This window comes from Oreochromis aureus, linkage group 3 (genome assembly GCF_013358895.1).
Source record: "Oreochromis aureus strain Israel breed Guangdong linkage group 3, ZZ_aureus, whole genome shotgun sequence".
NCBI classification, from domain to species: Eukaryota; Metazoa; Chordata; class Actinopteri; order Cichliformes; family Cichlidae; genus Oreochromis; species Oreochromis aureus.
Window position 1 is genome coordinate 1,607,126 of NC_052944.1, and position 62,295 is coordinate 1,669,420.

Below are 62,295 nucleotides of genomic sequence, written 5' to 3' on the forward strand. Positions count from 1 at the left end.
TAGGGGTCTCCAAGGAGTCTGTTTGCAGGAAGATCTAGGTCACGGGTGTACCTGAGATAGATGCCACTGTGTACCTAATAAAGTGTCAGCCATGTGTATGTTTCCCATGCTGTATGTCCACAGTCACAGTGACAGTCAGTGACACTCACAGAAGGATGAAACAAGGCTGTGAATCATTTCAGTCTGTGTGTGTGACAAAGAGGCAGACAGGAGCAGCTAACATTTGGAAATGGAAGCTTAAATAATGACAAACTCTACATTCACAGCTGAATTCACAATGAATTTGTTCTCAAGTGCACATTTTTCTGTTATTGTTCTCAAACAACAGAATGAGAATGAAATATTGATTCTAACAGGGCCCATAAACAGTATTAGCTTAGCAGCATTAGCTTATCAGAGTTTCCATCATGGTCACACAAATCCTTAGCAGAGCAAAGTGGCCTACTTAGCAATAGCTGCTCAAGTTGTATAAAGCAAGGGAAAACAGTATTAGCATTAACTGCTAATGGCAGCTTACTTAGCATAAACTCTTCACATCTTTATAATGCAAGGGAAAGGAGTCACTCATGGAAGCCTATTTAACATTAACGTCTCACATCATTATAACACAAGAGAAAAGGGTATTAGCGTTAGCTACTAATGTTTATTCACCTCAAATTAGCTTTAGCTGCTAATGGTATCCTACTTAGCATTAACTCCTCACTAGGGATGGGTACCGGTGTCCGGTGCCATAAACGGTAGTAACCAGACCGAAAAGCAGCGCACATTTCGGTGCTTTATTTCGGTGCTTTTTTTTTCCTGAGCCAATTCTAGCCAATCATTTTACGTTTCCGAGGATAGTAGGCGGGGCCAGGTACGACGTTTTTTTTAGAGCAGAGCTACAGATTAAAAATGCCCAAGGCGAAGCGGTCAAAAGTCTGGCTGTACTTCACAGCAAAAGATGCAAACTCAGCAGCCTGCAACAAGTGCTTTAAGCTGATACTGTGATACTGTCAAAGGAGGTAACACCTCAAATCTGATGAAACACCTGGCGACGCATAGCGTTTTTTTTTAAAGCCGAGAAATGCGCCGTGTTTGATAGCTTGCTGCGAGACCTCACACCGTGCACATCTACTGCGGGTGTGGTGCCTGTTATCGGACCCGGAGTTAGCAACATCCCCCAAAAACCCGAAGAGGAGAGTCCTGGCCCCTAGCCCTGTCAGCGTAGCAGAAATGATGACGGATGATGATGGCAGCAGCAGCCGTTCTCCTCTGCGTGAGTAGCTTCATGTTGTTCGTGTGTAATTAACGTTGAGTACGCTAACCACATTATTACATTAATGCATGTAAGGTGAACTAGCAAACACCGTCGTAGTTACATGCGGCTGTCTTCTTGTTTGATGGCAGATACTCCCTTCACCTTGGCCAAAAAGGCTAAAATGACCAAAGAAAAAGTGGAAAACAGTTAAACATGAGAGGTTTTTGGACAAAGTTTGTGTTTTTTCCATTGTTTAAGCAATGCTTCCAGCCAAGAGTGAGACCATATATGCCCTATAGCTGCAGAAAAGGCTAACATTGTTATCTTTTTACAAAAATAACAGCTGAATATGAGAGGTTTTTGGACCAATTTTGTGTTCTCCATTCTTTAAGCACCGGTTTGAGCACCGTTTAAGCACCGGCACCGTTTCAAAAGTACTGGTTTGGCACCGGTATCGGATAAAACCTAAACGATACCCATCCCTACTCCTCACTAATATAATGTTAATTCACATCAAATTAGCATTAGCTGCTCATATTGTTATAAGGAAAGATAAAACGGTATTAGCATTAGCTGCTAATAATTATTCACCCCTAATTAGAATAAGCCGCTAAAAGCAGCCTACTTAGCATTAACTCCTCATATCGTTGTTACCCAACGAAAAAGAGTATTAGTATTAGCTACTATCATTTTTAATAAGTAAGAGAAAACAGTGTTAGCATTATTTAATAATGCTAATTCACACTAAATTAGCATTAGCTATTTACAACAGCGTACTTAGAATTAGCCGCTCACATTGTTAAAAAGTAAAGGAAAACAGTATTAGCATTAGCACATAATGCTAATTCACGTCAAAGTAGCATTAGTTAATAATGGCAGCCTACTTAGCATTAACTGCTTACTAATATAATGCCAATTCACATCAAATTAGCATTAGCTGCTCACATTGTTAAAAGGGAAGGGAAAACGGTATCAGCATTAGCTGCTAATAATTATTCACCAAATCGAGTTAGCCCCTAATGGCAGCCTACTTAGCATTAACTCCTGACATCGTTATAATGCAGGGGAAAAGGGTTACCATTATCGGATAATGCTAATTCACATCAAATTAGCAATAGTTAATAATGGTAGACTTCGTATCATTAGCTGCTGTCATTCTTACAAAGCAAAGGAAAACAATATGAGCATTAGCTGCTTTTTCATCTAAAATTAGAATTAGCCACTAATGGCATCCTATTTAGCATTAACTTTTCACATCGCAGGGGAAAAGTTAAAATTGAATGAAAAAAAGTTTTCACATTACCTACTCATATTGTTAAAAAGTAAGAAAAAATATTGTTGGCATTAACGGATAATGCTAATTCACCTCAAATTAGTATTAGCTAATAACGGTAACCTACTTAGCATTAGCTGGTCACATTGTTATAAAGCAAGAAAATATGGTATTAGCATTGGATGCCAATTCCTATTCACCTAAAATTAGCGTTAGCCACTAATGGCAGTCTACTTAGCATTAACTCCTCACTAATATAATGCTAATTCACGTCAAATTAGCATTAGCTGCTAGCATCAGCCTACCTAGCACTAGCTGTTCACATTGTTAAAAGGGAAGAGAAAACGATATTAGCATTAGCTGGTAATAATTATTCACCCCTAATTAGAATTAGCCGCTAATGGCAGTATACTTAGCATTAACTCCTCACATTGTTATAATGCAAGGGAAAAGAATTAGCATTATCTAATAATGTTGACCTTGGCCCACTGGAAAAGTTCAGAACTCTGTTTGCTAAAGATTTAGGAGTGTTTCTCGATAGCTCTTTCTCATTTGAGAAACAAATAAATTCTGCTTTTAAAACCAGCTGTAAGGTTTGCTTAGAAATATTTACTCATATATGAGTTTTATAATCGATTGCATAATGATAGAGGTTCGATCCTTAGTAGTCTGTGAAGACTCTGTGTGCCTTCCAGAGTGCTCTGGCATGCACACACACCTTAGGGTCATGAGAGAGGTCGTACCTTCTCTTACTGATTCATGGTGTAGGAGGACACCTACTCTGTGTCTGGTTAAGTATAAGAGCCCTTTGTTAGGGGGACCGCTGGACTCTCAGCACCAGCTTTGGGGTCACAGGGTCACATCTGGAACAAACACACACACACACACACACCTACACTATACACAGACTGGTACTCTTTGTTCATACCTGTGTAAGACGTCATATGTTAATGAACTTATGCATATTCATGTAAGCTCAATAAAGAGCAGTGTTACGAGGGAGCAGACGAGAGCGACTGAGGTCAAGTGAAGGAACGGCGCTGTCACAGTTCTCTCCCTCATGAATTGTCTGGTTCCAGCGGTGGCTCTGTGCTAGACGACCCATCACCAGCTTTTTCCAGCTGTTTCCACTGGTTACCAGTACGTCGTAGAATCCACTTCCAGATCTTGTTGTTTGTCTTTAAATCTCTGAGTGGATTGGCTCCATCTTATCTCTCTTTAACAAAATAATCCAAGTCGAGCCCTCAGGTCTGCAGATAAGTAGCTTCTGACCAGAACTAGCCGTAAAAACAGAGGTGAGCTTTATCGATGGCTGCAGCCAAACTCTGGAACAGTCGCCCTTCACATCAGGTCGTCACCAACACTCGACATTTTTAAAACCCGTTGGAAACACATTTGTACTCTGTAGCTTTCAATTCTGACGAGTCTTTATAGTAATTACTGTGTATGTTTCCTATTTTATCTCTACTCTGTGCAGCACTTTGGCTCAAGCTGTTTTAAATGTGCTGATAAATAAATGTAGATTTCTTTGAATCAAACAGTGGAGCCGAGCTTTGAGCTCAGTGTGTAACAGTGTGTGTGTGAGAGCCATGTAATGTCCATGTGTGCATGCTGACTGTGCTGCTCTGACCCCTCCTCCTTTCAGGGTGGAGCCTGCTGGAGTCCGATGGTTGAGACCAGGTCTGAGGAAGTGTAAGTGTGTTTTTAATGGGATTCATGACAACAAAGCAGCACACATTCAACCATCTTCATCATGTCAGGAGTCATCATCAAAGTGTCAATCAATGAACAGATGATGGATCAATAACTGCAGCTGGATTGTGTTTGTTCTCTCCATCAGATTCCTGTCAACTCACAATCGACACAAACACAGTGAACACAAAGCTCCAACTGTCTGACAACAACAGGAAGGTGACACATGTGGAGGAGGTTCAGTCATATCCTGATCATCCAGACAGATTTGATGTTTGGCCTCAGCTGCTGTGTAGAAATGGTCTGACTGGTCGCTATTACTGGGAGGTCGAATGGAGAGGACTGGTTGATATATCAGTGAGTTACAGAAGCATCAGAAGGAAAGGACTCAGTGATGACTGTGTGTTTGGATGGAATGATCAGTCCTGGAGTCTGAGCTGCTATGATGATGGTCCTCGTTCTGTCCTTCACAACAACATAAGAACACCCATCTCCTCCTCCTCCTCCTCCTCCTCCTCCTCCTCCTCTGTCTCTAACAGAGCAGCAGTGTATGTGGACTGTCCTGCTGGCACTCTGTCCTTCTACAGAGTCTCCTCTGACACTCTGATCCACCTCCACACCTTCAACACCACATTCACTCAAACTCTTTATCCTGGGTTTTGGTTCAGGTCTCCTGGTGCCTCAGTGTCCCTGTGCTGAGTGTAAAGAGTGTCTCCTGTTAGAGAAACACTCTGACTGTTGAACAGATAGTTCAGTCTGTACATGTCTGTCTCTTTCACTCACAAACACGTTTTCACATTCATGGATTCAATCAGTTGATGTTTGAAACTCTTCTAAATGATTCCTTGTAAACTTCTTCCTCTTCAGTCACAAACAAACAGGAAGTGATGTCACATGTGTTCCTGTCCACACAGCAGAATGAGTCTATTGCTGACAGTGATGTACAAACAGAGTGAGCATTTCTGAGGCCAAAATAAACTGAGTAGTTCACTGAATGAACACTGTGAGCTCAGTTCCTTCATCATTAGTATGGATTATATATGTATATGTATTATATTAGTATCATATATATCAGGTGCTGCTGGTTTCAGTCATTGTGCAAATGTGCTGTTTGTAAGGTTGTAAAGCTGCAGTCAGCTGAGACTGAAGAAGTCACCTGATCAGTGAGCAAACGTTTCTGAAAACGTCCAGATGAACAGAATCAACCTTTTGGGATCAGCCAGCAATGCAGCATCATTGTTGTTCAGGTTCAGAGGTTTGCAGGAATGAACTGATGACCAGAAACAGCTGCAGAGTCCAATCAAATACCAGCTGGAGTTCAGCTGCATTTGAAGAAGTCAAAGAAAAGTAAGGATGGCAAAGGGCGTTTTCTTCCAAAGAACTGAAAACATGGTCGACGCCTCATTAGAAGAATCATCTGGACATTTGTGAGGAACTCTAACCAAGAAAGCAACACAAGAAAGCAACGTCACACAGATCCAACAGACAGTTTCCATGACTGCAAGTGTTCAGTGTAAAATGCTCCATTGCATTATTGCATCCTCTCACCACAGGAGGCGCTGTTGGCACCACTGATTGCTGATCAGCTGTTCTCTGATGATCTGATTGATCCTGTGAATAACGGGACTCACTGAACTCTGTGACACAGTGAAGATTACAGAGTTTAACATCTGACTGACGTCACACAGACAGAAGGATGAACCAGTGAGGCACAGAACACAGTTACTGGAGATACTGGATCAGCTCCATGTGAACCTCTGATGGAGAAGCTGCTGACCCAGAGAAACATCAGGACATGACAGGCAGCTGCACTGATCTAACAACATGTAGCAGAGCTGATCTATGTTAGAGGATCTATGACAGCAGCTGAAAGTCCAACACTGGATACCAGCTGAGCCTGTGCTGAGTGTTACAGGAAAAGAAACACTGACACTGGTAGACACAGTGATGCTGACTGGGGCACAGAGCTGAATGATGCAGCATCAGGACACTGTTTCAGTCTGACTGACAGAGAAACCTGTAGCTGCATCTACATGTGAGGCAGAGGCCACACAAGCAGGTTTCTATGTTTCACAGTGACTGAGATCTTCAGTGGGGTGGACATGCTCCTGTACAGACCTCTGAGGAGAACCAAGGTGCAGTCAAAGAGTCCAGTCTGTCCTCACAGATGTCAACATGTGGTTTCATCAGGTCTGCTGTCAGCTAGCAGGCTCACATCAGAATCACTGTTCCTGAAAAACACAGTCTGTGTGACATCATCAGTCAGCTGATCGTCCCAGATCTGAATGGTTTCTGTCTCTACTGAGGAAGTCAGAGAATCTCACTGAGGTGTGGATCAGGTCTGAGTGACCTGTGGAGGGACAGCTTTAAACAGTCCACAGGTCTCACGTCCTGCTCAGTCTGGTAGCAGATACCTTGTATTGTTCCAGATGTGCTGACATCACCAGCAGCAGCAGCAGCACAGCTGTGTGATACGATGAATCTCAGTTATTGATCCAACACACAGTAAATACAAAGATCAGGATTTATGAGAGTAATCATTATGAGTCTGAACACATGATCACTGAATGTTAGTCTCCACAATAATAAGCTAACACAAGCAAACACAGCTTTCAGCTCTTATTTTGAAACTTCTTTAGAGAGCTGTGATGTGAGCGTGCCTGGCTCTGAGGCACTTGGGTCAGCCTCTGTTGTTTAGAAGTGTTACAGACTGTGAATGACACAGACCTGTCAGTTTCATGTTTGTCTGTAACACAGCTCAGGGGCTCCATGCTGAACGCATCCATCCAGTGTTATTGATCCAGGACTAATACCAGCATTGGGATCAATACTACACAATCACATGTGTCCACGTGATGCAGTTTGAAGACCAATCAGATGTCTCTGTATGAGGAGGCGGGGTCACAGGAGGTTCGCAGAAGCTCTGCAGCAGCATCATCAGCTCACATGGAAACTTTGATGATTCACTTCTGTGGTGTTTTTACAGAAACGCGTCACAAAATTAGCTCCACCTGTTTTGTGTGTGAGCTTTGAGTTTCTTGTCTTCATCCTGGATTCTTGTGTTGGTGTTTTTACACACAGCAGATGTTTCCTGGTTGGTTCCTTGATGACCACATGAAGCTTTCTGAAGCTTGGATTGAAAACGCTTCATTACTCAAAGCTTTCCAACACAGGCCTCTGTGCTGCCATCTGGTGGACAAACATATGAAGTGCAGCGTGAAGCTACAAATTAAACTGCTTCAGCTGCGTTTATATATAACATACTATAACCTATATAACTATATGTATAGTGTATTATGTAGGATTTAGAGCTGGGGGTAGAACTGCTGATGGCCTGGTTGTTATTTATGTTCCCCATGGTTCACCAGCTCTCACACAACATCAGCACCAATGATCCACGTCCTTATAAACCTCTGAATCAGGTCCTGAAGCAGTGACGTCCTGAGTGAAGACCTCACTGATCACATGACTCTGGTCACCTGGACTCAGTGTTTCTGAAGCAGTGTGCTGGGTTTTTACAAATACGTGGCTGCTGCCTGATGTTGGGCCCACAGAGGAAGACGACTCTCTCACTCTTCTTCACTTCCTCCTTAAACATGTGGAAGGAGAGCAAAGTGCTGCCAGACTCTTATTTCTGACAGGAACAGAAGAAACCACAGCAAACTGGTCCAGTTCTTCATCTTCATCACAATCTATTCATTTCTGATGGTGTCTTCAGTCTGAGGGTTTGAAGTTTCCATGTCTGTGTGATGTGTGGTGTGAAGGCTGCTGGTTAAACTGGGACTCACTGTTTAAAGCACTGAGTGCTCATAGAGAGATGCTCCATGAGTCCCAGTACAGACTACAAACATGGTGGAAACTTAGCTTTGATATCCACACACTCTGCACGTCTGTGAGTAACTGTGATGAAGATGTGCAGAGATCTGTGTACAAACAGGAGGAAGACTGTAAAGACTCTGTGCTTCTAACAGCCTCTGTTAACATATGTGAGGCTGTTTGTTGTTGTTGCCATGGAGCTTTTCACTGTTTGGGTCAGCAGGTCATGTGATCAGGTTTGTTCTGTGAAAGCTGGACGATGGTTCAGTGTCAGGGTTTGTTTGCATTCATCAATAAATATCTAAATAAATCAAAGACTCCATGTTTGTTCTTTCATCATGTGACCTCTGCTCATCCATCTCTGTGTGTATCAGGATACATTTAGTTCATAATACACAGAAAATCAGAGTTATTACCTGTAATAAATGTGAAAGTAAAGATTCCTGCAGTGATAACCAGGCAGGACTGAACACATCCAAGCTGTCACCACGGTAACAGCACCGTCCATCCACAGGTGAGAGGGAGGAAAAAAGAGGACTTTCACCATTTTATACTAAAACACTCAACTAATGTTTCTAATATGAAACAAATAAGCCCACATTAATGTGAGCATTTATTAAATAATAATAATAATGATTTCCTCCTGATCTCATTTCCATAGCAGAGAAAACTGTGGTGTATATTGAGGTGGAGGTGTGGTCTATGGCTCAGGTGTAGAGTGAGGGTGGGGTGCACCACAGCAGCATGCTGGGACTGCTGAGGATGGAGGAGGGAGTGATGATGACATCAGAGCTGCAGCAAAGCAGTCAGCAGCACAGAGACCAGTGAACACACAGTCTGTTCATCTTTGCATAGATACAATATATAGCACAATATTGAATGACAGAGACGCTGTGTGAGCTTCCACAGATACACTGACGTCAGCATCCAGAGTCCTCCTGCTGCTCCCCCCTCAGAGCCCCGTGATCAGCACCAACACATTCAGTTAGATGACAGAGTCCAGCTGCAGCTAGAATCAGCTCCCCTCTGTCAACAACAGCACAGCGTCAGTGTTTCACACTCAGTGAAAGGAGGAAACAGCAGAAGAACACCATGTGTGCTACGTTTCCCAGGACACACTACAAACTGCACAAATACAGAGCAGCACGTGGAAGGACCTGGAGCTGCATTTAAAGAGAAAAAGACAGCGTGATGTCCTGTATGGACAGGTGGAAGGAACCAAGTCCTCAGCTGAAACACTCGTGTTTGTCCACAGACAGGAAACACAGCAGGAAACAAAGAAGTGCAGCTCATGGATAACACACTTCCTGTCAGTCAGAATGAGGCTGGAGCCAAACACAGAAAGGTGTTTTTGTCCAGATGAGCCCAGAGAAGAAACACGAGTGTTCACAGACATCAGAAGCTCAGAGAGGTGAAACATGAGGTTGGAGTCCTCGTCAGCATTCAGAAGAGCTGCTGTGAAACCCTGAGTACTCATGACAGACTCTGATGGCACAAACACATCATGATTCAAACAGAAAGACAAACATGGAGCTCCTGATCCTCCTGCATGAGAACAAGCTGACATGAGCGCTGTGTCTGAGAGTGTCTCCCTGTCACAGTGACAAGAACACAGCTGCTGCTCACAGTCATTAAACTGACCTGAGGTCAGCTGCTAGCACGTCTCTGTGCTCCTTACATATGAACCATGTGAGCTCACATCAGTGCTGTGGATGACTGTAGTCATAGAAGAGTAGAGCTGTAGCAGGTGTGTGAGGAGGAGGAGGAGGAGGTGGTGTATTCTAGTTAACGCAGTACTGAAACACTCCAGCAGAGGGCGCTGTTAAGTCCTTATTGTAACACAGTTACTGTGTGCAGTTATACTTCATACATAATCTGCACTTATTTCAATCAGACATGCTGTCAGTAAATGATTGGTTTCTATTGATTCTACTTCCTGTTGACTAGTTTGATGACAGTGAAACAATCACAGCTGATTGTGTGATGATGTAAACTGTCACTGTTACATTCAGTGTGTGTGACATCATGTTAGTGCAGGCTGATAACAGCCTGGTTATGATGCTGTTAGAAACACATGAACGTGTCCATAGATCAGTGTGTGTTTAACATGAGAGCTTCAGCCCTGCTGATGTGTTCAATAAAGACATGCAGGAAAACTGATGAGACTCTGAAATAACTCTTTATATTTATAATGTAACTCTGCATCAAAAGAACAACAAAGGATCCCAGACAGGTTTATGTCAACAAAGACGATTCTGATGTTTCTGTGTTTCTAACAGTTTGACATTATTAGTAAACAGACTGCAGTGAACAGGATTTATAAAGAGCTTATATATAAAGATATGACAGCTGTTTGTTGATCACTCTGTGTTTGGACCTGATCAGTCCAGCTGTTTACTGTTTACTGCCCTCTGGACCCAGTGGAGGTGGTGAGTGACAGGAGAATGGTGGCTAAGCTGTCATCCCTGTTGGACAACATCTCCCACCCCATGCAGGAGACTCTGACAGCACTGAGCAGCTCCTTCAGTGGGAGACTGCGGCACCCACGGTGTGGGACGGAGAGATTTCGCAGGTCTTTCCTCCCCACTGACTCCACCTTCCTAGGGGTCATAAATACCCATCTCCCTTCCAAACCACAGTTATCCAGTTACAAATGTTGAGACCCCCACCCAGGTATGCCCTGAGGAATTTCCACTTAACATTAACTCCTTTTGTCTTAGTTTCACAGTTCAAACTGCGGGAGGGTCTCCTAAAATCTACTCCTAAGTTCATGACACAGTCAGGCCTTTATTTATATCCAGGGCAGTGTCAGTGTCTCTATAATAATTCTACATTCTTAACACATTTCTAAACTCTAAAATAAGCTAAACATTTCTACACTGGCTACACTCGGCCTGCACCCTCCACCATCTGTGACTGGCTACACTCGGCCTGCACCCTCCACCCTCTGTGACTGGCTACACTCGGCCTGCACCCTCCACCCTCTGTGACTGGCTACACTCGATCTGCACCCTCCACCCTCTGTGACTGGCTACACTCGGCCTGTAGCCTCCACCCTCTGTGACTGGCTACACTCGGCCTGCACCCTCCACCCTCTGTGACTGGCTACACTCGGCCTGCACCCTCCACCCTCTGTGACTGGATACACTCGGCCTGCACCCTCTGTGACTGTCTACACTCGGCCTGCAGCCTGCACCCTCTGTGACTGGCTACACTCGACCTGCACCCTCCACCCTCTGTGACTGGCTACACTCGACCTGCACCCTCCACCCTCTGTGACTGGCTACACTGGGCCTGCAGCCTCCACCCTCTGTGACTGGCTACACTCGGCCTGCACCCTCCACCCTCTGTGACTGGCTACACTCGGCCTGCACCCTCCACCCTCTGTGACTGGCTACAGGACTTTTTGACTGGCAGACAAACACTGGCGTCCCACAGGGTTGTGTCCTCAGCCCCATCCTCTACACCCTGGTCACCCATGACTGTGTCGCCTCCAACAAAGACAACATCATTTTGAAGTTCACAGATGACACTGCAGTGATCGGTCGCATCACTGGAGAGGACGACGTGGCTTATAGGAGAGAGGAGGCTGGTCTGGTGTCACGGTGTGAGGACAACAACCTCACCCTCAGCACAAGGAAGAAGAAGAGGCCTCACCAGCCGCTGTTTACCCGGGAGCGTGAAGTGGAGAGGGTGAGCAGCAGCACCTGGGCGTCCACATCAGTGAGGACCTCACCTGGACACTGAACACCACACAGCTGGTCAAGAAGGCTCAGCAGCTGCTGTATTTCCTGAGGAGGCTGAGGAAATTTGGTATGTTGGCCAAGATCCTCAGCAGGTTCTACAGCTGCACTGTGGAGAGCAGCCTGACCAGCTGCATCACTGCATGGTACGGCAGCACTACTGCTATGGAGCGCAAACGCCTGCAGAAGGATGCAGTCACGCTGGAGAAGGATGAAGGAGTCTGACCTGAGCCAGTGTTTGACAGGAACACATCAGCACTGCTATCAATTCTTCAAATATAACCATCAGTGTTTGAGCAGTTATGATATCAGGGACAATCTAGACATGTGTGACAGTACTGAACATGTCACATGACTCACCTTAAACATCATGTGATCCACTCTCAGTCTGCACTTTCATTCATGACTTCAGCAGCTTGAAATGAGCTTTGAACAAACATCAGTTCAGTGCTGAAATATTCAAGCGCTGCAGGAAGAACAACAACAAAGTGATGACAGATGTTTGTGCTTCAAACTGGAAAACCAGCAGAAATAAATCACAGCCTGCCAGAGGTTTGGAGTTTCCGAGGTGCACCTGAACGCAGCACACAGTGTCCAATGCTCCTGATTGTCCTCAAACGTCTCTTTGGGTGTTTCCTTCCTGCTCAAAGTTTACTTTCACTTCCTGAACTTCGTGCAGTGGAGCTTGTTGTTGGTGTGAAGAAACTGTAAGTTTGCTTTGTTTCCTCCTTTAACAGTTTGTCTTTAGGAACTTTACTGTTTGTTCAGCTCATGTTTGATTTCTTCACACAACAAACTGTGTGTGTTTGTATTTCCGGTCTCTCCATTAAAGTCAGTGGCTGTGTCCCAATTCAGGGTATGCACGCTTGAAGTACGCACACTACGCGTACTACGTACGGTGCGTACTACAAGTACGGGAAGTGCGGAAGTGAGAGGCTTGTGAAATGGGACGGTCTAGCCTTCGTCGCGCTGTTCAGGTTGCCTAGCAACCATGATACTAACCGCGAGAAATGTTTCATACAGCTTTGTGTGACAGAAATGAAGGAGAAAAAATGTTTTGTTGTTCATTCATTTTTATCATGACATCACTTTGATTAGTTGAGACCACAGGACTGTAAAACATGATAGTTGGGCTTCATTTCTGTACTGAACAGTCATTTCAAGATTAGTTAGTAAATAATAATTAGCTAATGTTATTCATGAGACTAAAGTCATCTCACTGTGGTAATGTTAATATAATATGGACAATATTATATGTATTGTCAGATTATATATATATATGAGCTTGAACTCTGGGTCAAAGATTCAAGTTGCAGTTATTTATATTTCCTATCACCTTAAATCTTCACTCAAAGACAAGTATCTCTGACAGTGTATATACAGATGTATTATATATAAGAGACAAACATTGTTCTTTCAATATGTTGCCATTACTAAATTTGGCTCAATGCTTACATATATGTGTAAAAAGCAAATGTACGAGCTGTGATAACTGTTTCTGATAGAATGAAGATCAGACTGATATATTAAATATTCCTTTATTGGGTGAGAAAATCAGACCATGTCATAACTGCTTTAAGTCATACAGAATAGATATCAGAGCCTTAAACAGGCTGACTTCTGCTAAATGGGTCAAACTGGGCAGAAAGTATACAAACACATAACATCCTTATAGAATATGATGTAACACTATAGATCAACTTACCTCAGAATATATAAAGCATATAAACAATTACAGCAATATGATGCAACAAACACAGCAGTGCTACTAATCCAAAATACTCAAAGCTTCATAGAACTGAAACAAACATTTATTTTTAGCTCCATTCTGCTGCTGATACATACTTTAGGTTTCTGAATATTAAACTTGTTGCTGCCTTTCATAGTGTGTAACTTGAAGGCCCTGAGTACTTTCTCCCACACTGAAAACACTGGGATGATAACATTATTTGAACATTACCTAATAAGACTGATTCAGGACAGACAATTAGTTATGTTAAACTTTCCTAGCAGTCCTTCACAAACAGGGAACAGTCTGTCTATTCTCTCCATCTGTCAGCTGCTGCTGGCTCTTACTCCTCCTCTTCCTCACACACTGCTGAGTTTGTCCTGGTGGATCATCAGGGGTGCAAAGCCTCACAGATGATGTGCAGCAGTGGGTCCCTCAGTCTGTCCTCACTCTGGACACTTGCAGTCGTCACACATGGAAATCAAATGTGTGATAAGCTGCAGGATTCAAACACAAGTGTAACTTATAAACACATGTTCATACTTTTATTCCACAATCAGAGAGAAAGAAACAGAGAGAGAGTGCAGGACAGACAGACAGGTGACAGTCTCAGGTGTACACACTGCTACAAAACAGCACAAGAGAAGGAGGATTTAGTGTTTGTGTTATTACGAGTGCTAAACAAGAAGAGTTCCCAGATGGTCCAGTGGACACATGTGTGACTCCTGTGATTAAAGCATCTTTCTTTCAGCTTAACGAGTGAACCGTCAGCTCGTTCAAACACACGTTAAAGTCCGTTTGGCTCGACACCACCGAACAGAGGCAGCAATATAACATAGCTAACATTAACAGTGCAGTGAATCCTGCTTGTGCCGTCATATTCAGGACTGCAAACCGAGCAGCATCACTGACTTTCAGCTTGTTGTGTTTGTGGATATATGACTGACTTTAATTATCCATAAAATCATCACATTCTCTGTAAGATTAAGGTCGACTATATATGTATTTAGAAGTAGAGGCTTTAAAACCAAGTAAACGCTGAAAGTACAAACATCACTAATGTCACATAACTTTGCCGACATGTGGCCAACAGTAATATTTTAATGTTCTTAAACATTCGCACATAAATAAGTGACATCATATTCAGTACTTACTTTTGACAGTTCACTCTTGCCGCTCCCTTCTGCCGTATTTTGCGGCAAAATTAACCACACCCACCGCCGCTATGGATTGTGGGATATATGGGGCCCCAAGCGTGCACGGACCACGCTTGATGTTTGGGGAAATCGACGGCGCATTTGGAGTATGCATTTGAAGTACACTTTGAATTGGGACAGCCGTCGTCGTGTGGCGGTGACGTAATCGCACTTGAAATGCGTACTTCAAGCGTGCATACCCTGAATTGGGACACAGCCATAAGCTGTGTCCCAAAACATCGGCTGCATCCTCCGGAGGCCGCATTTGAAGGCCGATTACGTCACAGCCAGGCGATGAAGGCTGTCCCAATTCGTCGACTCCTTCAAATGCGGCCGACAAATGCGTCCTTCATTTCCCCGAATTTGAAGGATGGGTTGGGTGTGTCCTTCGTGGCCCACCATATCCCAGAATTCATAGCGCGGCCCAGCCAAATTTCCCCAAGAGCACCTGGCTGCAGCCACTGGGGAGCGCCATATTGCGACCTCCACAGTAACCGGAAACACGTGACCTCCACACTAACCGGAAACACGTGACCTCCACAGTAACCGGAAACACGTAACTTCAGTTAAATCGACTTTGACAGCGAAAACTAAATTGTATTTTTGTTACTATTGATGCTGCTGATAAACAAATTTGGTTTTAAGTGTTTTAACACTCTGGGTTTATTTAAAAAAAAAAATCACCATCCCTTCAGCTCGTTTGTGGCCAAAAGTGTCCATGTGTTTTTGTTTCTTTGCTTTTTCTGCATAAAGGTTTTTTAATAAATATAAAATAATCATTACTTTTTTACATTCTTAATCCTTCAAACACCTTTTTCTAGTACAATGCACTTGTTTGAAGGCAACCTCAAGACACCATTTCATATATCAGCAGTGCTACTGGAAATTATTGTACAGTGGTCCCTCGCTATACCGCGGTTCACCTTTAGCGGACTCGCTGTTTTTTTTTTTTTGTTGTTTTTTTTTTGTTACAGCAGATTGTGTTGTGCGTTCTGAATGCTGTAGACCAGGGGTCCCCAATCTCAGTCCACGAGGGCCGGTGTCCCTGCAGGTTTTAGATGTGTCCTTGATCCATCACAGCTGATTTAAATGGATAAATTACCTCCTCAACATGTCTTGAAGTTCTCCAGAGGCCTGGTAATGAGCTAATCATGTGATTCAGGTGTGTTGACCCAGGGTGAGATCTAAAACCTGCAGGGACACCGGCCCTCGTGGACTGAGATTGGGGACCCCTGCTGTAGACCATTGTCAATCAATCTAGTGCCGTGTCTCCTGTACAGCAGCGGTCCCCAACGGGGAGTCGTTTGGTACCGGGACGTGAGAGTTGAGCCTCGGGTGTGAAATGTATGGTTTTCAGGGTTTTTAATCGATAAGTCGGTTTCCCTGGGTCTTTTCCCGTGTTGTAGTTGTGTGTCTTATTTTGAAAGGATTATTTACGCGTTACTATAGCGACCAGAGAGCATTAAGGGGCAGAGAGGAGGATGTTACGCTCAATGTTTTTGGCGCATTTCAGGAGTAGGCTGCTAATAAAGTTACATAATTACACAGCTGAATTCGCATTTATTATTATATTTACAAAATACCACAGTTTTTGTCTTTGTCTGTATCATTTTATTTTGTTAAATTTATCCGCAACACCTTAAAGGCCGGTCGGTGAAAATATTGTCTGACATTAAACTGGACCATGGTGCAAAAAAGGTTGGAGACCGCTGCTGTACAGTACAGAATGCGTTTAGCTTGTCAAATTTACATAAATCTTCGATCGCTAGCTGTGTGACTCTGAAGTGCTGTACTGTATGTTTGTAAGTTTTCTCCTCAACAAACACAACAATGCCGACGAAACGTTTTGCACGGTTTTATTCCATAATACTGGACTTATGTTTCTATGAAGGTTTGAACTTTAAGAGTGTTTAAACAAAAGAGAAAAGTGTGAAAATGTTCATGCCTGTCTGAGAAAAGTGTATAAAGCATGTAGTGAGGGGTTTTACAGTCTTAACATCTATAATAACTGTAAAAAATAAAGTTGGCTACTTCGCGGATTTCACCTACTGCAGGTTACTTTTAGAACGTAACACCAGCGATAAACGAGGGACCGCTGTGTTATTAATAGTAGAGTCTGGGACATCTAATTGATTAACATCAACATTATTATGCACTGTTATTTTTGTTCAAGGAGAGCAAAAAATATAAAACTCTCTCTCAGCTTGTTCGTTGCCAAAAATGGTAACTTTTGTGTATGTTCACAAAATGCTGTAAAATGTATATTTATTAAAACATTTATCTACTTTTACCGATTTGACTCTTTAAATTAGCACCAGTCCTTTTCATCAAAAAAAACAAAATTTTATCTACATTCTTTTTTTACACTTTAAATGCCAGTTAGGTTATATATTACCAGTAACTTTTCAGATAAAAGGTGATAAAGTCCTAAGGGTTTCATAAATCTTCCTATTTCTTTTTTCATCTGAGCATTGTGGACAAGGCTGTCTTACAATTGTTGAGGTCACTAGTGTGCGCCCTATTTCTTCCAGGATCACTCTTCATTTGTAGGTTTTAGTGGACTCCTAGTACTGTGAAGTGGTTTCATAGGTCAAAGGCATTGTATTCCAAGATCTGGGAGATTGTAGAAATGAGCAGGAATGCCCTTCTTGCCATCTTTCCAGAAAAATAAGTGATCTGGAAGCTGTTAGGCTTACTTACAGCAGCAGCACTTTCTGCACCTGCATAAACTCCAGGACACATTTACTAACAGTGTTTGTTGCTGTGTGTGCTGCAGCTGCAGCTTTGAATTTTTTTTTGAGAGTTAATATTTTGGCTATGGTGTCTTGTTATGAAATGTACAAGAGTAAACGTGTTTTTAGCATGTGCTTCAAAGCTAAGTTTGGCTGGGAAACACAAAGCTCAATAGCCAGTATCAACAAAAATTCACTGCAGCCTGTGTAATATTTGATGCATCATAATTTATTCCAGTCTATCTTGCAAATACATATTTGCGTTGCAATGTCATGCACAAACACACACAGCTATTAGATCCTTAAGATCAAACCTGTGTCATTCTTTTGGTCCACTGCAGTGTAGTTGATAGGTTCGTAGCTTGAACCTGTCCGCTGGAACGTTGAAGGCAATGTAATTACACAGCAAGCAAGACACAAGTAGGCAAAGTCCTTTATGTTTCTCGTGCACGGGAGAGAACTGGACAGGCGCCGTTCCTTCGCTTGACCCCAGTTGCTCTCGTCCGCTCTCCTGTAACACTGCTCTTTTATTGTGGTTACATGAATATGCATAGGTTCATTAACATGTGACGTACATACACACATAGAGTACCTTGCCTGTGGTTTTGTAAGTGTGTGTGTGTGTGTGTGTGTGTGTGTGTGTGTGTGTGGGGTCGAGACGTGACCCCGTGAAGACTCCCCAAAGCTGGTGCCAGGAGTCTAGCGGTCCATCTAAACAAAAGGCTCTTACACTCAAACAGATATACGTGTGTTTGCTATACCATATATCAGCAGGAGAAGATACGACCTCTCCTAGGAGGTGTGTGATCTATGCCAGAACACTCTGAAGAGGAGTGAACGCACTCCCCTCTCCACGCTACACAGAGTTGTTACAGACCTCCTAGGATGAGACATTCTTTCAATCTACAAATGATTATATACTTCTAAGCATATATGAGTAAATATCTCTAAGCATAAATGGCAATCACAATACAAATCTAACAATTCAGGTCATCGTAGTCAAAGGAGTTTGCAAAGAAAAGCGTCTGGACTGTGATATGATATCATTTCATTCTTTTCAAAGGTTTATTTGCATGACGCACAAACAGACACAATTGAAAGGTACAAATGTATTGTGCATGAAACGAATTCAAACGTGGTGCAGATGTGTGTCACAAGTTGATCTGGCTGTAGGCTGTGGCACTTGGCCAGCGGTGGCGCTGGTTGACTCGAGTCCATGTTAGTGCACAAAGTAAACTGCACGCTTTAGTTGTGAAGCAAAAACGCTGAAACCGGAGAAATAAAACGTGCGAGGGGAACGATAACGACGACAAGAGTCTCACGATCGTTTACTCTTCCTGTCCTGTGAACAACACCGGCGTGGTGTTAATTGTTTGCTGTTTTCGCGATCGCGTCGAGCATGAGGATATCACCAGGTAAACTCGCGTCATTTTTAAACATTTTGTTGTTCAACGGCATCAAGACTGACGGAGTGTGTTTGAGGTAACCTCACAAGTGTCACAGATGAAACATTTGGTGTTTTTTTTTGCTGGTTTGTCGGTAGCAGCTCCTGAAACGCAAGTCTGCCACACATCTGTTCGACCAACGCCAGTTAATCTAAACGCCAGTTGATCTGGAACACCGGGAGTCCGGTGTTCTCAGCGGCTCTAGTGAGCCTTGCCCCCGGCTCGCTATCGAGCTGGTGGGTAACAGACGTCTCCGAAAACGCGGAGCGCCTCTGAAAATATGCGGTGTCTTGATAAACTGAGCAGATATTTGAGGTTTACACAGTTATATTCTCGCCTGAAAATATGTTAAACGTTTATTTTGTGACCCAGAAAGAATAATAAGAGTAATATTAACACTAACTAGCTGCTGCCATTGTTGGAAACGGAGCTGGGCTGCGCTATGAATTCTGGGACACAGCTGCTTCTTCTTCTTCGGGGTTTAACGGCAGCTGGCATCCTTGTACATGCAGTGCTGCCATCTTCTGTTTCAGTCCGTTATTACACTCTTGAATCCTACTACTTATTCCTGCGTCTTTCAGGATCTTACAAAGCTTCAAACGACGTGTCGACTATTAAATCAGTCGTCGACAATTTTAATAGTTGACGTAATCGTGACTAGTCGACTAATCGTGGCAGCGCTACCCCAGACCAGCACCGTGATAAAGTGAGCTGCTGCTGCTGCTGAACCTGAACAGGTAACACAGTGATGAGCAGCCAGGCTGCAGGTTTCTACCTGTTCATGTTTCTACAGTAGAATCACTTTGAAGTGTCTTTGTGCTGTTTCATCTTTGATTCATAAACACTCAGAGAAAGATCACGTGACCTCATCAGGATCTGTGTTGGTGTGTGGGGCTGTACCTCAGCTTTAGATTGTTACATGCTCATTTGTTCATTTTACACAGTAACATGAAAGTAATGTTATGAGGAGTAATGAAGTAACGTACTCCATTACTTTTAATTATTGTTCTGTGTAATATGTGTAATAATGACTTTTTTGAGTAATGACCAACACTGATCACAACAAAGAGGAAATGCCTCCAACATGCACAAACATTTGACCCACAACATGCAGTTAATGCGCACAAATGTCTTTGATATGCTGCTCAGTGATGGTGGTGACTGTCAGAGCAGAGCTACTGAGAATCAATAAGTAATATCAATGATGGAATCACTAAACTCTTATCATCCCTGTCAGTATCATACATGTGCTGTATGTGATAAATGTAGAGGTGCTGGCTGTTCTCTCACTCTGCTGTTTAGCTGTAAAGGACGCCTCCCTGCCTTTGTCTCATTCATGACCTTTAATAGTCTCTTCTAACATGCAGAGATCTGTATGATCTGTTTCATAGAGTCTAACCAGCCTGTACAGGTAACAACAACAGTCACTGCATCACTGACACACAAACTTCATCTCTGTCAATAACAACATTCATACATGGAATAAAAACACATCAGTGGATCATTGCTGGAGCTGCCTGGACTTCAGTCTTCAGGATCTCAGCCAACAGCATCGACATGCTGCTCCAGATGTTTGTGCTCCAGGTGTCTGTGCTCCAGGTGTTTGTGCTCCAGATGTCTGTGCTCCAGATGTCTGTGCTCCAGATGTCTGTGCTCCAGATGTCTGTGCTCCAGGTGTTTGTGCTCCAGGTGTTTGTGCTCCAGGTGTCTGTGCTCCAGATGTCTGTGCTCCAGATGTTTGTGCTCCAGATGTCTGTGCTCCAGGTGTCTGTGCTCCAGATGTCTGTGCTCCAGGTGTCTGTGCTCCAGATGTCTGTGCTCCAGATGTCTGTGCTTCAGGTGGAAAGGCTCTCAGTTTCCTCCTTGAAATAAGTGTTTATATTGTTGTTATATTGTTGACTCACCATTGATCATGTGACTCATCACATGATCAATGGTGAGCGTCTCTTTCCCTCTCAGGTTTAAAGAAGCTTCTTGGATGAAACGTCTTCCAGAAACTTAAAGACGTCTCTTTTCTCTCCAAGCTCCTTAGATCACATGACCTGGATGACTGAACCTACAGACATATTGACCTGGTTTCTAGGTTACATGACAGGTCAGAGGTCAGCGACTGTAACTCAGTTACTCCTGTTAATGTGAACTCACTGAGTGTTTGTGGTTTACCTCTCAGACTGACTGAAGATGATGATGGAGGAAGAGGAGGACAGAGCAGAGTCTGCAGGGTCCAGCTGTCCGTCTGTGAGGAGTGACCGGTCCAAAGATCATGATCCAGACTTCAGTGGTGAACCTGGACCAACGAGGTCAGAGAGCTGAACTCCCTGAGTAACAGAAATAATTCTGCACTGACATTATAATCAGTGTTGGTTCTGGTTGATTTTCTGACTGTGTTTGTGAGCTGAGAGGAAATGAAAATGAGTTTGTAACAAAAATCAGTTTTGTCCAGTTTTCCTGTAAAAAGCTGAACTCTAATCTAAGAGGATGTTACTGACAGGAAACAGCTGCATCATCTGCAGTCTGTGTGATCACAGCTGCTTCAATCATGTTTATGTCTGCAGAGGTCAGAGGTCACAGTCTGCAGGGTCCAGCTGTCCGTCTGTGAGGAGTGACCGGTCCAAAGATGTTCCTCTACGTTTCAGTGGTGAACCTGGACCAACGAGGTCAGAGAGCTGTGATGACTCCTTTACATGTTTGTGTTTCCTGGATAAATCTGACCTGAAACATCCTCAGATTGTTACAAAGATTCATTAAAAAGAAAACAATGAAAGAGAAAAGATCCAAATGTTCGACTTGGTCATTTGCTGTTTGAGGACAGTGATGCTCATATCTGTGGGGAAAGTGTGACCTGAGTGGGTTCATGTTTGTCTTTAAAGAGCTGCTCTGATTCTCTTTGTGTCTGATCTGTGAAACAGTCTGAGAGGTCACACAGAGACCCAGCAGCTAAAGCCTGGATCATACTGGCTGCTGTTACTCCATCAGGACAACACTGGACCACAGTGGTGTGGGTGTAGTGGATAATCCCACCATACTGATGCTCAGAGTTAATCACAGGGAACAAAACCAGATGTGACCTTCAGATTGTGACCTTTGGAGTGGACGATGCAGATTTCAATAGAGAATAAATGTTGTTGTTTTTCAGCTGTGAAAAAAGAATCTAATTTTCTGAACTTAAGAATTTATGATGGTGGAAAAAACACGGAGACAATAACACAACATTTCACTGTATTCATAGAATGAATGTAAAACTGTCAGACATTCATTAAATATGCAAAATGTCCACAGAAGCATCAGAGGCTCAGATGTGAAGCACTCAGTGATTTTGATAAAATGACTCATCAGTTATTGATCTGTACTACACTGATCTACCACGTTAGTAAAGCTGGTGTTCTGGTGGTGGAGGGAGACCTCGGATCATGTTCTGGTGTTGGAGCAGTGATCTGCTGATGGTTCAGTTTAATGAGCTTCTTCAAAATCCTCCCTGACATCACCACTGAAAGGACGTCCATGAAAACAGACTGAAAATTACTGATATGTTCACAATCTGAGAGTTTAAAACTTGACAGACTTGATTCAGATGAAGTTATTTGAGCAGAAACTCCTGGATCTTTATCCTGTGTTGATCTAATCCTTCATGGTTCCTCCACAGAGTGGACCAGCAGAGCTCAGAGGTTCCCAGTGCTCAGTCTGCCCAGCAGCATCAAACACAGCTGGACTCCATATTTATGGTCTGTACATGTACAACAACTACTGTTACATCTGTTCTGTCCACAGTCATCTCCATGCTGCTCTTTGTAGACCAGTGTCAGTGTGTCCAACATGGATCTGATGTTTGGCTCCATGATTTCAGTCTGATCGGCTCATTCATAAATATTCTGTTCCAGCTGCTGGAGGACAACATCATCACTTTTGTGAAGAACGAGCTGAAGAAGATCCAGAAGGTTCTGAGTCCAGATTACCCAGAATGCTTAGAGAGTCAGAGGAGCAGCAGCAGAGAGGCATTTGTGAAGATCACAGTGGACTTCCTGAGGAGAATGAAGCAGGAGGAGCTGGCTGACCGTCTGCAGAGACGTAAGAGGATTTATCTAAAGATTTAAGCTGCTGGATAAATGAACATTTTCCAGAGATGGAAGATGGAGCAACATGTTTTAAAGATTAGTTCTTTTTGGAATTGAGTGTTTATTTTTCTTCTCATTCAGAACTTCAAGCTGCAGTTTGTCATCGTAACCTTAAATCTGCTCTGAAGAAGAAGTTCCAGTGTGTGTTTGAGGGCATCGCTAAAGCAGGAAACACAACCCTTCTGAATCAGATCTACACAGAGCTCTACATCACAGAGGGAGGGACTGCAGAGGTCAATGATGAACATGAGGTCAGACAGATTGAAACAGCATCCAGGAAACCAGACAGACCAGAAACAACCATCAGACAAGAAGACATCTTTAAAGCCTCACCTGGAAGAGACGAACCAATCAGAACAGTGCTGACAAAGGGAGTGGCTGGCATTGGGAAAACAGTCTTAACACAGAAATACAGCCTGGACTGGGCTGAAGACAAAGCCAACCAGGACATCCAGTTCATATTTCCATTCACTTTCAGAGAGCTGAATGTGCTGAAAGAGGAAAAGTTCAGCTTGGTGGAACTTGTTCATCACTTCTTTACTGAAACCAAAGAAGCAGGAATCTGCAGCTTTGAAGACTTCCAGGTTGTGTTCATCTTTGATGGTCTGGATGAGTGTCGACTTCCTCTGGACTTCCACAAAACTACAATCCTAACTGACCCTAGAAAGTCCACCTCAGTGGATGTGCTGCTGATAAACCTCATCAGGGGGAAACTGCTTCCCTCTGCTCGCCTCTGGATAACCACACGACCTGCAGCAGCCAATCAGATCCCTCCTTGGTGTGTCGACATGGTGACAGAGGTCAGAGGGTTCACTGACCCACAGAAGGAGGAGTACTTCAGGAAGAGATTCAGAGATGAGGAGCAGGCCAGCAGGATCATCTCCCACATCAAGAAAGCTCGAAGCCTCCACATCATGTGCCACATCCCAGTCTTCTGCTGGATCACTGCTACAGTTCTGGAGGATGTGCTGGAAACCAGAGAGGGAGGACAGCTGCCCAAGACCCTGACTGAGATGTACATCCACTTCCTGGTGGTTCAGGCCAAAGTGAAGAAGGTCAAGTATGATGGAGGAGCTGAGACAGATCCACACTGGAGTCCAGAGAGCAGGAAGATGATGGAGTCTCTGGGAAAACTGGCTTTTGATCAGCTGCAGAAAGGAAACCTGATCTTCTATGAATCAGACCTGACAGAGTGTGGCATCGATATCAGAGCAGCCTCAGTGTACTCAGGAGTGTTCACACAGATCTTTAAAGAGGAGAGAGGACTGTACCAGGACAAGGTGTTCTGCTTCATCCATCTGAGTGTTCAGGAGTTTCTGGCTGCTCTTCATGTCCATCTGACCTTCATCAAGTCTGGACTCAATCTGCTGGAACAACAACAAACAACGTCCATGTGGTCTAAATTATTTAAAAATAGTTTAAACTCTGTGCACCAGTGTGCTGTGAACAAGGCCTTACAGAGTCCTAATGGACACCTGGACTTGTTCCTCCGCTTCCTCCTGGGTCTTTCACTGCAGACCAATCAGACTCTCCTACGAGGTCTGCTGACACAGACAGGAAGTAGCTCACAGACCAATCAGGAAACAGTCAAGTACATCAAGAAGAAGCTCAGTGAGAATCTGTCTGCAGAGAAAAGCATCAATCTGTTCCACTGTCTGAATGAACTGAATGATCGTTCTCTGCTGGAGGAGATCCAACAGTCCCTGAGATCAGGACGTCTCTCCACAGATAAACTGTCTCCTGCTCAGTGGTCAGCTCTGGTCTTCATCTTACTGTCATCAGAAGAAGATCTGGATGAGTTTGACCTGCAGAAATACTCTGCTTCAGAGGAGGCTCTTCTGAGGCTGCTGCCAGTGGTCAAAGCCTCCAACAAAGCTCTGTGAGTACATTTGTACTCATGTCTTTACTTTAACATCCAACTGTGTCAGTAATTTATTTCACCAGGCTTTCTTTGTATGAATTTGTATCCTAAAGTTTTGGGATTTCTCCAATACAACTGTAACCTCTTTGATGGCTCCAGAACTCGGTGCACTCGAGACGCTGAATCCACCATAAACTCTGACATCACTGCTGCTGTTATGTTATCAGTCTTTGTTTAAACACTTAGGCTGCATGTGCCTGATGTTGTGATACTTTATATTCACATGCATGCTCCTAGATACATTTCTACTGCAGGTCTATTTTTAGTCACAAATGTTGGTGAAACTCTTGCTTTTACATGCATGGTGGGTCCTGCATTAAAGCATTTGAATTACTCAGTGAATGATGGCAGCCAGAGAAACATCCTTAGTTCCACTTTAATCTCTGCTTCGGTCCTCCACAGTGTGTTTGTTGTTCCTTTGTTGTTGTTGGCCTGCTCTCTCCTCTCACTCCAGTCTGGTTGCAGCAGATGTTTGTCCCTCCCTGAACCTGCAGACTTGGGTGCAGCACCTCAGTTCATCTTCAGTCTGAAACCAGCTGCTTTATCCCCTCAAGCACACCTTCCCTGGTCATCTCTGCTGTGGTTGCTATAAAATTTAATCTTGATTAAAAAAACAAAGAACAAAAAAAAGTAAACTAAAGTCAGACTTGATGCCATTTATTGGCAGCATGGTGCCTGTTTGATGATAAACTGCAGCACAGTCTAAAGCAAACCTTCTGACTTTATTGACTTTATGCATGTATATGTTCTTCCTGTTCACCTTGGACACACAACAGCTCTGTTTGTTGTGACTGGATCTAGAACAATTCAGATCAGCCAACATATCCTAATCTAGATGATTTTTAAGGTGGTATCTGGGAGGAAAAGTTAAAAATCAGCTTGGATGGCCTGTACTGTATGATGGCCTTGGTTGCACCACATTGACAGCCATGCAGGGTGGTTCACTCCTTGGGCAAGAAGACCGAGGAGTGAGCCACCCTTGGTCAAAGCTTGGTCATTCAAGCTCACTGTTGTCCCCTTGTTGGTTGATGATAGTATTTTGTTTTTACCTGACTTATAGTCATCATTGTCTTCAAATGAACTCACACACTGCTGACTGCTGTAGCTTACCTGGCTGAGCAGGTGACCCATGTACTGAAGGTTAGAGTCCTGACTCCAGGGCCTGGTTTGAGTCTGCCCAAGACCATTTCCTGTGTGTTATTCTCCTCACTTCCTGTCTTCTCTGTCCTATACAGTGAAGACACAAGGCCTCAGGTTGTGAAAACTCTTCCTCTTCATCATCTTCCATCTCTCTCATCTAAAATCACCAGTATTCTCTGAGTAGAGAATCTTTTCACAATCTTGAATGATAAGGATCCAAGTGGGTAAAGTTAGTTATTTGTTGTGTTCCTATTTGCAGCTGGGACAGATTGTGAAAAACTCTCGGCTGCCAAAATTACATCCAGTTTAGAAGAAAAACATTGAGTGAAGTGTTTGCTTCATCATCCTTCACAGCTCATCCACCAGGTGTCACAAACTGCAGCAGAACAGTACAAAGCATGTCATACTGGAACTGCAACAACCAGAGTTTTACTTACCTTTGGTGTTTCTTGACAGCATGAGCGAAATATTTACTGAACAGAGTCGTCTTCTGTAATCTTTTCAGATTCAGAACACTGTATTTATTTTCAAGGGGCAATTAGGATACTGACCTTGCCAATCGTACATACAATACACAAACATCACATTGGGGAGACAGGTCAGGCCAGGTAGCTGGCCGGTCAGACGCTAGAGCAGCGACCCAGAACTGAACAGCAGAAAATGCACAACATGAGGAAAGATGAGGAGAAAAAAGAACTCCGCCCAGACTGAGCTCCAACAGGGAGATCAGTTTGAGAACAGAAAAAAATGACCTTAGCACAGAGCACATGAAAACTCTTAATACGCCATAGAAACACATGACAAGCAACAGGGATGGGTAACAGGTGAGAGACAGCCGGTGTAGACAGCGCATCCAGGCCTGCAGCATTTGCGCTGGTCCCCTCGACCCACCGTCTGCACCAGGAGGGGATAAGCATGCTTAGGATGGAAGGAACAGTCTAAACACCGTCTGTTATCAGGGTGAGACTTATTATGTTCAGCTCCAGCCTTGAGACCACAGCTGGCGCCGGTATGTTAGCTGCATGAAATGATGGTGGTTTTCTTTGGTGCCAACAACTGCATGTCACAGCTGATCTAACAGTCCGTCACTCGTCTCTCAATCTCCCGTTGGAGAGCCGCGAGCTTCTCCGAGAGGTTATCAGTTTAGTGCTCAAAGAGCAAAGTCTGAGAACTCACGACCGCCATGAGCTTCTTCAACATCTTATCCGTGCTGCGTTCAATGAGCCCATTTTGAGAAGTCACGACCCGTGCCATTGGCCGTTTATCAATGCCCAAGTACGCGAGTACGTACTCGCGTGCTCGGTGAGTACGTACCCGCCGAGAACGCATGCGGAGTATGCGTACCTGCCGAGCGCGAGCACGGACTCGTCGGCCGCTTTCTCAATTCTCAAGTAGGCGAGCACGGACTCGTGATTTGTACCAGCGTATGTGATGATGTCACAGGTCCGGAGTTTTTACTGCCGTCCCCTCTTAATTTAACTGTGAGTAACATGTTATGCAGCTTAACTTTAATCACAGCCAAACCGGTTTACTCAGGAACAAATAAAACACTGAAATGAACCAAACATTAACATTTAGAAGTGATCTAAGTAACTTATATATCATTTTTAACCTCAGTAGTGAAACCTCTATTAATAAAAATAGTGTACATGTACATACGTGTACATACCTTAATAAAAACAAGCAGGTGAGATGTTAGAACGCTTTTATTTCTATTCTAGTGGACACTCAATACTATAGACAGCTGCTGGAGTTTCTTTAACCTGAGTAGTGTGAAGACCGCTAGCGGGCGGGAGGGGGGGGGGGCGATGTGCCGGGAGTCCGCTGTTGAGTTTTGGACGAAATGCATTCTGGGATATATAGCTGTCCCAAGTCTACACCGATGCATGCTCGATGAAATGGGCGGATCGAGAACACATCCGGGACTTTTTCGCGTTCTTGGTGTGATGCGTACTTCGAATTGGAACAGTACTTGGTCTCCGACTGATGACGTATCACGAGTACACGAGAACGCAAGTACGCACAAGTACGCATATTGATAAACGGCCATTGTTTCAGTCACAGCGGGCAGCCTGGTGGGGTTTTGAACAGCTGATTCTGCTTTCTTTAATCTTCAGTAAGCCAGGGCCAAGCCAGCTCAGATCAGCAAGAACCCTTTGCTGCTGTGAATGTCTGTGCTGATATATTTCAGTATCAGGCTCTAAATGTACAAATGGATCTGAGAAGATTTCCAATCATGTTTCTACTAGATTTACAGTTTGTTTTCATGTCTTCTGACTCAGAAGGTGGAGCAGGTGGAGTTTACAAGGAGTAAGTGCTGATATAGAAGAAGAGTTGTGTTTTAATGAAGCTATTTAGTTAACCAATAATTGTATTGCATGCTGGCATTAAAACATGTTTCATTTGACTGATTTAATTAATTTTTGTTTGTTTTCTTCCAGACTGAGTGGCTGTAACCTCTCAGAGAGAAGCTGTGATGCTCTGTCCTCAGTTCTCAACTCCCAGTCCTCTAGTCTGAAAGAGCTGGACCTGAGTAACAATGACCTGCAGGATTCAGGAGTGAAGCTTCTGTCTGCTGCACTGCAGAGTCCACATTGTACACTGGAAACTCTCAGGTCAGGATCCAAACATATCAATAAATGATATTATTGTATAAACAACCAAGCTTTATAGAATTGGCAGGTGAACTTTTCTTTATCTTTGGATTGCTTAGGAGATTCTTAATTACGGTCTGAAGATTCTTTACAGTCACATGTTTTGTTTTAATGGTAAAACAGAATTATTGTTCAGTTCAATGAGCAGGTAGCTGTGAGATTCATAATAATGAGGTATATTTGTATTAAAGATGACTAAACTTGAACAGTAGCTGTGTGAGTTACTTTGTTTACTCATGTGTGCTGATGTTGTGAGTAATTTAAAGCTGAAGTAAACTTGTAATGAGTTTAATAGAGTTTCTGAAGTAAGTGTACTTGGAGATATTTATGTGTTTACTAAAGTCCAGCAGCAGGAGGCTGTGTGTAGCATAGAGGAACCCAGACCTCAGCTTTGTCTCCTGGCTTCTCTTGCTGCTGCTGCAGTTTCCCCTCATCGTTCCCTTCAACAGTCTCCTCACTGTAACAAATCAAAGTGTTACTGTACAGAGTCACGTCTGAATGTTGCCATGTGCTATTAAAACTAAAAGCGATGTTTCATACACCCACGTGGTTCAGTCTGTTTTCTGGGTTCTGTTTTGCAGTGTTAGTCAGTAAGTGACTGTAGGGCTGTGCGATATGACCAAAATCTCATATCCCGATATTAAGACATCTATTGTCCAATAACAATATAAATCACAAAAATGTAACATTTTCTGTAAATTCTGTGAATGTCGGGCAGCTCGACTGGCGTGAAGTGTTTCCAGCTGGGCGTCGCGTACCTGGAGTCGAGTGTTTTAACCGATGCATGAAACGATACATTTTTAGACATAAGTTGTAACGGCCGCCGTTTTCTTTGTGAGTATTTATTACACAGCGTGCTGCGGGGAAAAGCCTGTTCTAACGTTTGAGTCTAAGGTTTATTTTTTAGCACCTGACGGCTCTTTTTTGCTTCTCATCCTTAAATACTCTGCATCTTTCACGTGATTCAGTTTATTTTGAAAAGTCTCAACAGGATCTTGAGCTTTATTGTGAAAGGTTTATGTGGAAAATAAACAAGCGGACACGCAATGGTTTTACCGTCGTTGTTGCTAACGACAACGCATAAATGTCCGTAGTGTGGTAATATTAAATATAAGAGAAAGAGAGAACTTTAGGAAATTAATATAGCCACTACAGTGACCATCAAAATGATGAAAAAATATTGCCGTAAACAGTTTCTTTTGCGACACCACGAAACAAACGATAGCGTAAAATGAAACGATAGACGTTTTTATATCGTCATCCGATATATATCGTTATATCAAACAGCCCTAAGTGACTGGCTGCTCCTGTATGGGATTAGAACGATGCCGCCTTATCCTATAGTCCAGCCAATGATGCGATTCACATTCGTATATACGCAGCTAATCAATGTCGCTGACAGGCTATGACAGCGTCATATGTGCCGACACCGGTGTTTTAGCAAAGTGGCTGATGTGGAGTGAAGCCACGTTAATGACAACGTGTATAACCATTGGAGATGTGAGCAGGACAGACGGAACAACTGATGGAAAAAGTGTGGACTTTATACCAGTTTTTAAATTGTGTTGATAGGCCGTAAAACCAGAGTTATGATAAAAAATATCTGCAATGTTTGGTTTTCTTCCTGAATACTGTCGTTGTTTATAACAACGACAGTATTCAGTATTTATTGCAAAAAACTTTGTTGTTTGCAAAACTCAGTAACTTTTTTGAAGAAGTAACTATATAATTAATTGCCCAACATTGGTCATTATTTACTGTATGTTGCAGACAGAGTTACAGACTCTCTCCCAGACCACAGACTCATAATACAAGTCAGAGCTTTATGAAAATAGAAAGTTGTGTTTTCAAAATTGGAGTTCAAGTTATTTTTCCTTCCAATAGTGTTAACATCCTACACAGGTCATGAACAAGATTTTTTTTTTAATTTTCATTGTAAGTGGGCTAAAGCAGTTAATTAAAAGTAGTCTAACATAAATATAAATGCTGTAATTTGATTATTTTAATAAACATGTAACTTGGATGGATTAGACGCTGGCGTGACCACAGTGCACACGTCTGCTGTTGCTCACAGTGGTCCAAGGGACGCTCAGGGAGTTTGTGTGTTCGCTCAGACACATCAAACATTAGAGGGAACATTGGCGGTGACTGGCAGGGAAAAGGGGAATGATAAGACTCACTGTAAATTAGAGATGGCACGATACCACATTTTTATGTCCGATACCGATATCATAAATTTGGATATCTGCCGATACCGATATGAATCCGATATAGTGTGTTTTTTAATCAATAAAATTGTTTTTTTAATATCTTGCTGCATTTTGTATAAGTTCATACTCAAGTTTAAATAAACAACAACACTAAAGCTATTCTGTTATACCTGTATGTAAAAAAAATACACTGCACCCAAAATATTTCATAGTTCAGCAACACTGATCAATCTAATAAACTTAAACCTGCTCCATCCTCCCTATTCTGGTATTTTAAAGAGTACTTAGCAGAAATATTAAGCAACCTAACTAATAGGGTTGCAAACTCCCAACAAAAAAAAAAAAAAAATAGGGAACCACCCCACCCTCCACCTCATGATGCTTAATCGACGTAATCAACTTTAATTTGATGCAGGGTGAAAAAAAAGCACAGAAATAAATTATTTTTCAAGAATAATTAAATAGATTCAACATCTTTCTTCAACAGAATTGCAGACTGCACAGATGGTACCTTCCCAAAGGAAAAAGTACTATAGCTTACTAGGGTATATTAGACTTAACAGTTACTATATACAGTAATGGACTTCTATACATTTTACATCAGATTAAAACTTTGGGTGTAAGATTCAGATAATTATTTATTAAAAGCTCGACATTTTAAATGAGAATAAGAAAGAAAAGTATGTCTTTGTGCCCCTTTTCCCTGTTCATGCCCCTATCGGCCCCCTGGCTAAACTTTGCTAGATCCGCCCCTGCACAGTTACCAGCCGTCAGCTACGTAGAAAAGGATCCTGGTGTAGAAAGTAATATTAAATACATTCTAACAGCAGCTTATCAAGCTTAAACGTGCTGCTGTTGTTCAGCCGCTGGTTTCCTCTTTCTGGTGCAAAGTGGGCCAAAAACAAAGAAGAGAGACGGACTCCCGACAGAAAAGCCGATCAGCTGATCATTGATCAGTTTCACGATTGAAGTAGCAGCAGGAGAGGGAGAGAGAGAGAGAAGAGGCAGTCGCTCCATATATCGGTTGTTAAGCTTAACGTGGGAACGCTTTACAAACATTCAGAGATGAACTTACACACTTGCTTTACTTCTCTCTGGGATAACTTCCTCGGAGATGAAATGCTGGATTGCTAGCGAGGCTACAAATACACACAGCCGCTCTATCACGTGAGCACACTGCTCCGACGTGCTACGGTTATGAGCCGAGTTACGCCATGTGGCAAGTTTTGTGAGGTGCTTTTTTGATATTTAATGGATCGGATTACATTTTTTATTTCTCTCCGATATCCGATCCAGTAATTTACGTCAGTATCAGACCGATACCGATACGTAATATCGGATCGGTCCATCTCTACTGTAAATATAATTATGTATGTATTGAAAAAGGAACAACTAAAATGTTCCAGCTGAAAAAATGAAATCCGTTTCAGTTTATGAGCTCTGTTTGTTTTCTTTACAGTTCCAACCTTTTATATTGAAATGAGCTGCTCGTTCCTGTTTACATGACCTGCATAAAACAATACAGAGCACATTGGGCTGAATATGGAAGCATCACAGTACAGCTTCACTAAAGTCTCTGATATGAGATGAGAAATGAAGCAGCCAGAGCTTTTTCATGAGTGGAAATCCACTGTGACTGTGAGCTGCTGCTACAGCCTCCAGATTAGCCAGCAGCTCATCCTGCTCAACATTTTCTCACCAACTTTAATGGAAGTGTGATGTTTTCAGCTGCAGTGATGGTCAGGGTGGCCTCCCTCTCCTCTTCTTCTCCTCTTCCTCTTTCATTTGTAAAGCCACTTCTGCTGCTTTCATTCATTTGGAAGTCCTGTAGCTGAGTTTGGGAGAGACTAACAGCCTCGGCAGCAGAGGGGAGAAAGGCTGTAACACCACCACTTTACTCTGTTCTACCTGTCACATCATTTTATCAGGAAACAAATATGTTTTTACTATGTTTGTCTTGAAGATGTAAGAAGATCACATGGTGCTTTTTATTATTGTGTTGGTTTGTTTCCTGTCTCTTGGATGGAGCCCAGCTGTGCGTGGCCCCTGGGCCTGTGGTCAGAGTGTGTGCTGGATAATCCGGCCCAGGATGAGGCCAAACTGACATGGGATGAAATGTCTGTCACATAATTGAGCTTAGTGTAGTTTCATTTCTGCACAATTTAAAAACAACCAAAACTTTTTCTGTCTTTTCTATGTTATACTGTAGACTTTCTTTGATACTGTGTCCAAAAGGAGCAGCTTTTACTTTGAAGGGGAGCCGTCTCTGTTTCCTCTTCAGGTTGGATGATGGAAGCAAATGAGTGTGTGATGTTCTTTCAGTGTTGCACTTTGTAGACGCTCCCTGAGCACTGGTCTCACAGCCAGCTGCACATAGAGACCAGTGTTGTTAGTCCAGGTCAGAAGATGACTTGTTGGAATGAAAATGAGCTTGTAGTTTGTCTGCTTTAATCATGTGACTGGAAAAAGGTGTTGGACTTCAAATATGTCCGTTTCTTTCACACTTCACCTTTAAAAGTGAAGCCTTGTGGTTCCTGGAAGGAAAAACACGACTTTTTCAAGTCTTTGTCCTGTTTTTATGATAAATGTACAACTTCAATGTGAAAAATTCATTTTTTTTCTCCTGTTTGTTTGAAGCTGCTTCCTGTTGGCTTCAGCTGTTTGGAGTTTCCATTTTCTAAACTTCTACATTCTGAACCTTCTTCAGCTCTGAACAGATGATGAAACACTGAATGATTTCAAGCACTTTGTCTAATAAACTTACATCTTTCATTCTTTATCCAGATTGAGGAGCTGTGGTTTGTCAGAGATCAGCTGTGATTATCTGGCAGCAGCCCTGAAGTCCAACCCCTCGTATCCCAGAGTGCTGGACCTGAGTGGAACCTACAACAACCTGCAGGATTCAGGAGTGAAGCAGCTGTGTGTTCTTCTGGAGAATCCACGATGTCGATTTGAAACTCTGAGGTCAGTCACATGTTTTAGTTGTGCTGAGATGAATATGATGTGAAAGTTGTGCTGACACTGTGGATCAGTAGGCCCGCAGACCTCTATACAGGAAGTCTGGTTCTACTCTTTGTAGAACTTCTGATCCCTGATCCTCTGAGTCTGACTCAGTAGATAATGCAGAGTTCTGAGCTGATGTGGACTCAGGCAGCCTGACAGAGTTGATGTCCAGGTCTTCCCTGCTTGTCCTGATACACATAAACATGAGTATCCTTGCAGGTCAGATCTCATCAGTCACACCTGTGAAGCGAGATCGATCAACTGTAGACCAGACAACAAACGACGGAGGCTCCAGAAAAGTGCAATCAAACGATGAGTTTATTGACAACGGAGAACAACCATCAGCATATGGCCTGTTTTGCTCTGACAAAAATACACTGGGTTCTGGTTTTATAGCATAGAGGATCACACCCCCACATACACGTCAATACAGGTCAAAAATACATTATGTACAGTCATTGTTTACAGACAAGGGTACATCTTGTACATCTCTAATAACTATAAACAGACATATAACTTCTCTTTTTGATAACACCTTCCTTTTAAGGTAATAACTTCAAGCTTCAGGGCCTCTAAGGGCTAATAATTGACCCTCGTCACCAATCACTAAGTAGACAGAATTGGCGCAGGTCTCAAAGAAAAGCAGAAGACACTTGGGCCTTCGCTCAGGCCTGCTACTAGATTTATGTGTATTGTAAGCATGCATGCAATTAACCTGCTATGTTCTCATCTTCCCTCAACATGTATCACCTGGACACTCTCACCAGTGAAGCTTAAAACCCTTTTGGACGGAACATCAACTCTAAACAAGCACAGATATGCAATGTGTATAAAATGATCATAACTACACCTGTAAATAGAAAGGTCAATGTGATGACAAACATATTCAATGCAATATGAACCCTGTAAACAATATTACTGTTAAAATAATACTCTAAAACATGTTATTAATACATTCATCATAAGGCAGATTATATGATAGCAATAAAAGGATCTCTAAATCCCAACACCTGTTAGTGCAGCTCTCCTCTAGATTGTAGTGCTTGTTAAACTAGGATGATTTTAGGAGCCTGGACCGCAGATCCAAGGGAAGTTATGACTTGGAAAGACTAAACCAACCTATTAGAGGTGTTTGCACTAACATAGATAAATACTCAGATTTACACCTTTAGTGTCTCACAAAGGGTTAAAAAGTGAATGTGCACAGAGAGGTTGGTGGTGAGATGGGCACTTCCAGCACTGTAGATGTGTTCCAGCTCAGTGTTCATGGAAATAATCCGGAGAGCAGGATTCCTTGATGAATGTCACATCTTCTTAAAGTTATAATCCACAGGGAAAACTGTGAAACTGTCGATCTGGTATCTACTCAGCCAATCAGGTGTTTGATCTCCAGCCCCACCTTATTATCAGTTTCTCTCTTTTACATCTGAATTATCTTCACTTCACATTTCAGTCAGTTCAGATTTCATTAGCACGTTCACTTTAGCATAATCCATTTTAATCCAAACACCTTTCTCTTTAAACTCTGTCAGTCACAGTATATCCAGTACAATCCTCTTTTTCACTGAGTCACACATTCAGAGATCAGAGTGTCCTGTGTGTGCTCTCATTCACTCACACTCACTCTCATATGGCTGAAGTCTGTTTGTACACAGGCTGTCAGCTGGCCTGAGTTAGGCCTGTCTCTAAAATCATTACTTTATTACTTTTATTCTGATTCATCAAAGCCAAACTGAAACATCTTTATATTTACTGATTATGTTCTCATCAATAATTAACAGTCAGTACATTCAGATATGAATCATAATTCAGTGTTCCATCCATCCATCCATCTTCATCCGCTTTATCCGAGGCCGGGTTGCGGGGGCAGCATCCCAAGCAGAGAAGCCCAGACCTCCCTCTCCCCAGCCACCTCCTCCAGCTTATCCGGGGGAACACCAAGGCGTTCCCAGGCCAGCCGAGAGATATAATCTCCCAGCGTGTCCTGGGTCTGCCCTGGGCCTCCTCCCGGTGGGACATGCCCGAACACCTCACCCAGGAGGCGCCCAGGAGGCATCCTTGTCAGATGCCCGAACCACCTCAACTGGCTCCTTTCGATGTGGAGGAGCAGCGGCTCTACTCTGAGCCCCTCCCGGATGGCCGAACTTCTCACCCTATCTCTAAGGGAGAGGCCAGCCACCCTTCGGAGGAAGCTCATTTCTGCCGCTTGTATCCGCGATCTCGTTCTTTTCGGTCACTACCCACAGCTCGTAGCCATAGGTGAGGGTAGGGACGTGAGATCGACTCGGTAAATTGAGAGCTTCGCTTTTACACTCAGCTCCCTCTTCACCACGACGGACCGGTGCAGCGTCCGCATCACTGCAGCCGCAGCACCAATCCGTCTGTCGATCTCCGGCTCCCTTCTCCCATCACTCGCGAACAAGACCCCGAGATACTTGAACTCCTCCACTTGGGGCAGGAACTCATCCCCGACCCGGAGTGGGCACTCCACCCTTTTCTGGCTGAGAACCATGGCCTCAGATTTGGAGGTGCTGATCCTCATTCCCGCTGCTTCACACTCGGCTGCGAACCGTTCCAGTGCGAGCTGGAGGCCTTCACCTGATGAAGCCAACAGAACCACATCATCCGCAAAAGCAGAGATGAGATTCTGAGGCCACCAGGCGAAAGCCCTCCGCCACTTGGCTGCGCCTAGAAATCCTGTCCATAAAATTATGAACAGAACCGGTGACAAAGGGCAGCCCTGGCGGAGCCCATCACCCACCGGAAGCGAGTCCGACTTATTGCCGGCAATGCGAACCAAACTCTTGCAACGGTTGTATAGGGATCGAATGGCCCGTAGCAATGGGCCAGACACCCCATACTCCCAACACCTCCCACAGGACACCCGAGGGACACGGTCGAATGCCTTCTCCAAGTCCACAAAACACATGTAGACTGGTTGGGCAAACTCCCATGCACCCTCAAGTATCCTTGAGAGGATAAAGAGCTGGTCCAGTGTTCCGCGACCAGGACAAAACCGCATTGTTCCTCCTGTATCCGAGGTTCGACTAGCGGACGAACTCTCCTTTCCAGCACCCTGGCATAGACTTTCCCAGGGAGGCTGAGGAGTGTGATCCCCTGTAGTTGGAACACACCCTCCGGTCTCCCTTCTTAAAGATGGGGACCACCACCCGGTCTGCCAATCCAGGGTACTGCCCCTGATCTCCACGCAACATTATAGAGGCGTGTCAACCAGGACAGCCCTACAACGTCCAGAGCCTTCAGGAACTCGGGCGGACCTCATCAACACCAGGGCTCTGCCACCAAGGAGTTAACTGCCTCAGTGACCTCGCCCCGAAATTGGCGGGTCATTCCCTCATCCCAGACTCTGCTTCCTCCTCGGAAGGCGTGTCAGTGGGATTAAGGAGGTCTCTCAGTATTCCTTCCACCGCCTGACAATTTTCTCAGTTGACGTCAGCAGCGCTCCGCCAGCACTATACACAGTGCAGGTAGAGCACCGCTTTCCCCTCCTGAGATGCCTGACGGTTTGCCAGAATCTCTTGAGGCAGTCCGAAAGTCTTTTTCCATGGCCTCTCCGAACTCCTCCCACACCCGAGTTTTTGCTTCAGCCACTGCCCGAGCCGCATTCCGCTTGGCCTGTCGATATCTGTCGGCTGCCTCGGAGTCCCACAGGCTAACCAAGCCCGATAGGACTCCTTCTTCAGCCTGGTGGCTCCCTTCACCTCTGGTGTCCACCATTTGGTTCGGGATTACCACCACGGTAGGCACCAACCACCTTGCGGCCGCAGCTCAATGCAGCAGCTTGGGCGATGGAGACGCTGAACATGGTCCATTCGGACTCAATGTCCCCAGTCTCCCTCGGAATGTTGTTGAAGCTCTGCCGGAGGTGTGCGTTGAAGATCTCGCGGACTGGGGCCTCTGCTAGACGTTCCCAGCACACCCTCACCACGCGTTTAGGTGCACCGGGTCTGTCCAGCGTCCTCCCCGCCACCTGATCCAACTCACCACCAGGTGGTGATCAGTTGACAGCTCAGCCCCTCTCTTTACCCGAGTGTCCAGAACATATGGTCGCAGGTCTGGTGATACGATTACAAAATCGATCATCGACCTGCGGCCAGAGCGCCCTGGTGCCACGTGCACTTATGGACACTCCTATGTTCGAACAAGGTGTTCGTTATGGCCAAACTGTGATTTGCACAGAAGTCCAATAACAAAACACCGCTCTGGGTTCAGATCAGGGAGGCCGTTCCTCCCAATCACGCCCCTCCAGGTCTCGCTGTTGTTACCACGTGAGCATTGAAGTCTCCCAGCAGGACAACAGAGTCTCCAGATGGGGCACCTTCCAGCACCCCTCCAGGGACTCTAAGAAGGCTGGGTACTCTGAACTGCCACTCGGCGCATAAGCGCAGATGACAGTCAGGACCCGTTCCCCGACCCTAAGGCGCAGGGAACAAACCCTCTCATCCACCGGGAAAAACCCCAATGTACCGGCAGCAAGCCGAGGGATATTAGAATACCCACCCCAGCCCGCCGCCTCTCACCAGGGGCAACTCCAGACTGAGACAGAGTCCAGCCCCTCTCCAGGAGACTGGTTCCAGAGCCCAAGCCATGCGTGAGGTGAGCCCGACTATATCTAGCCGGTACCTCTCAACCTCACGCACTAACTCAGGCTCCTTCCCCACCAGAGAGGTGACATTCCATGTCCCTATTGCCAGTCTTGGCAGCCGGGGATCAGTCCGCCAGGGCCTCCACTCCTGGCCGCCGCCCAGCACACAATGCACCCGACCCCTATGGCGCCTCCTGCGGGTGGTGGGCCTGCGGGAGGATGGGCCCATGTCTCCTCTTCGGGCTGTGCCCGGCCGGGCCCCATGGACTAAGGCCCGCCACCAGACGCCGCCCTCGGGCACCCTCCCGGGCCTGGCTCCAGGGCGGGGCCCCGGTAACCCTATCCCGGGCAGGGTAAACTGTTCCCTCGATATTCTCTTCATAAGGGTCTTCTGAATCGCTCTTTGTCTGGTCCCTCACCCAAGACCAATTCAGTGTTTAACATATTATCACAGATGGACTCCACAGGAGATCTCCTTTATGAAGAAACTGTGAAAGTTTGTCCAACAGTGGGAAACATCTCAGAGAACATCTCAGAGAACATCTGTGAAGCAGAAAGTAAACATAATAATAGAAGAAAAGCCAAATAATGATCCAAATCCTGCTCTCAGACTATCAGACAGGCTTCCAAAGACTGCTCACCTCTCAGACTTACTTAAAGATGCTGGTGCTGTCCACAGATCAGCTGACCTGCTGGGTCTCCATGATCAGCTTTGTTTCTTGGAGATAAAGGCTGAACCCTTTAGAGCTTCAGTTCTGCAGAGCAGCAGGATGTCTGAGGTCTGCAGAAACACAAAAACACAGCAGCTAAAAATAGTTGTTCAAAGAAAACGAGGTGGGAGCTGCTGGTTCCTGAGCTTTGATACTGGATTAGCTTCAGCAGTTATTCCCATCACTGCTGTAGGAGCTACATTTAGTCACAGCTGATTGTCTTCTTTGAACAATCACAATGATGACTGTTGTAAAAACAAGCAGACAAAGAACCAATGAGAGTGAAGAACAGGATAAAGAGCTCCTGTGATGGTGGCAGAGAAATGAGCAGCAGACGTCTACATGTTGTAGTGGTTTACAGTCACCAGGGGGCGCCGTCACGGCCACGCAGTCAGTGGGCTGCTCTGCTTGTGCTGTTGTTGGTGAAGCTGAAGTGAAAGCGAGTGTTAAAACAATGAAAAAAAATTTCTGGGTGTAACTGTTACCAAAGTGCAATTTAGACCTGGCCTGTGGTTGTCTGTGAAGGTTCTCAGTCATCCAGGTCATCGTAGTTAAAGGAGTTTGCAAAGAAAAGCGTCTGGACTTCTTTAAGTTGCTTGAAGACGTTTCACCTCTCATCCGAGAAGCTTCTTCAGTTCTAAGGGTCAATTGGTAGGGAGTCCCAGATTTAAACCCAGTGGGAGTTTTCCCCCAAAGAGAGACAAAGGACCCCCTGATGATCCTCTAATCGCCTGAGCCAAGGTGTGAAACTGGGTGTGGGTCCCAATCAGCCAGGGTTTTCGGGTGAGCTCATTGTGAAACCTGGCCCCACCTTGTCATGTGATTTCCTGAGGTCAGATGGCCCAGGATGTGAGTGGGCGTTAAGGCGTCTGGGGAGGGAACTCAAAACTGGATTATAGATGGCAGACAGTTGGTGTCGTAAACCACCGCCTCTGTTCAAAGATGGTCGCTCACAGTGGACATAGATGGCCTCTTTCACTCCTCTTTCAAACCATCTGTCCTCTCTGTCCAAGATGTGAACATTGGCATCCTCGAAAGAGTGACCTTTATCCTTAAGATGCAGATGGACTGCTGAGTCTTGTCCTGTGGAGGTGGCTCTTCTATGTTGTGCCATGCGCTTGTGAAGTGGCTGTTTGGTCTCTCCAATGTAGAGGTCTGGGCATTCCTCGCTGCACTGTACAGCAAACACCACGTTGTTAAGTCTGTGTTTTCGAGTTTTGTCTTTTGGGTGAACCAGTTTGTGTCTGAGTGTGTTGCTGGGTCTGAAGTACACTGGGATGTCGTGCTTGGAGAAAACTCTCCTGAGTTTCTCTGATACACCGGCTACATAGGGGATGACAATGTTGTTGCATCTGTCTTTCTTATCCTCCCTCGCTGGTGTCTGATCTTCTTTTCTGTGCCTCTTTGCTGACTTTATAAACGCCCAATTAGGATAACCGCATGTTTTCAGTGCTTCCTTTACGTGTGTGTGTTCCTTCTTTTTCCCTTCAGGCTTAGAGGGAACATGTTCTGCCCGGTGGTGTAGGGTCCTGATTACTCCAAGTTTGTGTTCCAGAGGGTGATGGGAGTCAAAGAGGAGGTACTGGTCCGTGTGTGTGGGCTTCCGGTAAACTTCGATGTTGAGGTTGCCATTCTCTTCAATGTGCACGGCACAGTCCAGGAAAGGCAAGCAGTTATCCTTTGTGTCTTCCCTGGTGAACTTGATGTTTTTATCCACAGCGTTAATGTGCGCAGTGAAGGATTCCACTTCTTGTGTCTTGATTTTGACCCAGGTGTCGTCTACATAGACGATAACTTTTTTGATAAAAACATCAAGTTCACCTAAATGCATCTTAAGGTCAAAGGTCACTCTTTGAGGATGCCAACGTTCACATTTTGGACAGAGAGGACAGATGGTTTGAAAGAGGAGTGAAAGAGGCCATCTATGTCCACTGTGAGCGACCATCTTTGAACAGAGGCGGTGGTTTACGACACCAACTGTCTGCCATCTATAATCCAGTTTTGAGATCCTTCCCAGACGCCTTAATGCCCACTCACATCCTGGGCCATCTGACCTCAGGAAATCACATGATAGGGTGGGGCCAGGTTTAACAATGAGCTCACCCGAAACCCTGGCTGATTAGGTACCACACCCGCTTTCACACCTTGGCTCATGTGATTAGGTAGAGGATCATCAGGGGGTCCTTTGTCCCTCTTTGGGGGGGAAACTCCCACTGGGTTTAAATCTGGGACTCTCCACCATTTGACCTTAGAACTGAAGAAGCTTCTCGGATGAGAGGTGAAACGTCTTCAAGCAACTTAAAGAAGTCCAGACGCTTTTCTTTCCAAGCTCCTTAGACTGGCCTGTGGTTGTTATCTAAGTGATAATCATCAATTCTACTAAAACAAATACAAAATAAAGAAATTTGACACATTTTGTTGATATCAAAAACACACTGAACAATTCAGTGTTGTTTTACTGCTGTTCTCTCTTCTTCTCCTCTGATTCTCTCCACATGTTGCTCTGCATCAGTGCTCAGTTTCCTGACAAAAACAAGATTAAATATTGCTAAATATAATAGTATCTCATTACACTTCAACATAAGTGTTTTATTTTTGTAATTGTTTATCTGTTATTTTTCAGACTGAGTCACTGTGACCTGTCAGAGAGAAGCTGTGAAGCTCTGTCCTCAGCTCTCAGCTCTCAGACCTCTAATCTGAGACAGCTGGACCTGAGTAACACCAACCTGAAGGATTCAGGCGTGAAGCTTCTGTCTGAAGGACTGAAGAGTCCACACTGTACACTGGAAACTCTCAGGTGAGATCAAGCATTGTTTTTTCATCAACTGACAGAATTAGCAGATTAATAATAAGGCAGTCCTCTAATAAGAGGAGAAGTGGAGGTGTTTTGAAGGGCAGCATACTCTTATGTTAACAAGACAGGAAGTAGTTCCTGGGAACTGCTTCCTTTGTTATTGTCTAAGTAGAAACATGATGGTGAAACAGTGAGTTTGCAGAGGTGAATCCACAGCACACAACACAACAATGCTGCTGCGTGCTGAAAGCAGACTTCTCACAGATTCTGAGACTGCAGGTTTCATCACTGTCCAACCAAAATTCACTGAACCAGCAGCAAATGAACGTCCAAAACTACGCTTCATGTTTAAAAAACAGATGATCAGGGGGATTTGTGTTTACATCTTTGTTGTGTAATCTGTTCACCTGCTGTTTCAGCTGTTTGGTGGTTGTTGAGATGGTTTTGTGACCTTTCAGCTGAGATTCTGACATTTCTGTAGATACCACACATGTCTAATTGCTTTGTATAGCATGAATGGCCATAACGAGGTTTTTAACAGTAAGAAAATTTGTGAAACTTAAAAAAATATAGTTAAAAGTCCAAAACCTTCTACGTCTGGTCGCTTGTGGTAAGGAGCAGATCAAACGAGTACAGAATTACGTTATAATTATAAAAGGCTTCAACAGCACATTCAGGTCTGTGAGACTCATTCAGACACTGAGCCGTGGCTCTGTGCTACATGCACATATTTCTGCATCTCTGCCATTCAGACACACTTTATATATAGTTTATTTTATGTAGTATGCAATGCTGAACTGTACATTTAGTCTTTTTAAAGGCAGCAAGTTTTATTCAGTGTTTTCATAAAAGCCTTATTTGTATCCATTTACTGCTATTAGGAAGAACACGTGAGGTTTAAGACCTGGACCAGTTTGAAACCTTTTGTCCTCCACAATGAAAATGGGTGGAAATAAAAATGGGTCTCACTTTAGCCAGCTCCTAATTTTATCAGTTCTACTCTCAGCGTCTCCTGTATATCTCCTATATAAATGTTGCACTCAGCTTTGTGGTCTCCAGTATCACTGACATGCAGCCAGATGCTGCTCGTTTTGCCTTTTCACTCTTTCCTGACACGCTTGCATTTCAGTACAGCTCCCATTTCTCTGTGTACCTGGTCTCTACCACTACCCTTGCTGTCTATGGGACATGTCTTCTTTCACATAATGGTATGATCCCAGTCTGTCTCTTAGTGTTTGGCCACATGGTCTGCTCATCAGAATAACATCTCAGCTGTGCTCACATTGATTATCAGCAAGCCTGAAAATTCATCAATATTTGACACATGAAATTATCTCAAGGGCTGGATTTGGCCCACGGGCCATATGTTTGACACCCCTGGTTTACACAGTTTGGTATTCAATGTACGAGTTAGCTCTCAGCTAACTAGCAGACAAGCTAACTGCTGGGACTGCGTCTTTCTAACCAGAGCGTCAGACACTCAGACTGGTTTTCTTTGTGGATGATGATGTGTTCTCACACTGATCCTTCATGCTGATGCTGCCATCCACCCACTGCTCCTGGATTCCTCATCATCATCTCCATCAGCCCTCACAATACTCCACCTTCATCAGCTTCATGTTCAGGAGCCTGGATGGACAGTAATTCTTTCCATGGGTTATGGTGGGACATTGAGAGCTGAAGTCAAACAGCAGTGAGAAATGAAAGACTGTTTCTATTTAGTCTTGTGATGTGCAGCTTTGTTCAGAGCATTAAGGCCCAGCAAAGATTACTGAGGTCACAGAGTCACTGATGAAACCTGTGTGCTCATAGAAACTGAAACCAGATGAACCAGAATAGAAGGACATTAAAATGAAGTGTCAGCTACACAAAGGCAAAGCTGTTCAGTTGTTGGTGTGAGTTATTTAAATGGAGGATGGAGTCAGACTTTAAGCTGCTGGACTCAGTCACTATATCCTGTTCTCCTCATAGAACCTGGATACACAGACTCACCTGTGACACAGTGACACACAGTGTGGCTACACACACATTAGAAAGTGGATCAGTCACACTTGTACAATCATTTGTTGTGCTGGGAAACCATGAACACTTTGAATCAGCATTAATGGCTTTGTTACAGCAACATTCAATCATGAGTTCAAAGTAGTGTATTGTGTGCTTATGTTAATAGTACTGCAGTATGAGAAGTGCAACATTCAGTGTGCAGAAACAGATCAGGTGCTTTCTAACAGCAGTGTTCCCTTTAACACAGCAGCAGTTCAAATATTTCTGTCAGTCTGAGCTGAAACATGAATCTAATCAAATATCAAATCAAAGTTCTTTGTCTCTGCCAGGACGTCAACATCTGATCTAGTTTTTTACAAAGTTCCCCTCAGAGTCTAGAGACACCAACATACCTTTAATCAACAGCAAGTGAACATTTATAAATGTGTGTTTTCAGAACAGGAACCAGCAGAACTATTGTTCTGTTATCAGGCAGCAGCACAAACGCTCATCAGCTCATTTACTGTGCAGGACTTTGAGTGTGTGAAGTGTGTGTTTGTGCTGGATTTCCTTTGGAGAATCTCAGTCAGAAACAAGACAAAGAAAAACTCTTTCAATAGTCCAGGTTGAGTTGACAACATGAACTGCATTTATCTTCCTCTGACTTGACATGTTCTTCCTCCTCTGCACCGAGCCAGCTGCTAAGACACAAGCTCACTGACATTTTCTGATGATAAAGAAACTCTCTTCTTCTGTACAATATGAGCAGCAACAGAGAACAAGCTTTCACAGGTACAGATGTTGCAGCTGTGGCCAAGTACATGTGCTGCATGTTTGGAGCAGCACTCTAATGGACAGGCCTCTGTACTGATGGTGGGCTCTGCTCTGTATCCACCACACTGTTCTCAGCTGAGTCTTCCTCCTGTTCACACTCTGATGAAGCACCAATAGGGCAACTTTTTCTCTGGTGGCTCGGATGTTGTTGCTTCCACAGGTTTCCCTCCAACAACCCTCTGTTCCTTCAGTAAGTTCAGTAAGATCTGGGTAAACACTTGAGCTCCTTGAATCTGGCTCCAGTGCAGCAGCAGCTTTCACATATACAATGTTGGCATTTTGCTTGTGTGTCTCCAGGTCTGGTCTGAATGTAGACTTGAATTTGACCACGTAGGCGGGGTCATCATCTGAGCTCTCCATCACCTGAGAGAGACGACAAATCACAGAATCACAGAGCATGAAACCAACTTTTCTCCTCCCAGAAGTTCAGTCACAGACCTGCAACAGAAACAAGAATCAAAGATTCAAATGACGCTTGAGCATTCATGTACTTATATACACAAACATGTCCTCTACATATTCATGCTGTATTTACACACATACAGAGGCTGTTTGTCTCTCACACAGACAGGACACTGAGAAATACATCATGTTAAATATACCTGCAGGGTTCCAGCTGTGCACGTTGTCCCTGTTAGCTGTGATTGCCATGGCAACCTTGGTGTTGTGCGCGATGCAGGGACGTGTTCAAAGGCAGACGTCTGGCAGCAGCATCATCATATTTGATGCACTATCTGTACTGAGTGTGCTGACTTTATTTCAAATGTCCCACTGCTGTGCAACATGAATCACATGTTAGCACGTTTCTGTAACTCCCAGGTAACCATGGTTACCCAGCCACGCCCAGTAGTCTCCAGAGAGACCAACAGCTGGTTCATGTTGTAACGCCGTGGCTTTCGTAGTCTCTCCTTCTTCTACAGCTCATGTGTTCTTCTTGTGATGCTGCGTCTTGAGGCTCATACATGCCGTCATTTGTTGATCCTAAGAACGTTCCTCAGACCGACTTCTTCAACAACACTAATCAGCCTGCAGTTTGTAGCTACTCACTTCACTGTGGCGTTTGTTAGCTTGTCTTTCTTTGGTTTATCTAGACTCCTCCCACCAGCTGAATCTGCGTAGTCTGCCCAAGCCTCCCACCTCTGTTTGTTTGGGTGGTTTGTTTGCTGCCATCAACAGCGTGTAATGCATTTAAGTGATACTTCAGACTTCACGTACTCCGACGATAAAAAACTCAACTTTGCTTCCAGATAACTTTAGTTGCATCAACACTGCCTCCTGGAACAGTTTAAAATGAACATGTCAAAGATCTGTACCTGTCTCCATGTTTCTGTCCCCGCCCCTTTCTTTCTGTCCTGGGTCATGTGAGCGCTGCAGTAGTATTAGGCCCACCCTCAATGCTCTCATTGGCTGAGACGCATAATGACGCCCATTTCAAGCCAGCACTGATCAACATCCCTCCTGTGACCCATGGCTTTATATTCAGAGCCAGTGAGCACTTTCACAATAATCATGATTTTAAAAACTGTGATTAAAATTATTGCTGACGTTAATCAATTAATGAGTTAACAAGATAATAACTGGTTAAGTTGCCCTAATAATTAGACTTTGATGACAAACTGATGTGATCTCCATGTTTCCTTTGTTGGACTGTGGGCGAGTGTCAGAACTGAATGTACTGAGTAACATGTAGAGTTTAAATATGTGTCAGTTCCAGTTTTAGAGCTCTAAAGTGCAGCTATCATGTTAGGAATATGTGAGGAATAGACAGAAACACTGAGGTCAAATCTTTATTTTACCACTCGCTGCATTCTTGATGTTCATGAATTCAGCAGGTTCATGATTGTCTGCAGCATTAATCTCATATTTCCATCTAAAGTGTTGAATTTGACTGTTGGATGTTCTTTATGATCTCTGGCACCAGTTCATCTGTAGGCTGAGCTCAGTCCATCCATTTAGTGAAATGATGTTTAAAGGTCTCCTTGTTCTGTGAGCGTGCACAGATCCTGAAGCAGAAAGCCTGGGTTAACAGAGAAATGATCATCACTGTGATGATGCTCATCATCTCTGACTGGGATTTGAGGTTTTGTGAAAGCAGCAAAGAAAGCCTGGCTGTGTTGGACTGGGTGTGGCAGCAGCTCCCAGTTTGAGTTCAGGAGACAGACACCCTCTCTACTTTGAAGATCAGCTTCAAACTTTCCTTTTTGATAAAGCTTATAGTTAGAGCTGGATCAGGTGACCCTGAACCATCCCTTAGTTATGCTGCTATAGGCTCAGGCTGTTGGTGGACTTCCCATGATGCTCTGCTTTCTTCTCCCCTCTTTCCACTCCTGATGCTTTTATATGTCACTACTGCATGTCCTTAACTTTTGTCTTCTCTCTCCTTAGTTTGTGTTTTGTTCTTGTCTCTCTGAGCTCATCTCTTCTCTTTCCCCTCACCCCGCAACCAGTCATGGTAGATGCTCCTCCTGGAGCCTGTTTTCACTGGGAGGATCTTTGTGTCAAAGGGAGTTCTTCTTCCCACCATCACCAAGTGCTGCTCACAGTGGATTGTCTGATGGTTGGGGCTTTCTCTCTAATATTGGAGGCTGTTACCTTACACTGTTAGACAGCTTCAGATGACTGTTGTCTGTTAGGTATTGTCACTTATAAATAAAGTTACATTGAATGGATGTAAATGGATAGATGTTATTGTGACAAAGAGAAAATGATTGTTGACAGATAGATTGTTGTTTTGTGTGTCTGCAGTCTGTCAGGCTGTCTGATCACAGAGGAAGGCTGTACTTCTCTGGCCTCAGCTCTGAGCTCCAACCCCTCCCATCTGAGAGAGCTGGACCTGAGCTACAATCATCCAGGAGACTCAGGAATGAAGCTGCTGTCGGCTGGACTGAAGGAACCAGGCTGGAGACTGGACACTCTCAGGTATGAAGAATGTCTGATAGAGGAGGAAGAGCTGGAAACATTTCCTGTGTCTTTCACTCACTTCCTGTTTGTTTCCTGCAGATGACACATGAACAATCACACATGCAGGAATATTTTCAGGGACAGACACACTAGTCTAGCTGGATAGTACGTGGATATTTATGTAGGGGTCTCCAAGGAGTGTGTTTGCAGGAACATCTAGGTCACAGGTGTACCTGAGATAGATGCCAGTGTACCTAATAAAGTGTCAGCTAACATTTGGAAATGGAAGCTTAAATAATGACAAACTCTACATTCACAGCTGAATTCACAATAAATTTGTTCTCAAGTGCACATTTTTCTATTATTGTTCTCAAACAACAGAATGAGAATGAAATATTGATTCTAACAGGGCCCATAAACAGCATTAGCTTAGCAGCATTAGCTTATCAGAGTTTCCATCATGGTCACACAAATCCTTAGCAGAGCAAAGTGGCCTACTTAGCAATAGCTGCTCAAGTTGTATAAAGCAAGGGAAAACAGTATTAGCATTAGCTGCTAATGGCAGCTTACTTAGGATAAACTCTTCACATCTTTATAATGCAAGGGAAAGGAGTCACTCATGGAAGCCTATTTAGCATTAACGTCTCACATCATTATAACACAAGAGAAAAGGGTATTAGCGTTAGCTACTAATGCTTATTCACCTCAAATTAGCTTTAGCTGCTAATGGTAGCCTACTTAGCATTAACTCCTCACTAATATAATGCTAATTCTCACCCCAACCGGTCGCAGCAGATGGCCCCGCCCCTCCCTGAGCCTGGTTCTGCTGGAGGTTTCTTCCTGTTAAAAGGGAGTTTTTCCTTCCCACTGTTGCCAAAGTGCTTGCTCATAGGGGGTCATATGATTGTTGGGTTTTTCTCTTTATCTATGAAGCGCCTTGAGGCGACTTTTGTTGTGATTTGGCGCTATATAAATAAAATTGAATTGAATTGAATTGCATTAATTCACATCAAATTAGCATTAGCTGGTCACATTGTTAAAAGGGAAGAGAAAACGATATTAGCATTAGCTGGTAATAATTATTCACCCCTAATTAGAATTAGCCGCTAATGGCAGTATACTTAGCATTAACTCCTCACATTGTTATAATGCAAGGGAAAATAATTAGCATTATCTAATAATGTTGACCTTGGCCCACTGGAAAAGTTCAGAACTCTGTTTGCTAAAGATTTAGGAGTGTTTCTCGATAGCTCTTTCTCATTTGTGAAACAGATAAATTCTGCTTTTAAAACCAGCTGTAAGGTTTGCTTAGAAATATTTACTCATATATGAGTTTTATAATCGATTGCATAATGATAGAGGTTTGATCCTTAGTAGTCTGTGAAGACTCTGTGTGCCTTCCAGAGTGCTCTGGCATGCACACACACCTTAAGGTCATGAGAGAGGTCGTACCTTCTCTTACTGATTTATGGTGTAGGAGGACACCTACTCTGTGTCTGGTTAAGAGCCCTTTGTTAGGGGGACCGCTGGACTCTTAGCACCAGCTTTGGGGTCACAGGGTCACATCTGGAACACACACACACACACACACACACACACACACACACACATACCTACACTATGCACAGACTGGTACTCTTTGTTCATACCTGTGTAAGACGTCATATGTTAATGAACTTATGCATATTCATGTAAGCTCAATAAAGAGCAGTGTTACGAGGGAGCAGACGACAGCGACTGAGGTCAAGTGAAGGAACTGCGCTGTCACAGTTCTCTCCCTCATGAATTGTCTGGTTCCAGCGGTGGCTCTGTGCTAGACGACCCATCACCAGCTTTTTCCAGCTGTTTCCACTGGTTACCAGTACGTGGTAGAATCCACTTCCAGATCTTGTTGTCTTTAAATCTCTGAGTGGATCGGCTCCATCTTATCTCTCTTTAACAAAATAATCCAAGTCGAGCCCTCAGGTCTGCAGATAAGCAGCTTCTGACCAGAACTAGCCGTAAAAACAGAGGTGAGCTTTATCGATGGCTGCAGCCAAACTCTGGAACAGTCGCCCTTCACATCAGGTCGTCACCAACACTCGACATTTTTAAAACCCGGTTGGAAACACATTTGTACTCTGTAGCTTTCAATCCTGACGAGTCTTTATAGTAATTACTGTGTATGTTTCCTATTTTATCTCTACTCTGTGCAGCACTTTGGCTCAAGCTGTTTTAAATGTGCTGATAAATAAATGTAGATTTCTTTGAATCAAACAGTGGAGCCGAGCTTTGAGCTCAGTGTGTAACAGTGTGTGTGTGAGAGCCATGTAATGTCCATGTGTGCATGCTGACTGTGCTGCTCTGACCCCTCCTCCTTTCAGGGTGGAGCCTGCTGGAGTCCGATGGTTGAGACCAGGTCTGAGGAAGTGTAAGTGTGTTTTTAATGGGATTCATGAAAACAAAGCAGCACACATTCAACCATCTTCATCATGTCAGGAGTCATCATCAAAGTGTCAATCAATGAACAGATGATGGATCAATAACTGCAGCTGGATTGTGTTTGTTCTCTCCATCAGATTCCTGTCAACTCACAATCGACACAAACACAGTGAACACAAAGCTCCAACTGTCTGACAACAACAGGAAGGTGACACATGTGGAGGAGGTTCAGTCATATCCTGATCATCCAGACAGATTTGATGTTTGGCCTCAGCTGCTGTGTAGAAATGGTCTGACTGGTCGCTGTTACTGGGAGGTCGAGTGGAGAGGAACCGTTGATATATCAGTGAGTTACAGAAGCATCAGAAGGAAAGGAGACAGATATGACTGTGGGTTTGGATACAATGATCAGTCCTGGAGTCTGTACTGTGATTATAATGGTCCTCGTTATGTCAGGCACAATAACAGACAAACATCCATCTCCTCCTCCTCCTCCTCCTCCTCCTCTGTCTCTAACAGAGCAGCAGTGTATGTGGACTGTCCTGCTGGCACTCTGTCCTTCTACAGAGTCTCCTCTGACACTCTGATCCACCTCCACACCTTCAACACCACATTCACTCAAACTCTTTATCCTGGGTTTATGTTCTGGTCTCCTGGTTCCTCAGTGTCCCTGTGCTGAGTGTAAAGAGTGTCTCCTGTTAGAGAAACACTCTGACTGTTGAACAGATAGTTCAGTCTGTACATGTCTGTCTCTTTCACTCACAAACACGTTTTCACATTCATGGATTCAATCAGTTGATGTTTGAAACTCTTCTAAATGATTCCTTGTAAACTTCTTCAGTCACAAACAAACAAGAAGTGATGTCACATGTGTTCCTGTCCACACAGCAGAATGAGTCTATTGCTGACAGTGATGTACAAACAGAGTGAGCATTTCTGAGGCCCAAAATAAACTGAGTAGTTCACTGAATGAACACTGTGAGCTCAGTTCCTTCATCATTAGTATGGATTATATATGTATATGTATTATATTAGTATCATATATATCAGGTGCTGCTGGTTTCAGTCATTGTGCAAATGTGCTGTTTGTAAGGTTGTAAAGCTGCAGTCAGCTGAGACTGAAGAAGTCACCTGATCAGTGAGCAAACGTTTCTGAAAACGTCCAGATGAACAGAATCAACCTTTTGGGATCAGCCAGCAATGCAGCATCATTGTTGTTCAGGTTCAGAGGTTTGCAGGAATGAACTGATGACCAGAAACAGCTGCAGAGTCCAATCAAATACCAGCTGGAGTTCAGCTGCATCTGAAGAAGTCAAAGAAAAGTAAGGATGGCAAAGGCGATGTTTTCTTCCAAAGAACTGAAAACATGGTCGACGCCTCATTAGAAGAATCATCTGGACATTTGTGAGGAACTCTAACCAAGAAAGCAACACAAGAAAGCAACGTCACACAGATCCAACAGACAGTTTCCATGACTGCAAGTGTTCAGTGTAAAATGCTACATTGCATTATTGCATCCTCTCACCACAGGAGGCGCTGTTGGCACCACTGATTGCTGATCAGCTGTTCTCTGATGATCTGATTGATCCTGTGAATAACGGGACTCACTGAACTCTGTGACACAGTGAAGATTACAGAGTTTAACATCTGACTGACGTCACACAGACCGAAGGATGAACCAGTGAGGCACAGAACATAGTTACTGGAGATACTGGATCAGCTCCATGTGAACCTCTGATGGAGAAGCTGCTGACCCAGAGAAACATCAGGACATGACAGGCAGCTGCACTGATCTAACAACATGTAGCAGAGCTGATCTATGTTAGAGGATCTATCACAGCAGCTGAAAGTCCAACACTGGATACCAGCTGAGCCTGTGCTGAGTGTTACAGGAAAAGAAACACTGACACTGGGAGACACAGTGATGCTGACTGGGGCACAGAGCTGAATGATGCAGCATCAGGACACTGTTTCAGTCTGACTGACAGAGAAACCTGTAGCTGCATCTACATGTGAGGCAGAGGCCACACAAGCAGCTTTCTATGTTTCACAGTGACTGAGATCTTCAGTGGGGTGGACATGCTCCTGTACAGACCTCTGAGGAGAACCAAGGTGCAGTCAAAGAGTCCAGTCTGTCCTCACAGATGTCAACATGTGGTTTCATCAGGTCTGCTGTCAGCTAGCAGGCTCACATCAGAATCACTGTTCCTGAAAAACACAGTCTGTGTGACATCATCAGTCAGCTGATGGTCCCAGATCTGAATGGTTTCTGTCTCTACTGAGGAAGTCAGAGAATCTCACTGAGGTGTGGATCAGGTCTGAGTGACCTGTGGAGGGACAGCTTTAAACAGTCCACAGGTCTCACGTCCTGCTCAGTCTGGTAGCAGATACCTCGGATTGTTCCAGATGTGCTGACATCACCAGCAGCAGCAGCAGCACAGCTGTGTGATACCATGAATCTCAGTTATTGATCCAACACACAGTAAATACAAAGATCAGGATTTCTGAGAGTAATCATTATGAGTCTGAACACATGATCACTGAATGTTAGTCTCCACAATAATAAGCTAACACAAGCAAACACAGCTTTCAGCTCTTATTTTGAAACTTCTTTAGAGAGCTGTGATGTGAGCGTGCCTGGCTCTGAGGCACTTGGGTCAGCCTCTGTTGTTTAGAAGTGTTACAGACTGTGAATGACACAGACCTGTCAGTTTCATGTTTGTCTGTAACACAGCTCAGGGGCTCCATGCTGAACGCATCCATCCAGTGTTATTGATCCAGGACTAATACCAGCATTAGGATCAATACTACACAATCACATGTGTCCACGTGATGGATTTGACCAGCTTTATTCATTAATGATCAATCAACTTATTTACTGCATCTGAGTCCAGCTTCATCTAAATGATCCAACCATGAAAATGACATCAGTCCTACAGAAGCACTTAATGCTAACAGGAAGTCATTTATTAAGGTGTAATAACACAGAGACACACAACCACTCACAGTTAACCTGACCCCACTAACTGCATGTGTTTGGACTGTGGGAGGAAGCCGGAGTACCGGAGAGGACGCACACAAACACGGGAGGGAGAACATGAAGCTCAGCACTGAAACAAAGATGGTGGATTTGACCTCAGGACCAGGCGCGTAATTTCCAGGGGGGTTACGGGGGTCACGACCCCCCAATAATCAGATACAGCCAATATAATTTCATCATTCCAGTTTATAAAATTGTGATAAATAGCTTGTCGAGTTTCTCTAATCATTTCAAGCTTTTCACTGTTTGGGTCAGCAGGTCATGTGATCAGGTTTGTTCTGTGAAAGCTGGACGATGGTTCAGTGTCAGGGTTTGTTTGCATTCATCAATAAATATCTAAATAAATCAAAGACTCCATGTTTTTCTTTCATCATGTGACCTCTGCTCATCCATCTCTGTGTGTATCAGGATACATTTAGTTCATAATACACAGAAAAATCAGAGTTATTACCTGTAATAAATGTGAAAGTAAAGATTCCTGCAGTGATAACCAGGCAGGACTGAAACACATCACAGCTGTCACCACGGTAACAGCACCGTCCATCCACAGGTGAGGGGAGGAGCAAAAAGAGGCACTTTCACCATTTTATACTAAAAACACTCGACTAATGTTTCTAATATGAAACAAATAAGCCCACATTAATGTGAGCATTTATTAAATAATGATGATTTCCTCCTGATCTCATTTCCATAGCAGAGAAAACTGTGGTGTATATTGAGGTGGAGGGTGTGGTCTATGGCTCAGGTGTAGAGTGAGGGTGGGGTGCACCACAGCAGCATGCTGGGACTGCTGAGGGTGGAGGAGGGAGTGATGATGACATCAGAGCTGCAGCAAAGCAGTCAGCAGCACAGAGACCAGTGAACACACAGTCTGTTCATCTTTGCATAGATACAATATATAGCACAATATTGAATGACAGAGACGCTGTGTGAGCTTCCACAGATACACTGACGTCAGCATCCAGAGTCCTCCTGCTGCTCCCCCTCAGAGCCCCGTGATCAGCACCAACACATTCAGTTAGATGACAGAGTCCAGCTGCAGCTAGAATCAGCTCCCCTCTGTCAACAACAGCACAGCGTCAGTGTTTCACACTCAGTGAAAGGAGGAAACACCAGAAGAACACCATGTGTGCTACGTTTCCCAGGACACACTACAAACTGCACAAATACAGAGCAGCACGTGGAAGGACCTGGAGCTGCATTTAAAGAGAAAAGACAGCGTGATGTCCTGTATGGACAGGTGGAAGGAACCAAGTCCTCAGCTGAAACACTCGTGTTTGTCCACAGACAGGAAACACAGCAGGAAACAAAGAAGCTCATGGATAACACACTTCCTGTCAGTCACAATGAGGCTGGAGCCAAACACAGAAAGGTGTTTTTGTCCAGATGAGCCCAGAGAAGAAACACGAGTGTTCACAGACATCAGAAGCTCAGAGAGGTGAAACATGAGGTTGGAGTCCTCGTCAGCATCCAGAAGAGCTGCTGTGAAACCCTGAGTACTCATGACAGACTCTGATGGCACAAACACATCATGATTCAAACAGGAAGACAAACATGGAGCTCCTGATCCTCCTGCATGAGAACAAGCTGACATGAGCGCTGTGTCTGAGAGTGTCTCCCTGTCACAGTGACAAGAACACAGCTGCTGCTCACAGTCATTAAACTGACCTGAGGTCAGCTGCTAGGACGTCTCTGTGCTCCTTACATATGAACCATGTGACCTCACATCAGTGCTGTGGATGACTGTAGTCATAGAAGAGTAGAGCTGTAGCAGGTGGTGTGAGGAGGAGGTGGTGTATTCTAGTTAACGCAGTACTGAAACACTCCAGCAGAGGGCGCTGTTAAGTCCTTATTGTAACACAGTTACTGTGTGCAGTTAGACTTCATACATAATCTGCACTTATTTCAATCAGACATGCTGTCAGTAAATGATTGTTTCTATTGATTCTACTTCCTGTTGACTAGTTTGATGACAGTGAAACAATCACAGCTGATTGTGTGATGATGTAAACTGTCACTGTTACATTCAGTGTGTGTGACATCATGTTAGTGCAGCTGATAACAGCCTGGTTATGATGCTGTTAGAAACACATGAACGTGTCCATAGATCAGTGTGTGTTTAACATTCAATTCAATTCAATTCAATTCAATTCAATTTTATTTATATAGCGCCAAATCACAACAAAAGTCGCCTGAAGGCGCTTTATATTGTACAATAGATCGCACAATAATAAATACAGAGAAAACCCCAACAATCATATCATATGACCCCCTATGAGCAAGCACTTTGGCGACAGTGGGAAGGAAAAACTCCCTTTTAACAGGAAGAAACCTCCGGCAGAACCAGGCTCAGGGAGGGGCGGGGCCATCTGCTGCGACCGGTTGGGGTGAAGAAGGAAAACAGGATAAAGACATGCTGTGGAAGAGAGACAGAAATTAATAACAGATATGATTCGATGCAGAGAGGTCTATTAACACATAGTGAGTGGCTGGAAAGGAAAAACTCAATGCATCATGGGAATCCCCGGCAGCTTACGTCTATTGCAGCATAACTAAGGGAGGATTCAGGGTCACCTGGTCCAGCCCTAACTATATGCTTTAGCAAAAAGGAAAGTTTTAAGCCTAATCTTGAAAGTAGAGATAGTGTCTGTCTCCTGAATCCAAACTGGAAGCTGGTTCCACAGAAGAGGGGCCTGAAAACTGAAGGCTCTGCCTCCCATTCTACTTTTAAATACTCTAGGAACAACAAGTAGGCCTGCAGTGTGAGAGCGAAGTGCTCTAATAGGGTGATATGGTACTACAAGGTCATTAAGATAAGATGGGGCCTGATTATTTAAGACCTTGTATGTGAGGAGCAGGATTTTGAATTCAATTCTGGATTTAACAGGAAGCCAATGAAGGAAGCCAAAACAGGAGAAATATGTTCTCTCTTTCTAGTCCCTGTCAGTACTCTTGCTGCAGCATTTTGGATCAGCTGAAGACTTTTCAGAGAGTTTTAGGACATCCTGATAATAAAGAATTACAGTAGTCCAGCCTGGAAGTAATAAATGCATGAACTAGTTTTTCAGCATCACTCTGAGACAGGATATTTCTAATTTTAGAGATGTTTGCGCAAATGGAAGAAAGCAGTCTTACATATTTGTTTAATATGCGTTGAAGGACATGTCCTGGTCAAAAATGACTCAAGGTTCCTCACAGCATTACTGGAGGCCAAGGTAATGCCATCCAGAGTAAGAATCTGCTTAGATACCATATTTCTAAGATTTTCAGGGCCGAGTACAATAACCTCAGTTTGATCTGAATTAAGAAGCAGAAAGTTAGCGGCCATCCAGGTCTTTATGTCTTTAAGACATTCCTGCAGTTTAACTAATTGGTGTGTGTTACCTGGCTTCATGGATAGATAGAGCTGCGTGTCATCTGCATAGCAGTGAACATGTATGCTATGTCTTCTAATGATGCTGCCTAAGGGAAGCATGTATAATGTAAGCAGAATTGGTCCTAGCACTGCACCCTGTGGAACACCATAATTGACCTTAGTGTGTGAAGAGGACTCTCCATTTACTTGAACAAATTGGAGTCTATTAGATAGATATGATACAAACCACTGCAGCGCAGTACCTGTAATACCTACAGCATGTTCTAATCGCTCTAATAGGATATTATGGTCGACAGTATCGAACGCAGCACTGAGGTCTAGCAGGACAAGCACAGAGATGAGTCCACTGTCAGAGGCCATAAGAAGATCATTTGTAACCTTCACTAAAGCTGTTTCTGTGCTGTGATGAGCTCTGAAACCTGACTGAAACTCTTCAAATAAGCCATTCCTCTGCAGATGATCAGTTAGCTGTTTGACAACTACTCTTTCAAGGATGTTTGATATGAAAGGAAGGTTGGAGATTGGCCTGTAATTAGCTAAGACAGCTGGGTCTAGAGATGGCTTTTTAAGTAAAGGTTTAACTACAGCCAGCTTGAAGGCCTGTGGTACATAGCCGATTATTAGAGATAGGTTGATCATGCTTAAGATCGAAGAATTAATTAATGGCAGGACTTCTTTGAGCAGTTTTGTAGGAATGGGGTCTAAAAGACACGTTGATGGTTTGGAGGAATTAATTATTGAAGTTAACTCAGAAAGATCAATTGGAGAAAAAGAGTCTAACTTAACATTGATGGTACTAAAAGTAGCTGTAGATAATATTACATCTGTGGGATGATTATTGGTAATTTTTTCTCTAATGATAAGAATTTTATTAGTAAAGAAGTTCATGAAGTCATTACTAGTTAACGTTAAAGGGATTGTTGGCTTAGTAGAGCTCTGACTTTTTGTCAGCCTGGCTACAGTGCTGAAGAGAAACCTGGGGTTGTTCTTATTTTCTTCAATCAGTGACGAATAGTAAGATGTTCTGGCTTTGCGGAGGGCTTTCTTATAAAGCAGCAAACTATTTCTCCAGGCTAAATGATGATCCTCTAAATTTGTGACACGCCATTTCCTCTCCAGCTTACGGGTTATCTGCTTTAGGCTACGTGTTTGAGAATTATACCACGGAGTCAGGGACTTTGGATTTGAGGCCTTAGTTTTCACAGGAGCTACAGTATCCAGAGTCGTACGTAGTGAGGAGGTAAAATTATTAACAAGATAATCGACCTCTGCTGGAGTAGCGTTCAGATAGCTGCTCTGCTCTATGTTGGTACAGGGCATTGAAGATGATAACAGTGGGTGGATTATATTCTTAAACTTAGTTACAGCACTTTCAGAAAGACATCTACTGTGATAAAGTCTACTCTCCACTGCTGTGTAATCAATTATTGTAAATGTAAATGTTATCAGGAAATGATCAGACAGCAGAGGGTTTTCAGGAAACACTGTTAAATGTTCAGTTTCTATGCCATATGTTAAAACAAGATCTAGAGTGTGATTAAAGTGGTGGGTGGGTTCTTTTACATTCTGAGAGAAGCCAATTGAGTCTAATAACAGATTAAATGCGATGTTGAGGCTGTCATTTTAGCATCTACATGGATGTTAAAATCACCCACAATAATTATTTTATCTGAGCTGAGCACTAAATCAGATAAAAAGTCTGAGAAATCAGAGAGAAACTCTGTGTAAGGCCCAGGTGGACGATAGATGATATTAACAAGTAAGACTGGTTTCTGAGTTTTACAGCTGGGGTGGACGAGGCTAAGCATCAGGCTTTCAAATGAATTAAAAGTCTGTCTTGGTCTTTGGTTGATTAATAGGCTGGTGTGAAAAATTGCTGCCACACCGCCCCTCGGCCTGTGCTTCGAGGTTTCTGGTAGACTCGGGGTGTTGATTCATTTAAACTAACATAATCATCCTGCTGCAACCAGGTTTCTGTAAGGCAGAGTAAATCGATTTGTTGATCAATTATTAAGTCATGTACTAACAGAGACTTGGAGGAGAGAGACCTAATATTTAATAATCCACATTTCACTGTTTTACTCTTTGGTTCAGATGTGGATACTGTATTGTTCTTTCTTTGTGATTTTTATGTTTAAGTTGTTTGTTGCTGGTTTTAGTTTGTTTTTGTCTGTTTGGGAGCTGACACAGTCTCAATGGAGATGAGTTTTTGGGGGGTAGCAGGAGAGAGAAGCTGCAGAGAGGCGTGTAAGACTGCAACTCTGCTTCCTGGTCCCAACTCTGGATAGTCATATTTTGGGGGTTTAATAAATTGGTCCATATTTCTAGAAATGAGAGCTGCTCCATCCAAAGTGGGATGGATGCCGTCTCTCCTAACAAGACCAGGTTTCCTCCAGAAGGTTTGCCAATTATCTATGAAGCCCACATCGTTTCTGGGACACCACTCAGACAGCCAGCAATTTAAGGAGAACATGCGGCTAAACATGTCACTCCTGGTCTGATTGGGGAGGGACCAGAGAAAACTACAGAGTCCCACATTGTTTTGGCAAAGTTACACACCGATTCAATATTGATTTTAGTGACCTCCGATTGGCGTAACCGGGTGTCATTACTGCCGACGTGAATTATGATCTTACTGTATTTACGTTTACCCTTAGCCAGCAGTTTTAAATTTCCTTCAATGTCGCCTGCTCTGGCCCCTGGAAGGCAATTGACTATGGTTGCCGGTGTCTCTAGCTTCACATGTCTGAGAACAGAATCACCAATTACCAGAGTTTGACCCCGGCGGTGTGTCGCCGAGTGGGGAAAAGCAGTTGAACACATGAACAGGTTGGTGGTGTACCTGGGGCTTCAGTTTAAGACTATGCTTCCTCCTCACCGTCACCCAGCCGCCCTCTTTCCCCAGCTGCTTGGGGTCTGCCGGGGAACAGCTAGCGGGGCCCTACGCTATCTTCGGCTGCACCAGCTACAGGGGCCTGGCTAGCTACTGGTGAATGAAGGGTGGGAAGCCGAGTCTCCAATTCAGTAATCCTGGCCTCCAGAGCTGCAAATATGCTACATTTGTTACAGGTATCATTACTGCTAAAGGAGGCCGAGGAGTAGCTAAACATCTGACACAATGAGCAGGAAAGTGCAGGAGGGACAGGTGAAGTAGCCATGGTGCTAACGAGTCGGCTACGAGCTAAGCTAAGCTAGCGAAACAGTACAGAGACAGTGAGTGAATACTTTGGCTATAAATTAGGTAGTGAGTACACAGAAAGGGTGATTCAGATGAAGCACGTTAAGATTATACTATGAAAAAGGGATGTATCAAAAGATTTAAATTAAATTGCTAAGCAGAAAAGCTACTCAGAAACACCACTGTGTTTGAGCAGGAACAGGAAGTGATACTATACCACAGAGCGAGCGAACACCAAGTGACAGCCTTCACTCAAACATGAGAGCTTCAGCCCTGCTGATGTGTTCAATAAAGACATGCAGGAAAACTGATGAGACTCTGAAATAACTCTTTATATTTATAATGTAACTCTGCATCAAAAGAACAACAAAGGATCCCAGACAGGTTTATGTGAACAAAGACGATTCTGATGTTTCTGTGTTTCTAACAGTTTGACATTATTAGTAAACAGACTGCAGTGAACAGGATTTATAAAGAGCTTATATATAAAGATATGACAGCTGTTTGTTGATCACTCTGTGTTTGGACCTGATCAGTCCAGCTGTTTACTTGAAATATGTTCATTTACCTGTGACGTTATATTTATGTTCTTGTCTCTGTTGAAAAACACATTTTAATGTCCCTCAGATTTTTCTCCCAGATGAATAAATATAAAAATGACACAAACTGACTGCAGCTACTTTTTGTCCTTTCTGTCAGAAACCTTCATGTGACTCATGAGAGACACGTTTCAGCTGTTTGTGACAGATCAGAGGCCAACAAGTCATTTATAACACTTTCCATCATTGTTTAGCACAAACACATGTTGACACAGCAGCGGGGCCGCAGTGAGAGTCAGAGCCAGGAGATAAAAACTCCTGTTTGTCCACAGCCTCACTTTGTTCCTGCAAACACTTCCTGTTGTTGACTGGGTGGAGTCAGGAAGCCAGCGAGGCCCTGCAGGACTGAGACTGCAGACTGGGACGTGCTCTGTGATGGAGATCAACAGCATCACTGACTGTTTCTGTGAGGACACCATCATCCCAGCAGGGCTGTTTCCCAACAACAAGCCCTGGACCATCAGAGACCTGAAGCTGCTGCTGAATGAAAGAAGAGGATCTTCAGGTCTGGAACAAGGACCAGCTGAGAGTGTTAATAACGTTACTAATGTTCAGCTACACTTTACTAGCTCACATCTGTGACACACGTCACTTAAATAAAGAAGGAAATATTGGCTCTGTTTTATCTGCTGGGCCCAAAAGTGACTCCCGTATTTAAACTGCTATGAATAACTTGTTGGTCTATAATATGTGAAACATGTGTCAAATGTCTCCATCATGAAAGATATCAGGTCATCTTGAGCCACAAAAACATTCCTATCATGAGGTAGAAGCTGGAATCAGTTTGTTGCAGAGGGACGTTTATATATCCCATATTTATCCAGTTAAAGTCACATTGAAATTCAAAATGTCTTTTCAAGAGTCGTCTGTCCAAGAGGAGCAGAAACAAATATAACAACAGTTATTTAAGCTGTTTTAAAGGCCACAAAGGAGCAGATTGGTTATAATGCAGCTGCTTCAGAGGAATAAAGATGAAACACTGTTTTTATTTCATGTGTAACACCTTTCAATCATGTGTTGACTAAAGTCTATTGACCAGTATAAGTAAAGACATCACACACACACACATGGAAACACTGAAACCTGTTTTGGTGCAGCAGCGGTCCCAGCTGCTGGCCTTTATCTAGACTGGGTCGGCTGCTTATCTCAATATAATCAATGTTTAAAGTTCTCAGTGTTTCTGTGTTGCTTCAGTATAGGATCTCCCAGCATCATCACTGTGCTGTCCAATCATTGTGTGCTAGGTTACCCTTATAGTGCAATGTGTGTTTGCACAAAGAGAAGCATGTGTGTCAAATATAAAGAAGCACAGAACAGAAAAAGCTGCCAGTTTCTTCTATTTAGAGTCAAGTTAGTGTTTTGTGTCTTTGTTTGAGGCCTAATGTCAAGCAGAGGTGTGTGTAACTGGACTGCTCTGTTATATGTGTGACATGTGTGCTTCTCTTCAGCATCATCTTCATCACTGCTGATTCCTTTGTGTCATCATGTGTTGAGAGAGAGAACAGTTATAACGGAGGAGCAACAGGAAGCCCTGAAATCTGCATCAACAAGGAAGTGTTGGCTCACCAGTGATCCCAGCAGAGGCCACTGGTTTGGCTCCAGTTGTTCTAGATTCAATGATGTTGTTCCTACAGATACATGTTAGCATCTTTATTGTAGTAAAGTCTTGTAATGTGAAGCTAGAAACAAGGCAGGAAACAGCTCCATGATCTGATCTTAATGATGTTGTTTTTATTTCTGTCTTTCAGAACTGGATTGGAAACTATCAAAGGTCTAAAACAGCCTCAACCCTCCCAAAGACAAACTTTACACACGTCATCTTTCAGCTACAATCTTTGTTGCAGGGATCTTCTGCCAAACAAGGCTGAGAGAAGATTTCTTACAGCTGTCATGTTGATGCTGTTTCAAACACACTCATATATTAGGGCTGATATCAGGGCTGCACAAGTT

At 43.8% G+C, this 62,295-nt stretch overlaps 1 protein-coding gene across 1 annotated transcript; it reads left to right on the top strand.

Moving 5' to 3' along the window:
• Positions 1-22,522: 22,522 nt before the first annotated feature.
• Positions 22,523-53,746, top strand: LOC120438852 (protein NLRC3-like; the record flags this gene model as incomplete). The annotated part of the gene is made up of 8 exons (XM_039609308.1): positions 22,523-22,585; positions 22,742-22,928; positions 23,057-24,854; positions 28,478-28,651; positions 41,843-42,016; positions 50,095-50,141; positions 50,290-50,800; positions 53,677-53,746. Coding segments are annotated over 8 exons (3,024 nt in total), but the record flags the coding sequence as incomplete, so codon positions are not given.
• Between the last annotated feature and the right edge of the window lie 8,549 nt (positions 53,747-62,295).